Raw genomic sequence first — 72,089 nt, 5'->3', positions numbered from 1 at the left:
AGACTTACAATAACAAAATCTAGTTTGAAAGTCTGATCTGGTTGCATGGTGTGGACATATCATCATTTGCATGAGGTAGTTTAGAAGATTCAGAAGTTGCTGAATCTTCCTCTATTCAGAGATATGGATCCAAACGTAGATTATATCAAACTCCATGTAATTATTCTGATTTTATTAAGCTCTCTGCACCTAAATAGAGTCAGTCCAGCAATCACTAGAATGTTTTGTGATTGTCAAACCATAGCTTCCTATTAGATGGAGAAATCCACTGTTTCGTTCATTATAGTGTCCCGTGTACTATGCATATATTGTTCATTTGGCTCATTTTTTTTTTCTTTTCCATGATGAATCCGGATTTGATAACTTCATTTCAGAATCACGTTTTTAATTTACAATTTGTAGTTAACCCTTCCTATTTCCTTTTCGTGTCTATATTTCACGTTTTCATAAGCATTGACATGAGACTCTGTTCCATTTGCGTTGATTCAAGGGTTTATGAAAACGATTCGGAAGAGGGAATGTCCTGCAAGGTGAGCTTTATAAGAAAATGATTTTCGATTTTGTATATCTACAGAAATTCTCTGCTGTTCGAGCATCCAGGGAGTTGGATTTGGTATTCTTTGGAATCGATTATCACTAATGTGCTATAACTTCCTTTAACAAATACAAGATTTTTTTTTTTTAGAAATACTCAATAGGTCTCCATCACTCGATGAGATCTCCTTTCAGCATAAGGGTATGATGATGCTATTGGGGAACTAGTGGTGTAGCATCGAACGTTGGGGAAGCATTTTTTTTTTTAGAGTTCACCTTCTGCTTTTATTCCATCATGGCAGATGGTGTCATATAAAATTCTCCTCCTGGATGTATTCTATTTTTTTCAGCCAATTTCCCCATATAGATGAGTGCTGACGCAGTCTCGTAACAATCACCATTCTGTGTAGGGTAGCTTGCCTTATGAATCTGTGGATATTCACTATGTATTCAGAAAATATGTCAATGGCAATAACAAATTATCAAGTATTTCACTATGTTTTAATGTAACAATGTTGATACGTACTCACAGTTTGCTAAGGGCAAAAGCACGATAATTGTGTTTGAAGAGTGAAGCTGCGAAGCTTGATGGGCGTGATTTGCTAAAGCCAGACAAGGAGAACGATTCCTGAAGAAGATTGATTTGCTTAAAGCGCAGGGCCGCAATATGACAAATTCTATATACCCGTTTCTGCAACATTCCTTTTACTGTTTTACACCACGTTTGTTTACAACATACCTCCATACATTCCATTATACTCCATATTTACATTTGTGGCATCTTTGTATCTACTTCAACAATTAGTATTGCACCTTATCTTTACCATGTATCATGTCATCCCTGTCACTTATCCCTATGATGCTACAGTGCCATTTGTAGGAAATCTGAATATATGGTGGTATATTTCCCATGTTCCCAACATCCAGCTCCCTATCTTTGTTAGCATTGGTTACACAGCATGTCATTCTGTGATGCCCCAAACCCAGAGCTTGTAAAAACCTTTGGTTTTTGAGCAAAAAAATTTTTTTTTGTAAGAGTTTAAAACAGATAGCGGAAGTGCAAAGGGGTAAGCAAAGGCCACAAGTCTGAGCGGGCCACAGTAAAAGGTACAAACCACATGTCCATTCCAAATACATATACTATCAGAGTTTTACAAAATGAGACTCAAAACACCCATACAACGAGTCTCTCCCAAAATGAGAGAAAAACTCCCCTCAAACCCCAAAACAAGACAAGGACCAAGATCTGCAGCTAAGTGTGGGTCTCAAGTCTCTAACCGTACACCGTCGCATCGCCACTGCGCCTACTCATCACCTGTATCCCCATAAAACGGGGTCAGAACTCTTGCGAGTTGGTGAAGAACAACAACATTGTATATCCATTTTATCAAGAAAAGGCACATATCATGAAACAGGTAAAGTGACAGATATATGTGCAAGTGTCAAGTAAGTGCTCGTGCTAAAAGACTGTAAAACTACAAGTAAGTAACAGTGTGACAACTAAAATAGAGCAGGAGCTAACCAACAAGGTACAATATTTAAAGGAAGTACAAGCAGTGCTAAAGTAAGCAAGTAACCAACTACTATATGTCAGTCTGTTGGGTTAGTCTTTATGTTCTTCTTTTTAACCTCCTTCGGGTACGCGAAGGAAAGACCCTCGAGTTCTGTGAGACATGCACCCGACGTCTGTTATTCAATTTCTAGTGTGGTAACCGGGGATGCTACAAAACGAGAAAACCACCTGCGGGCGACACGCAGCCAGGAGAGACCTTTCGCAGGGGCAAAGGATTGCAATCCGTACTACTGCAGTAGCAAAGGTCCCCGTGGAGGGCAACCTTGACCTCCCTAACTCCGAGTGACTGGAGGTCAGAGGGAACATCGGCTCCTCAAAAGAACAGGTCATAGTAACGACACGTCACTCGGGGCTGTACCATTCACCCTCTCCCTGGGTGACCAAATTTGTGAATGGGGCGCGGCAGGATTATCTTATTTAGGCTCATTCTTCAAGTCATACCTCCCTTCGAGGTAGTTGTGCCTCGTGGTCCCCGCGGGGTACGCAAACGAGGACTTGTCCTACCCATCCACGTGCTCAGCCTCTCACGGCCACCACGAGCACATCGCCTGTGAAGACGATATTATAACATTTTCATTTTATGCCTATGGTGACACAAGGTGTGAGTACACTCTCACAAAACCCGGGCCACTGCCCGAAGACTCCAACCGAGTCCCAAACCTCAACATGTCGAAAGTGTCATACCCTACAGTGCTTTCAGTTCTTTCTAGGTAATGTCACATCGAGTACAAAACACGCATCTGGTGCGTCGTATATCCATTGATATACGAATGTGAGCCAAAACAAGAAGTACTCGACGAATCCAAACGGGTGACATACGTGTCATGATGTGCCACGTGCATAAACCACACATTATCATGATTGGGAACACATATTCATAAAGGCACGATTCTAAGCGATAATAGGCTCAAAATACATATATATCATCATGTTCGTACGACAACAAGTGTCCAAAGCTTTAAGCACGAATTTCCTAAATATACATATTTTCCGCCGCCCTATGCCGCTCCAACGCTTAGCGAAGCCGTTCGCTCAAGGAAAATCATAGTGTCGACACTTATGAGTGTTGAGAAAGGTTCTTAAAGTAACCCCCATCTGTACGGGGATTACGCCCACACATCCAAGTGTGTCATCGTACTAGCGGGACTCAAAATAGTCAAAATGATGGTTTTTTGATGAAAATGTTGAAAAACCTGATACTTGGGAATCGTAATAAGGTACATGGGCAGCGTACTGCTCGCCTCACTATACCCCTTTTCAAAACTCACCACGATGTGGCAGCGAAGGCCAAGGTGGTCATTCTGGACCACTGACGGAACGTGCAAGGGTAAAATGGCACAACATGTGCCAAAATGCCAAAAAGACTAACCGTAGCCCACCAGGCCCTATAGGCGGTTCCGAACCATGCACCGATGGTGCCAAGTGTACTAAACGGGCTGTTTGGACATCATACACGTGCCAGAAGGATTTCATTAGTGACTTTCCATTGGTTTGCCTTCATACGCACGTTTTCGTGCATTTTGAATTGATGGCGAAGTGGAATCCGCACAGGTAGGTTATTTGGGCTCTCGTACCAGACTCCCATGTCTACCACGACAACTGATACAAGCTTTACTAAGCTCTACAATGAAACTACAAGATGGTTGCAGCCGGATACGTACCCACTTGACGGTCGGTTAAGTCCCCCGGGCGCACTTAGCACCCGACAATACTGTGGGGCTCCTACCGGGGTCCTTCTGGTCGGTCTGGTCTGCTGGACTAGACCTGGCCTTGTCCCTAGTCTGACCCGTATGTCAGACCTGGGCTACTAATACGGCAGCAACCTGCAAAGGCCACGAGCAGCCTGCATCATGGGGTGCAGCTAAGGCACAGACAAAAGGGCAGACTGGTCAACGACCAGCTGGTCCGGCCCACGTCGGACCAGACCCTGCCGGGTCTAGGAGGAAACCTCCTTGGCCAAGGGACAGCCAGCAGCAAGGCTGCAGCCTGCTGGCTGCTGGGGCGTGTCCCAACAAAAGGGTGCTCCAGGTGCAATGCGCACACGGTTACCCAAAACCGTGGCGTCCCATGTGGCGCCCCTTCCCCACCTGATTGGGGAGGATCCCACGGGTGGGTCCGAACCCCGAGGTGGGTCAGACCACCCTGCTACACACTACGCTGCAGAAGTTGTAGCGGGACATGGCGAGTCCCAACCATCCTTCTTTTTTTAATAATATATATATATATATGTATAAATACGTATATATATATAGTTATATATATTGCCCATAAATGGCCTGAAAGATAACCCAATTCAGGGTCCGTTCGCACGGAATCAATGAAGATTCTCAACACGGAACTCGTAGATCCATGTCTCAGATTCGCACAGAGACCAAGATCATCCAGATCCGGTCAGCGGTCTGGGAAGTGGCGCTGAGTTACCAGACAGTGTCTGGAACTTCTGGGACCACTGTCGGTGTAAGACCCGCAATTTTTCAGAAAATATCTGAATAAAATTCATGAGGCATTTACCGGTAAAAATAGCATTTCTTCTCAGAATGCGAAACGAATCAATTCCTGCGAGCCAGTTATACTTAGGATATTCGTCGAATTGCGAATATATGCTCAAACACTCTAGAAGCCATAACTTCCTAACTAAACGAAATCAATAGATTCGTACGAGCCAACTTTCTTAGTTACGTCAATACGAAGAAAATGGCGTACTCAGAATTTTCGAAAAAAAATCGCCGGAAACCTGAAATTCTTGCGGGACCCACGGAAATATTGGTGGGACCCACAGAAATATTCCTCAGAAAATATCTTGTGGGACCCACAAAATATCCTATGGAAATATCTTGTGGGCCCCACCTCAAAAGGAACCTCCAAGAATTTAAAAGAAGCCAAGGGGTAAAAGGGGCATGGAAAAACCCAAGAGGAGGTGGGCTTGGGCTATAAATAGCCCTCCCCACTCTCTCTCTTCTCATAATTTCGACCCCCCCTCTCTCTCTTGCCTTCTCTCTCTCTCCTAAACCTCCCCTACCTAGCCTAGCCCACCTGAGCCCACCTGACCTGGTCTGAGCCTGCCTGACTTAGCCTGAGTCTGCCTGACCTGGTCCTAACCCACCTGACCTGGGTCTGAACCCACTTGACCTGGTCCAAACCAAGTTGACTTGACTTGAACCTAGTTGGGTTTAAAGTCAAAGTCAAAGTCCTTTTTCGTCCAGATTCTGGTTTGGGTTTCTAAACCCAGACTTAGCCTACTTGAGCTGAGTTCGAACCTGCTGAACCCAGTTGACTTGGATCGAACCCTGTTTGGTTCAAACCACTTAGGTTGAGTAGCTTGACCTGCTCTACCTCTTTCTCAACTAAGTCAGCTTCATCTGACTTAGTCTGACCTCTCGAAGGAAGGCTCGAAGCCAAAGAAGCAACCCGGAGCCATTTCTTCCACGATTTGAAGTAAGTTCGCTTCGTTGATCCATCTCTCTCAAGTATTTGATTGTTTGTATATAGAATATACTTTCTGAAGTAGTATCTTGCTTTAGTTCTTGGTTGAGCCCTCTAGGACGCTTCGGTGTTCACGCGCTCGCCTCGTAACTATCGTCGGATATATATGTTCGAATGCGCAGTATATGCGTTCTTCAAAAATAGTATCTCACCCTAGTTCTTGGTTGAGCCCTCTAGGACACTTCGGTGTTCACTCGTTCGCATCGTAACTATCGTTGGATACAGATCTAGGTGTATATCTGCTGATTCTGCCGACGCGTCTTATATCGCACAGGCTATGTAATTTACCTTTGCCGTCGCGTCGTATGATGCCAAGGCTCCCTGTTTTCTGCACTTCCGATTACTGTACTTCCGATTATGCATTTACTTACGCCGTCGCGTCGAACGATGCCAAGGCTCCTGCTTTCTGCAATGTATTTACTTACGCCGTCGCGTCGAACGATGCCAAGGCTTCTGCTTTGTTATATATGTAGAATATTTCGTTCAGTTACACACCCTGAACAATAGTATATGCATTTCTTTACGCCGCCGCTGTATAAAGCACAGGCTTCTGCTTATACTACATATATAGCGCATAAATGAGCGTTCAAATGGAGATCAACTCCAAATCGCCCATGCGATTCCTTGACCGCTCCTCGTTCAAGATTCTGCTTGACGAATGAAGCCCTTATTGGAAAGGCTTCGCTTTTTGGCAAAATGCTCTTTACGTAAAGACTAAGTTAATTACGTATGGCCAGGCTATGGCCAAGGGTTCCTGCAACCTTGATGGATGCAAAGTACGCACAACGGTGCGCATCCATTTCCCCGAATTAAGCGTGGCGATTTCCTACCAAAGAGGGGAGATGCCGCTGAAATGGATAAAAGAAACGCACGCTTTCTCCGTAAAAGAGAGGAAGTGCTGCTGAAATTTCTAAAGAAGCTAAGAATAGCTCAGAAAGAACGTAGCAGAATACTCTGACATATAGCAGAGTGCTCCCCAGTTCATGGTTTACCCTCTACAACGTAGAAGGGTTCGTCGCACCACAGCCGGTAGAGCAGGGGAGGTGCTGACGAAATGGTCGGCAGAAGAGCTGCCGGAACCAATGGAACGACATAATGATGTCCGTTGATGGAATGATGCCAGATCGGCTCGTATCCTTGTGCCTGCAAGGGCACCTTGCTCGTAAGGGCCGCTGAGCCGGAGTAGAGGTTGCGCCTTGGCTAGGTTTGGACTCGTTGCGTAAAAATACGCCGAGTAGCCGATCTATTTAGATCGAGTCATATGCATGCTCATTGAGAACGGTTACACAACCAGACTCGTAAGGGCCGAAGAGCCAGAGTGTGTTGTTTCCACCCAAAGAGGTGTGATGCTCGTGGTGGCCGAAGTGCCAAAGAGCGGTGTTCTGCATGCATATGAATAAGACTTAAGGTCGCACATACCCCGCGGTTGAAGATCGTGTTAGGGGTACCCCCTCAGTAATGACTGTGTTGGGGAAGACTGAATGGGGTCGGGTACATACTCCCGTAGTGCTGAAAGCACGGGCTGCCTAAATGGCATGCAGATTCTGTCCAAGTAATTGTAAGACTGGCAGACCCCTTCAGGAATTATGCTCACTGTGGAATGACAGTGATGGTACAGCCTTGAGTGACATGTATTTTACTTTGGACCTGATAGAGTCCACGATGGCCTCAGTCACTCATGGGTTTTGGGGTCGTGGTTATCCTTAAGATCTAAGGATTGAACCCAACTACTGCAAGTAGAGGATGCATCCGAATATGGGCCTAGTAGGATTCTCCCAGTTGAAACACACTGCCCTACTATGGATAGGGTCAACAGGCCTCTGGGGTATCTAAAATACATAGAATAATCAACCCCCAGAACATCGCGTTGATGCCCGGACAATAGCTCTACCTGCGTACCAAAGGCGGGAGCGGTTAATTATCAAACAATGCATTAGTTCTAGGTACAGCGATGCTTTGAATGTATGAGTGGATGACGTGTTGAGTCAGTCCTGCATAACCTTTGTGAAGGTGTCATGTTCGGTATACTACTGGACCGACTGGGCAAAGACCCGTGTTGTATCCGCACGACTAAGCGAAGCTCGAGGAGTTGTCCTTAGATGCGTGGGATACGGATGTGCCAAGTATGAAGACTTGAGCTAGACATCACTTTGAGACCCGGTAGAGGTCATGGCTAAGTCATGGAGACTTAAGCGGCTATTCAAATCACAGCCCTGAAAAGGCTTGCTCTAAGTCATGAGGACTTGAGCGGATGCTCAACTCATAGCCCTGAGGAGGCTCTTGCGAAATACGCTAAGTCTTGGAGGCTTGAGCGTCGTTATTGCGCATTGCGACCCTGAGTGGTCATTATCGTATTTGAGTTGAATGGATGTATGACTGCATGCTTACAAGACCATCAGTGGTTCTGACCCCGTTTAATGGGGATTTCAGGTGTTGGACCTGCGTGGCGATATGCGGAGCAAGGCGGCATCGAGTTCCAGGGTTTCTCTAGACAGAGTTGTACTGCTTCCTTTTATTGAACCTACACTGCTTTTCTAAGCAGTAGTGTTGTAATAAACATGAGTTTTCGATAAAATGGAACACCTTGGTGGTCAATGAATTGCTTGGCCACATACCTGCAACGTGCTCGGAGTTTTCTAAAACCGACGACTCATTATCGTCTTATTCCGCTGCTAAAAGCTTTTCTAAGTTCCGTTGCAAAGAAAAAAAAAAGAAATTCATGAAAATTTTAACTTAGCTTTGTTTTGGAAATCCGGGGCGTTACAGAATTGGTATCAGAGCATGAGTCTGAGAAACCTGGTTCGAGATCCGTCTTGTCCACCATATCGCACTGTAAGTATATGTTTTTATACTTTTGTTCTGATTTGGGTGCATCTTTGTATAGATGGCAACTCATGACTCGCGTGGATACTGCTATCGCTGCAAGGTCATGCACGATGAGTGGATATGCCCGTATGAAGTCCAAGACTGCCAATATTGTGGCGAGAATGGGCATTCCGCCAACGAGAATGAAAGTTGTCCCTGTTTGTGTCGTGAGTATCTCAGTTAAATATCAGAAATTTCCATGGTTTTTTATATTTTTTTAGCATTTTTTATTAAATTAGGTCGATTTTACCTCCATCAGAACCAAATTCCCGTTACCGAGGCTGTAAAAACAAAGAATGTTCAATTTCAGGTCCTTTAGCAGTCTGCAAAATATCACAGGTTTTTATGGTGTAACTTTTGCATTATCATATTAAGCATTGTATTTGGTTCGGGTCCGTAGGCGAAATTCGTCCATTTTAGGATTTTCTTTAAATTTTAGTATCTAAACCATGTCATTTCGTGAGTTTTAGCATTCTAGGATATTTGTCAGAATAGGTAGATGCTCCATACCGAATTTGACAGCATTTAGAATTCATTTGAGGCTTGGTTTAGCGATAATATCAAAACAGGGCCCTGCAGGACTCAGATCCAAGGGAAAAACAAGCGAAATTCGTTATTTTGGATAAATTGCAAATTGTCAAATTCTGGTTTTACAGTCTTAATGTGTTTAGCATCATGTCATCATGCCTCATACTGCATTTCACCATCATTTGTTTCAATTCGAATTTCAAAATCTCAATTTTTACCAAAATTTCCTTCAAAAACCCTGATTTTAAAGGTATAACTTTAATATTAGGGGTATTTTGGTCATTTTGACCCCAATTTTGAATTTCAAACTATTTTCTACTGAATTTCTTGCATTTTCATCATTTCAAATATCAAGGAAGCATGAGAATAGAGTTTATATCCAATTAAGTCCAATAATTTTATAATATTATTGGAAAATCTTGGAAAAACTCACATATTTGAGCTAACCTTGTTTCAAGTTTGGCAGGGACATTCAAAAGAAGGAGCCGAAGTCTGCAATTTTCCTTTCTTTCATTTATTTAGTGATGTAATAATGTAAATTTTGGAATAAGAGATTTAATTTTCTGCTTAGACTAGGATGCATATCATATAGTTTGAATTCATGCAATATCCTGTTTAGATGATTCATGCATTTTATTTCAAAAACACTATGGATGTACACGAATGACACATGCACCAACTCTTAGGGAGTTGATGAACTCGATGGAGTCCATATTTACGGCCCTAGTCGGAATATGGACGAAACCCAGATCCATCATCTCTCTACCAGTCACATTGAGCCTACACTCTTAGGCTATCTTAAAAATGCACATCATATTTCCAATTTTACAAAGTATTGTGCATTAAATCAATTAAGCTCTGAACATGTTCATGGCCATAGTCAGAATATGTGAAGGACTTATTTTGACTTAATACACATTTTTCCAACAAATTTCTCAGAAAATCTTTTCAAAGTGCATTCATTCATTCAAATAATCTACATCATGGCACCATCTACTTTTCTCATGATTTTCTTAAGAAAATTTCATTCTCAAGAAATCGATTTCTCAAGAAACTCTGAGAATTTTTCAAAATCGGTTTTCCCAAGTCAAGTTTTTCCACAGTTTTCCATGGAAAAAGGTTATTTTCTCAAGATTTTTAAAAGAAGTCTTTCACCTTTCTCAAAGATCAAAATCAATTTCCAAGTGTTTCAAGGCTAAGATTCTTAGGATTTCAGTTTCCCGAGTTTCAATTTTCCTTTCCCAAAGAATTTTTGTAATGCCCCGGATTTCCAAAACAAAGCTAAGTTAAAATTTTCATGAATTTCTTTTTTTTTTCTTTGCAGCGGAATTTAGAAAAGCTTTTAGCAGCGGAATCAGACGATAATGAGTCGTCAGTTTTAGAAAACTCCGAGCACGTTGCAGGTATGTGGCCAAGCAACTCATTGACCACCAAAGTGTTCCATTTATCGAAACCACATGTTTATTACAACACTACTGCTTAGAAAAGCAGTGTAGGTTCAATAAAAAGGAAGCAGTACAACTCTGTCTAGAGAAACCCTGGAACTCGATGCCGCCTTGCTCCGCATATCGTCACGCAGGTCCAACACCTGAAATCCCCATAAAACGGGGTCAGAACCACTGATTCTGGTAAGCATGCAGTCATACATCCATTCAACTCAAGTACGGTAATGACCACTCAGGGTCGCAATGCGCAATAACGACGCTCAAGCCTCCAAGACTTAGCGTATATCGCAAGAGCCTCCTCAGGGCTATGAGTTGAACATGCGCTCGAGTCCTAATGACTTAGAGCAAGCCTTTTCAAGGCTGTGATTTGAATAGCCGCTTAAGTCTCCATGACTTAGCCATGACCTTTTTCGGGTCTCAAAGTGATGTCTAGCTCAAGTCTTCATACTTGGCACATTCGTATCCCACGCATCTAAGGACAACTCCTCGAGCTTCGCTTAGTCGTACGGATACAACACGGGTCTTTACCCAGTCGGTCCAGTAGTATACCGAACATGACACCTTCACAAAGGTTATGCAGGACTGACTCAACACGTCATTCACTCATACATTCAAAGCATCGTTGTACCTAGAACTAATGTATTGTTTGATAATTAACCGCTCCCGCCTTTGGTACGCAGGTAGAGCTATTGTCCGGGCATCAACGCGACGTTCTGGGGGTTGATTATTCTATGTATTTTAGATACCCCAGAGGCCTGTTGACCCTATCCATAGTGGGGCAGTGTGTTTCAACTGGGAGAACCCTACTAGGATGCATTCCATGTCAGTTGGGTTCAAGTCTAGGCTCCTAGGTTCACATGATATCATAAAGCAAAGATGACATTCCATGGAAATCGATTTTGACAATTTGAACTAAGTAGAGCATTAGATTGATCAGGCAAAGACAGGTCCCATCTCGGTCGCCAAACCTGTTATCATCGCAAAATTTTTAACTTTTGCAAATCTAACTGACCTTTGAAAAAGATTTTTGAAAATAACTCGCCTCCGTTTTTAAAATGCGAGAAAATTCCGTAGAATGGGACTCGCCTGTCGGTACGAGGCTCAACCGTTCCTGCCACCTTTAACAGGGGTAATTGAACCAAGGATCAATCTTATGCTCTACTCTATTCAACTTGTCTAAATCATATTCTAATTTCTAAATGCACATAGAATCAGGCATGTGCTATGAATTTTCAGAAAATGCACATTTTGAAAACATGATGTTTGCTTTGAATGATTAAAATATTTAAAAAATGTAAATCTTGGAAATGATATCACATGGAAAATCGTGAATTAGGACTTGAAAGATATTTCTGAGGAAAGCAAAAATCGATTTTGAGAAATCCTTGACATTTGGTGAAATCGACTCTGAGAGACTTGGTTTCTCTGAATTCAAACTTTGAAATTGAAGTTCTAACTTAGAAAATTTGAATTTGGAACTTGGGAAATACTTGAAATATCATTGGCAAATCCATATTCTTTTGAATAAGACTTAGAAAAATTCTAACTTCAAACTTTGAAATTGACTGCATAACTTTGGAAAATTGAGTTTTTGAACTTGAGAAACACTTGAAATATTCTTTGAAATTCAATGCTTTTGGGAAAATCGATTTTGCTATAAGACTTAGGAGATTTTGAGAATTTGATTCCTTTGACTTGGAATTTGAATTGGAATTGGAATTGAAATTGGAAAATTCATGAAATGAATGAATATGATTTTGAGGAATTGGGAAAAACTCTTTGTATTTTTGAGAAATGCAGTGCATTTTGAAGTTAGCCTAGAGTGTAGGCTGAATGTGGCTAATGTGAAGATTATAAATCTGAGTATCATTCGTATTCTGACTATGGCCATAAATACAAATTCCACCAAGTTTATAAACTTCATAGAAGCTAGTGCATGTGTCATTCGTGTAGACCATGGTGAATTTGTAAAAATATGCATGAATCATCATCCATCACACATTAAAATTATAAAAATAAGCTATATGCAATGCAACCTAAGCTAAACAGGAAATGTAAATTCTTATTCCAAAGTTTAATTACAAATTACATCACTATTGAAATTTAAATACATGGAAAATAAAGTATTCAATGTACCTGCAAAACTAGAAAACTTGGTTAATGAAAATATGTTGGCTTTTCTAGATTTATCCAACAATATCAGGAAATTATGGGATTTTGCTAGATATAAGCCTTTTTGCCATGATTCCCTTAAATCAAAATGATAAAGTATGAAATAAAATTGAATAAATAAGGAAGATAAAATATGAAATTTCGAAATTGGGGTCCAAATGACCAAAATACCCCTAATAACAAGACTATGACTTTGAAATTATAGTTTTTAGAAAGATATTTGATAAAATGCAAGTTTTGAAATTTGAATGTAATAAACTAAGCTAAATATGATGTGACATGCTTAAAAATATGAAAATTAGGGTTAGGGATTTTGAAATTTAGGTCAAATGACCAAATTGCCCCCGATAGCAAGACTATGGCCTTGAAATCAGGGTTTTTAGAAAGAGATTTTGGTAAAAATTTAGGTTTTATGCACTAAATGAAATCAAATGAGCACAAAATTAAATCTAAAGCATCCTAATATGATTATGAACATGATTAAACCCTAAAAATATATGCCTATGCACGAAAATCCAACAATATCACAAAAACTGTGATTTTAGCAGTGTTTTTGGATCTTTCAGGAACCCGGTTTTGCAATTTGCTCAATTCAGCCATCAAATGGATTCCAAAATCCATAAAAATTGGTACCTGCACTTGTTATAACCCTAATATCGATTTGGAATTATAAAAATAATTTTTTGACATTAAATTAATCCGAAAATTGCATTAAACCCTAAAAATATGCTATTTTTGACCTAATTCACCAACCAGTCTCAGTCCAAGACCTGAATTAGGAGCCAAATCTCCATGGAAATTTATGAAATTTTACAGAGACTAACTAGAAAGAAAAACAGAGATTTCCCAATTTACAGATCGGAAAAATCATCTCCGGTTAGGGAGAAACCCTTCCGGCAATCTGAGCTAAAATATATCACTCTTAACAGGGATTAAAACAGCTATTCCAGATTGAAAATACAGACATAAATAACAATTCTAAACAAAAATCTCTGAAATTTTAGTGGTGACCAGTAGACAGAAAAATAATAATACTCACTTTTTACAGATCTAAAATCGGATCTGTGGTTTGGGATTTATGACTAACACAAGTCTGATTAGGGTTTTGGTAAACCCTAACGAGTTTTAAATTTAAAAACAGATTCTCTAAAAAGGGAAAAAATACTAAACAGTGATCAAAATATCCAAAAATTTCACAGCAGACAGATCTACTCAATGTGAATTCATAGCACTTCACAGATCTAAAATCGGATATAAGATGAGAGAAATATCATAACAGAAAGTTACCTTCTTGATTTTAACCACGATTTTAAAGCTTTAAAAACCCGATTTGATGTCTGATTTTTTTGACAGGGTTCCCGATATCCAAAACCTCTGATTTTTCTACAGTAACTCAATAACTTATGCATGCATCACATATAAAAAAATCAGAAATAAACAATGAGTGCTTCAATCCGAAATAACATCATCTTTACTGTTCTAAACCTAGAACACACAGAAATTTAAGAAACTTGAAAAACCATGCATTAACTAATGTAAATAAATAAAATAAACCATAAACAGTAAAAAAAACTTATTTCTATGCTATAGAACGTAAAACAAACATGAATAAACCATGAAAATAAATTAAAAACAGGGAATCAATGGCTGGAATTTGATATCACCTTTAAAACATAGATTTAACCCATTAAAAAGGGTAAATCATATATTTTATTGGTTAATAATGCAAAGAATCATGTTAAAATCAATTCTAATGGATTAAAATCTCTGTAAATCATCCAAAACAGGATTAGATCACCTTCTTGGATTGTTCTTGCTGATTCTTGATGGTTCTTGAGGTTAAATCCATGAAGATGATGGAGGCAATGGCTAAATCATGCTTAAAACAATGAAAAACATTAAATAAAAACTAAAAATTAAAGAAAAACATTACCTTGAGGTTGCTGCAATGGAGGAAGGGCTGGAGAGGAGAGAGAAGCTCCAAGAATCCAATAGGAGAGAGATTGGGAAAATCGACCCCCCTTATGCCTCTATTTATAATAAAAAAATTAGGTTTAAAAATTGACAATTTTGAAAATTTTGGACTCTAAAGGGGGGGGGCGATTTTGGGGTGGAGTTACCTAACTACCCCTAGTCTAAATTATCCTAAATAGTTTCTAATTAACCCCTAGCTTAACCTAAGAATCCCCCAAATGTGGTGCCACTTGGCATTCTCTCACATTGGGTTTTTAAAACACTTTTAAAAACCTTTAAAAACACTAGTTTTAAAAACTAACTTTCAAAAATGAGTTTTTCAAAAATGGTTTTGACTCTTCTAAACCTCTAACACTAACCAAGACATCAACTAACCCTAGTCTAGCCCTGACTTACTCGAATATGGCGCCACCCCGAGTGGGCCCTACTTGAGTTTTTCAAAAAGCGATTTTAAAACTTGAAATTGAAGGAGTTTTCAAAAGATTTTCAAAAGTAAACTTAAAATTAGGATTTTTGAAATGGCATAAGGTTCTAACTGAGTTAGAATTCCTCTGGATATGGTGCCAACTGAGCGGGCCCACATCAAATTTTGAACATTTTTGAAATAAACACTGAAAATGGCTTTTGAAAAAGGGTTAAAATCGATATTTGAAATTCAAGATCTTTGAAAATAGGGTCTCAAGCGAACTGGGACTCCGGGTTAGAGTCCTAAACTCTTAGGACTCTGAGATTTTAGATTTTAAAAGCCAAATGAAAGAATTTTCAAAAGATTTTATCAAGAAATGATGAAATAAGTCAGAAAACACAGTCAGGGTTAGACTCCCAACTCGACCGAACTCTAAAATAGAGTCCTGCACTAACTGGACTCTGTGAAATGACCTAAATTTCGAAAACAAACGAAAAAGATTGAGAATGGAAGTAAAACAGACTTAAAAACCAAACTTCTGACCGGATTAGGACTCTGAGACAAAGTCCTGATCGGACTGAAACTTTCAAAAATTTGAGAAATTTGATGAATAGAGGCATTCAGAAGCGACACCATCTAAATGGGTCTCATCTGTGAATTGAAATCGATTAAAGTTTGAATTTGAAAGGAATCCAAATTGTTTTCTGAGAAAATATTTCGAAATACAAAGTCCTGGGGTTGGAAAATGACAGAGTATTGAATAAAAACCCAGGTTTTGAAATTGATTTTGAAATAAAGCTTTAAAATTCAAATCTGGATTGAATGTTTTGAAATAGGAGTGCTGGATCTCGAAAATGAGATGCAATGTCATACAATGCTATGCAGAATACGTGCAATGACATGCAATGATCTGTGATGACTTATGAAATGGACAAACACTGGATGAAGGTAAAAATTTGGTGTGTTTACAACCCTTAACCTGAGTGGGAAAATCTACCATACGGATTTTTCAAATGGAGAAACCATAATGGGACCTTTGGAATTTGGACAAACAAATTCGAAAGGGGTTTTGCCAAAGGAGAAAAATAGGGTTCCCTAAAGCTTTAAAAAGGGGACGAAATGGGGCGTCTCATTGCTGAGGCTGAAATAGCTTTTGAAATCAATGACCTCTCGCAGAAAATTCAGGTTTAACCTGAGTAGCAAAATCTACCATACGGATTTCTCAAATGGAGAAACCATAATGGGACCTTCGGAATTTGGACGAACAAATCCGAAAGGGGTTTTGCCAAAATAGGAAAATAGGGTTCCCTAAAGCTTTGAAAAGGGGACGAAATGGGACGTTTCATTGCTGAGACTGAAATAGCTTTTAAAATCAATGACCTCTCGCAGAAAATTCAGGTTTAACCTGAGTAGAAAATTCTACCATACGAATTTCTCAAATGGAGAAAATATAATGGGACCTTCGGAATTTGGACAAACAAATCCGAAAGGAGTTTTTGCGAAAGGAGGAAAATAGGGTTCCCTAAAGCTTTGAAAAGGGAAGGAAATTGGGCGTCTCATTGCTGAGACTGAAATAGCTTTTGAAATCAATGACCTCTCGCAGAAAATTCAGGTTTGGACCCTTAACCTGAGTGGGAAAATCTACCATACGGATTTCTCAAATGGAGAAACCATGATGGGACCTTCGGAGTTTGGACGAACAAATCCGAAAGGGGTTTTGCGAAAGGAGGAAAATAGGGTTCCCTAAAGCTTTGAAAAGGGGATGAAATGGGGCGTCTCATTGCTGAGACTGAAATAGTTTTTGAAATCAATGACCTTTTGCAGAAAATTCAGGTTTAACCTGAGTTGAAATCTACCATAGGGATTTCTCAAATGGAGAAAACTGTGATGGAACAGGAAGAGATACTTCAGCTAAATAAGACAACTTTTCTTGGAAGATATAAACAATGCTAGGTTGCATCAAATTGGATATTGAATTTTTATTTCATTCTTGGAATAGCTAGAAAATTTGGCCAAATACGATAAAATTATAGTTGACTTAAACGCTTGAAAAATGTGCACGTATGTGCAAAAAGATATTCCCTCTTTTACCTAGAGTATTTCCTCCAATGGGGTTAACTCCTCAGTTCTAAGAGTCAAAATTCAAAATTTTAGCGCATGATGATTTTCTTCAAGGAAGTTATCCATTTCCTTGATATGAGAAGAGAAGAAATATTCTTAATTTCATAAAAGCAAGTAGTGAAGAGATATTGATAAAAGAATTTTGCATGAGAAAAGACGACTTCTGGAAATTTTGGCAGTTTGATATCTGGGTGTTTTCCCATGATGATCTTTTTGCACTCTTTTTTAGTCATTGAACTTTCTCGGGTTTTTACATCATCCTTCATTTGGATGTCCTGACTTTTCTCTCTTTTTCACAGAAGGGTACGTCACAAACTCCTTCATCTTGGAGATGTTCTGATTCTTCTTTTTATCTCAGGAATTTTATTGATGACTTTGGCTCAAAAAGGTCTTTAGATGATAGTAGAAATCAAATATCTTTTAGGGTTTGTCGGTAGGTTCATCGCACTCGCCTTCATCTCGACGGTGATCTGAACTTTCCCTGGAAGGATCCTTCACAAACTCCTTCATCTTAGAGATGATCCAAATCTTCTTTGGCCCCAGGGGTCTAACTCGCATATTCGTCTTCATCTTGACGACAATTGAGAGATCCCTTTTGCGGATATTTGATTGCAACTTTAAATGAATGAGAAGACATAGATTGAGTAGATTCTTTTTATAGCTCGAGATATTTCCACTGCCTGATTGCCAGATAGCCGTCTGTAAACATGCGCCATAGCCATGATCAATATCAATTCGCTTCTGGCTTTTCAACATCATTGAAGATTTCTTTCACTGATTATATCGAGGACATTTCTTATATCCTTTTGGTTGATCAACAGGAAAAGATTTGAATTTTACCTCTTTTTTCGCAAAAAGTTTCACCTTTCTGGAAAGAAATACTAGAGGTAATCTGAGGAATTTCTTTTGTGTAGTAAGAATATTTGGAATCAACAAATGTTTTTAGCAAATTGGCATAATGTTCTAGAATTCTTTTGTGAAATAATTACTCAATATAAATTTTGATGAGACCTTGAGCTGAATCTTTGATTTTGGAAATACATGACCAGCAAAAGCTGGAACCTTTGAAATACATGACCAGCAGAAGCTGGAATGTTTGAAATACATGACTAGCGAAAGTTGAAACATTTGAAATACCTGACCAGCAAAAAGCTGGAACGTTTGAAATACATAACCAGCAAAAGCTGAAACGTTTGAAATATATGACCAGCAAAAAGCTGAAACGTTTGAAATACCTGACCAGCAAAAAGCTGGAACGTTTGAAATACATGACCAGCAAAAAGCTGGAACATTTGGAAATACATGACCAACGAGTGTTGGATCTTTTGAAATGCCTGACCAGCGAAGGCTGGAACGTTTGAAATACCTGACCAGCAAAAAGCTGGAACATTTTGAAATACATCAAATTTGGAAGTTCAAGTCAGAACTTGATTTGTAGAAGGGAAAGCTTTGATCAGAAGGTTGAATTTAGGAAGCTACCAGTGTGAGGACCGGATTTTGAAAATGAGCTCAATACAGGATTGAAAGGTTTGAGAAAGAAACAGTGCGAGGACTGGGTTGTGAAGATGAGCTAGATTAGAAAGTAAAGTTTCTTGATGAAAAATTTGAATTCAACGGACCATCACATTTTAACTATATGTGGTCTGCTTTCAGTATTTGCTCCCTTATCCTGAATGGGGAAGGAAGAAAAGAAATACCTCGTTAGCAGGAGGCATCGGGTTTATCCCTTATCCTGAAGGGGAAAGGAAAGAAAGAAATACCTCGTCAGCAGGAGGCATCAGGTTTATCCCTTATCTTGAAAGGGCATATGAGGATTTTCAAAGAGAATAAACCTGAATTTGAAATTTGAAATGGATTAGCCAGAAGGCTCGATTTTGGAAGAAGGCCCCGCCTGGCAAATTGGGGTTTTTTGAAAAAGAAGAGAGTCCAAGTCGGGACTCGTGTATCTAGAAAGGAAGATGAAATAAAAGAAGAGAACCCGAGTCGGAACCCGGATGTTCAAGATAAAAGATAAGAGAGAAATTTTGAGTTGAAAAACTCGAATTCTCGACGCAATCAATTGGTCCCAACGTGAGCATTGGATCCAAAAGGAAGTCCTAATCGGAACTCGGAACTTCAAACGAAATAATAGAGGGAAAAACCTGAGCCGAAACTCGAATCTTCAATATAAAAGATAAAAGAAATTTTTTATTTGAAAAATTCGAAATTTCGATGCAACGATTGGTTCCAACACGAGCATTGGATCCCAAAGGAAGTCCGAGTCGGAACTCAGAACTTCAAACGAAATAATAGAGGGAAAAATCCGAGCCGGAACTCGAATCTTCAATATAAAAGATAAAAGGAATTTTTGATTTGAAAAATTCAAAATTTCGACGCAACGATTGGTTCCAACATGAGCATTGGATCCAAAAGGAAGTCTGAGTCAGAACTCGGATCTTCAAACGAAAGAAAAGGGAAAGCCCGAGTGGGAACTCGGATCTTTTAAAACAAAGGATAAAAGAAAAGTTTTGAGTTTGAAAAATTCAAAATTTTGATGCAACGATTGGTTCCAATATGAGCATTGGATCCAAAAGGAAGTCCGAGTCGGAACTCGGATCTTCAAACGAAAATAATAGAGGAAAAAACCTGAGCCGGAAATTGGATCTTCAAAAAGATAAAAGAGGAACCCGAGTTTTGAAAAACTCGATTTTCTGGAGGAATGATTGGTTCCAATACGAGCATTGGATCCCTAAAAAAAGGAAAGCCTGAATCAAAAACTCAGGTTTTTGACAGAAAGTTTTAATCAGAATATTGAATTTTGAAGATTTGCCAATGCGAGGACCGGATCTAAGATTGAGAATGACCATTTCAAGGACTGAATCTATTTGCATGTGATCTGACTGCCCCCTTATCTTGACTGCGGAGGAAATAAAATTTGAAAAGAACTGATGAGAATAGATAGAAATTGATGGAATAATTGACAAAAGAGAAGGATCAAGGAAATTTTATGGGAATTATCTTTGTAACAGAATTCTCACAGGTAGCATTGTTGCTCCTATGAGTGGTTTCAGGATTATCCCTTATCCTGAATGGGAAAGGAAATTAATAAAAGGCTTGATAAAGAATCAAAAGAATCGACAAAATTTGAAAAAGAAAATAAAACTGATAAAATTGCATAAAGAAAAAGATTTGGCAGAGATTAATGAAGCTTTAAAAGAGGAAGAAAGACATTCAGGACTATCCCTTATCCTAAAGCAAGAAGGACCTCGTAGGATGAGGTTTCAGGTTTATCCCTTAACCTGAAGGGGGGCAAAGAAGGAAAAAGAAGTAGCTCATGGGAAAGAGGCATCAGGTTTATCCCTTAACCTGAAAGGGAAAAGAGAAAAAAGAATACCTCATTGAAGGGAGGCATCAGGTTTATCCCTTAACCTGAAAGGGAAATTTTTGAAATAAGAATGAATAAATAAAATTTAACAAAATTTGATAAAGATGAATAAAACTGATAAGATTGAAAGAGGATTTGATAAGCGAAAAATTGATAAAAGTTTTAAGAAAAAGAGTTTGATCCTGCCTGCATGTGGGATCTTTAAAGCATATGAGAAAAATCATTTTTTTTTGGAAAGAGGATTAAGTGTGAGAGTTGATCTTTAAAAGGAGATCATTCACGAGAGATCATCATGAGGGTTAATTTTTTGAAGCAATGATTTGAAAACCTAATTTTTGGAAAATATGATCGACACGAGGGTTGATCTTTGAATGCCATGGTTCGAAATCAATTTTTAGAAAATATGATCAACACGAGGGTTGATCTTTGAATGCCATGGTTCGAAATCAATTTCTTAGAAAATATGATCAACACGAGGGTTGATCTTTGAATGCAATGGTTTGAAAAACCAATTTTTTAGAAAATATGCTCAACACAAGGGTTGATTTTTGAATGCAATGGTTTAAAAAACCAATTTTTTGGAAAACATGATCAACACAAGGGTTGATTCTTGAATGCAATGGTTTGAAAAACCAAATTTTTTTTTTAGAAAACATGATCAACACAAGGGTTGATCTTTGAATGCAATGGTTTGAAAAACCAATTTTTTAGAAAACATGATCAACACAGGGGTTGATCTTTGAATATAATGATTCGAAAAACCAATTTTGGAAAATATAACACAAGGGTTGATCTTTGAATATAATGGTTGAAAACCTATTTTTTGAAAAAGATGATCAACACGAGGGTTGATCTTTGGAAAAGGTTGGATTAAAATATTTGAACTAAAATTTTCATGATTTTTGAAAGACCCTCATAGGTAATATCATTTCTCTCATGAATGATGTCAGGATTGTCCCGTATTTTGAAAAAGAACAAGAATTTAATGCCCCAGTATGGCAAAAAGAAGGGAATATCAAAGATATAAAGAAAATTGACATTTCATTGATAAGCAAAGGTAGATAACAAAGCTGAATATTTACAAGTATTTTAACCAAAAGAAGTCACAAAGACTGGGCCGACTTGCCCCTATAAAGTGACTGACAAAAAGGGATGAAAGCAAAAAACTCTTGGCATTCTCAATTCTCCGAGTGGTCTGGAAAAGGTTCGGTTGGGACTTGTGAACACCCCAAATTTTTCAAAAGTTTTCAAAATGACTCTTTTGCCCCTAGCCCTCATTCTCTAGAAGATAAAAGCAATTTCAACGCCAAAATTCGGTTATTCTTCAGATTTTCTGAAATAAATTCCATATTAATGTATCCAACTTGATTCTGGATCCGAATTCAGTGTTTTAAATCCATATTTCCTCAAAATCCGGATCCGAACCCATTTCTAAAGAAATTTTCTCAAAATAGCTTTTAAATCCTCAGAAAAATTCCCTTTTGTAAATATTTTTGCAAAAGCACAAAAAAAAATAAGTGTTAATCTTTGTTTTCTCACAAACTTTAGGATTTTATTCTAAAAATACAAAAAAATTGAAAAATAAACCAAAAATCAAAAAAAATGGGAAAAACTACAAGAAAAACGAAGGATTTTTAAGCTCTTTGATCCAGTTTGCCAAAAACCTCGTCTTAAACCACTTTTCAAAAATATTTCTAAAAGAGGACCATCTTTTTGAAATAGGGAAAAGCTCCAACAGACTCCTCCCGCGCGTTCTCCCTTCCTCTCTCCACCGTCCGATTTGCAACAGCCTGCCTGTTCCCCCACCCTCAATCTTCAACGAACCTCTCCTCTCGAACCCTCTACTTCCCCTTTAAGAAGAGGTCTCTGAGTTTCTGGAAGGGATCCATTGCAATCCATGAACTTCATCCGGTTTTTCATCAAGATTTCTTCTGATCGACATTTCTTCTGAAGGAGATATCCATCAACTTTATCCACGATCGCCATCCATCTTTCGCTCCCCTTGCATCGGAAAAAACCCATCGTCACCGAGTTCTCTCTGCAAAACCCATTACAATCCATTTTTCTTCTTCATATTCATCCAGAGTGACATCCATTATCGAGTAAAAGAGAGGCTGACCTTCCTTCTCCAACATATGCCTCTTCACTCCTCTTCTTCCTAATCAGAAGAAGAATTTAAAAGGAGATAGAAGGAAAACCCTCCTTCCCCTTCAGAGGACCTGCGAGCAAAGAGATCAATCCGGTATCTTCCTTAATAAGGTAAGTCATCCTTCCTGGTTACCACTCCTTCCTAGTAGTATCGTTTAATAAGTATCGTCCATCTGCTTATTTGCTTTAGTTTCTCTTTATTTTTCCTCACTCTCTTGGACATTTTTTTTTATCTCCTGGTTCGGCCCCTTTTGAAGCACCACGGTAGCCCTGGTTTTTGCTTTTTAGCAAAACCAATCTACCTTTCGTGCGATAGCAACGGAATAACCATTCCTATATCTCATTTTATTTCTTCTATCTGTCACTTTATGCTGCGATTCTTGGGCTCAAATTCACTGGTCGGATGGGGTCAATCTGAATTCCAGTCTAATTTTTGCATACTAGGATTTACTTTTCTCTTGAATTACTGCTGGGTTTTAGAATCTCTATAGAATCCTCGTATAGATGTCTGGATTTATTGCCTTTGTTGGTTCTGATGCTTTGACTTCAATATCATCAGACATAGATTTAATTTTGATATTCATTACATCTCAATTATCTGTGCCGCAATAGACTCCCCTTTGCTTTTATCTGGGTGATCTTATCTACCTATTTTCACTCAGATTCATTTTCCCTTCCACGGTTCTGGGGGATGGCAGAGACTTACAATAACAAAATCTAGTTTGAAAGTCTGATCTGGTTGCATGGTGTGGACATATCATCATTTGCATGAGGTAGTTTAGAAGATTCAGAAGTTGTTGAATCTTCCTCTATTCAGAGATATGGATCCAAACGTAGATTATATCAAACTCCATGTAATTATTCTGATTTTATTAAGCTCTCTGCACCGAAATAGAGTCAGTCCAGCAATCACTAGAATGTTCTGTGATTGTCGAACCATAGCTTCCTATTAGATGGAGAAATCCACTGTTTCGTTCATTATAGTGTCCCGTGTACTATGCATATATTGTTCATTTGGCTCATTTTTTTTTTCTTTTCCATGATGAATCCGGATCTGATAACTTCATTTCAGAATCACGTTTTTAATTTACAATTTGTAGTTAACCCTTCCTATTTCCTTTTCGTGTCTATATTTCACGTTTTCATAAGCATTGACATGAGACTCTGTTCCATTTGCGTTGATTCAAGGGTTTATGAAAACGATTCGGAAGAGGGAATGTCCTGCAAGGTGAGCTTTATAAGAAAATGATTTTCGATTTTGTATATCTACAGAAATTCTCTGCTGTTCGAGCATCCAGGGAGTTGGATTTGGTATTCTTTGGAACCGATTATCACTAATGTGCTATAACTTCCTTTAACAAATACAAGATTTTTTTTTTTTTAGAAATACTCAATAGGTCTCCATCACTCGATGAGATCTCCTTTCAGCATAAGGGTATGATGATGCTGTTGGGGAACTAGTGGTGTAGCATCGAACGTTGGGGAAGCATTTTTTTTTTGAGAGTTCACCTTCTGCTTTTATTCCATCATGGCAGATGGTGTCATATAAAATTCTCCTCCTGGATGTATTCTATTTTTTTCAGCCAATTTCCCCATATAGATGAGTGCTGACGCAGTCTCGTAACAATCACCATTCTGTGTAGGGTAGCTTGCCTTATGAATCTGTGGATATTCACTATGTATTCAGAAAATATGTCAATGGCAATAACAAATTATCAAGTATTTCACTATGTTTTAATGTAACAATGTTGATACGTACTCACAGTTTGCTAAGGGCAAAAGCACGATAATTGTGTTTGAAGAGTGAAGCTGCGAAGCTTGATGGGCGTGATTTGCTAAAGCCAGACAAGGAGAATGATTCCTGAAGAAGATTGATTTGCTTAAAGCGCAGGGCCGCAATATGACAAATTCTATATACCCGTTTCTGCAACATTCCTTTTACTGTTTTACACCACGTTTGTTCACAACATACCTCCATACATTCCATTATACTCCATATTTACATTTGTGGCATCTTTGTATCTACTTTAGCAATTAGTATTGCACCTTATCTTTACCATGTATCATGTCATCCCTGTCACTTATCCCTATGATGCTACAGTGCCATTTGCAGGAAATCTGAATATATGGTGGTATATTTCCCCTGTTCCCAACATCCAGCTCCCTATCTTTGTTAGCATTGGTTACACAGCATGTCATTCTGTGATGCCCCAAACCCCGACCTTGTAAAAACCTTTGGTTTTTGAGCAAAATTTTTTTTTTTGTAAGAGTTTAAAACAGATAGCGGAAGTGCAAAGGGGTAAGCAAAGGCCACAAGTCTGAGCGGGCCACAGTAAAAGGTACAAACCACATGTCCATTCCAAATACATATACCATCAGAGTTTTACAAAATGAGACTGAAAACACCCATACAACGAGTCTCTCCCAAAATGAGAGGAAAACTCCCCTCAAACCCCAAAACAAGACAAGGACCAAGATCTGCAGCTAAGTGTGGGTCTCAAGTCTCTAACCGTACACCGTCGCATCGCCACTGCGCCTACTCATCACCTATATCCCCATAAAACGGGGTCAGAACTCTTGCGAGTTGGTGAAGAACAACAACATTGTATATCCATTTTATCAAGAAAAGGCACATATCATGAAACAGGTAAAGTGACAGATATATGTGCAAGTGTCAAGTAAGTGCTCGTGCTAAAAGACTGTAAAACTACAAGTAACCGCGCGACAACTAAAATAGAGCAGGAGCTAACCAACAAGGTACAATATTTAAAGGAAGTACAAGCAGTGCTAAAGTAAGCAAGTAACCAACTACTATATGTCAGTCTGTTGGGTTAGTCTTTATGTTCTTCTTTTTAACCTCCTTCGGGTACACGAAGGAAAGACCCTCGAGTTCTGTGAGACATGCACCCTGCGTCTGTTATTCAATTTCTAGTGTGGTAACCGGGGATGCTACAAAACGAGAAAACCACCTGCGGGCGACACGCAGCCAGGAGAGACCTTTCGCAGGGGCAAAGGATTGCAATCCGTACTACTGCAGTAGCAAAGGTCCCCGTGGAGGGCAACCTTGACCTCCCTAACTCCGAGTGACTGGAGGTCAGAGGGCACATCGGCTCCTCAAAAGAACAGGTCGTAGTAACGACACGTCACTCGGGGTTGTACCATTCACCCTCTCCCTGGGTGACCAAATTTGTGAATGGGGCGCGACATGATTATCTTATTTAGGCTCATTCTTCAAGTCATACCTCCCTTCGAGGTAGTTGTGCCTCGTGGTCCATGCGGGGTACGCAAACGAGGACTTGTCCTACCCATCCACGTGCTCAGCCTCTCACGGCCACCACGAGCACATCGCCTGTGAAGACGATATTATAACATTTTCATTTTATGCCTAGGGTGACACAAGGTGTGAGTACACTCTCACAAAACCCGGGCCACTGCCCGAAGACTCCAACCGAGTCCCAAACCTCAACAGGTCGAAAGTGTCATACCCTACAGTGCTTTCAGTTCTTTCCAGGTATATGTCACATCGAGTACAAAACACGCATCTGGTGCATCGTATATCCATTGGTATACGAATGTGAGCCAAAACAAGAAGTACTCGACGAATCCAAACGGGTGACATACGTGTCATGATGTGCCACGTGCATAAACCACACATTATCATGATTGGGAATACATATTCATAAAGGCACGATTCTGAGCGATAACAGGCTCAAAATACATATATATCATCATGTTCGTACGACAACAAGTGTCCAAAGCTTTAAGCACGAATTTCCTAAATATACATATTTTCCGCCGCCCTATGCCAGCTCCAACGCTTAGCGAAGCCGTTCGCTCAGGGAAAATCATAGTGTCGACACTTATGAGTGTTGAGAAAGGTTCTTTAAGTAACCCCCATGCGTACGAGCATTACGCCCACACATCCAAGTGTGTCATCGTACTAGCGGGACTCAAAATAGTCAAAATGACGGTTTTTTGATGAAAATGTTGAAAAACCTGATACTTGGGAATCGTAATAAGGTACATGGGCAGCGTACTGCTCGCCTCACTATACCCCTTTTCAAAAGTCACCACAATGTGGCAGCGAAGGCCAAGGTGGTCATTCTGGACCACTGACGGAACGTGCAAGGGTAAAATGGCACATGTGCCAAAATGCCAAAAAGACTAAACGTAACCCACCAGTCCCTATAGGCGGTTCCGAACCATGCACCGATGGTGACAAGTGTACTAAACGGGCTGTTTGGACATCATACACGTGCCGCAAGGATTCCATTAGTGACTTTCCATTGGTTTGCCTTCATACGCACGTTTTCGTGCATTTTGAATTGGTGGCGAAGTGGAATCCGCACAGGTAGGTTATTTGGGCTCTCGTACCAGACTCCCATGTCTACCACGACAACTGATACAAGCTTTACTAAGCTCTACAATGAAACTACAAGATGGTTGCAGCCGGATACGTACCCACTTGACGGTCGGTTAAGTCCCCCGGGCGCACTTAGCACCCGACAATACTGTGGGGCTCCTACCGGGGTCCTTCTGGTCGGTCTGGTCTGCTGGACTAGACCTGGCCTTGTCCCTAGTTTGACCCGTATGTCAGACCTGGGCTACTAATACGGCAGCAGCCTGCAAAGGCCACGAGCAGCCTGCACCATGGGGTGCGGCTAAGGCACGGACAAAAGGGCAGACTGGTCAACGACCAGCTGGTCCGGCCCACGTCGGACCAGACCCTGCCGGGTCTAGGAGGAAACCTCCTTGGCCAAGGGACAGCCAGTAGCAAGGCTGCAGCCTGCTGGCTGCTGGGGCGTGTCCCAACAAAAGGGTGCTCCGGGTGCAATGCGCACACGGTTACCCAAAATCGTGGCGTCCCATGTGGCGCCCCTTCCCCACCTGATTGGGGAAGATCCCACGGGTGGGTCCGAACCCCGAGGTGGGTCAGACCACCCTGCTACACACTACGCTGCAGAAGTTACAGCGGGACATGGCGAGTCCCAACCATCCTTCTTTTTTTTATAATATATATATATATATATATAAATACGTATATATATAGTTATATATATTGCCCATAAATGGCCTGAAAGATAACCCGATTCGGGGTCCGTTCGCACGGAATCAATGAAGATTCTCAACACAGAACTCGTAGATCCATGTCTCAGCTTCGCACAGAGACCAAGATCATCCGGATCCGGTCAGCGGTCTGGGAAGTGGAGCCGAGTTACCAGACAGTGTCTGGAACTTCTGGGACCACTGTCGGAGACACATCAGTCTGCTAAAACCGGACTTTTTGAAGAGTTTACAAAACAAATCAGGAAAAATAGTCAACACCAAAGTCGTACTAATGGTCTGAACTTTTCGAAAATTCATAGAGTAAAAGGTTCTGGCGATCGGTCAGAGAGATACCACCGGATTACCGGATAGTGTCCGGGACTTTCTGGACACTGACAGCAATTTCTAAACGTCTACTAAAACGAGGCTTTTTATCGAGGGTATCAAACCGAACCAGCGAAAACTGTAAACACGAAGGTTGGAGAACGTCATCTCCTCTTTCCGAAAAGTTCAAAATCGCTTCATTTGGACCAGTATCCACGGAGATACGACGATTTTAGCAGAGCAAACTCTGGATTTCTAGAATTCCGAAAACGCCTAAGGACAGTTCCATTGCGTAGAACGTCCGGTGTGTGTGTGCGTTTACCCCAGCGATGTGTCGATCCCTCTAAAACACACCCACACCCATACAAGTTCCATGAATTAGAAGAAGAAGAAAAACCCAGACCAACCTTAACAATTCTTTTTTACATGCATTTTTCAAAAAGAAATGGAATGCAAAATGGAAGCTCTTCACCTTCGAGGTTTTCCGGCGTAGGAACGGAGATGGATCCGGTGTGGTGGTGCTGGTGCTCACTTGCACTCTCTCAGTCACACTCACCTCTCTCTCTACACCCTCTTCACTCTCACACTTGAGAGAGAAGAGAAAAAGGAAGAATGGAGGGAGACTGTGGAGGAGGAGGAAGAGAGAAATGAATTTCTCTCTCCTCACTCCCTTAAATACCCCCTCCATGTGATGGAGGGTTGGGATGAGAGGGGAGTGTAAACACCCCAAATTTTCATTCACCTCTCCAACATTTCCACCAAGCATCAGCATCCAGCCTTTGAAATCACCGAAGGGCAAAATGGTCATTTTCTGAGCTCAGAACTTGCAAAAGTCTAAATTTCATCTGCAACTCTCAAAATTTCTCTATTTCAGCTTAGATGTTCAAGATTTTATTCCTGACAGAAGACATGAATCTCCAAGTCTTGGTTCAAGATTATATTGCAAAAGACATCATGGCATTGCATATCATTGCATGAGCATCTCATATCACTGCACTGCACAACATGTCATTTCAAAATCCAGAACTCTCGATTTCAAAATCTTCAATCCAGATTCGAATTTCAACTCTTTTCAAAATTAATTTCAAAACCCTGGGTCTTCAAAATTATCAATTCTTCCCATTTTACCCCCAGGACTCTGAATTTCAAAATATTTTCTCAGGAAAAAAATCTGGATAATTTTTAATAAATTTTATCTCAGATTTTTCCCTTTTGTCAGCTATTTCAATTGTCATTCTTTTACAAAATCGCCCTATAGGGGCCAACTCTTTTCAAAAATTTCTGTTTTACCAATTAGTCCAGATTTTGTGAAAATTCCAAAAAGAGGTTTTGTTGTCTTGTCCTTATTTCAATAAAGAAGCAATGTAGGACCCACACTGAGGTGGTGTCACACAAGCTTTTCTTTTGAAAAAACTGAACTTTGAAAAACCCAAAAATATAGGAGCCTTGTCCCCTGGATTGGCGCCACTTGTCTTTTCTCTCTCCTTCCATTTATCTGCCAAGTGTCAGTGTGGGGCCACCTTAAGAAGCCGCCACATGTCATTAGACATCCTCTTCATTTCATGCCACGTGTCAGTGCCCACCATCTTCACCCTGTGCCATGTGTCATTCCAAAGTCACCATGAGATGTCAAGTGTCATGTGTTGTCCTATTCAGAAAAAGTAAAGTTTGTCTCCCCTGAGGTGGCGCCAGTGGAAGTGTGTCTCCTGCAGAGGACACGTGTCACTCTCTCCTTTCCTTAGAAAAAGCAGACTGACACATGTCATTCTCTACTCTTCTCACAAAAAGCAAATGACACGTGTCATTCTCTGCTTTTCTTAGAAAAAGCAAATGCCATATGTCATTTCCTGCTCTCTTCAGAAAAAGCTAGAATTCAAACATTCAAATCCTTTCAGAGGTGGCGCAAATCCTGAACTTCACCTTTTCTACTTTGTCTGAGATGGCGCCACATGTACTTGGCCCTCCTCTTCCCTCTGCCACGTGTCGATCTCTGCTCCTTTCAGAAAAAGCAGGATGACACATGTCTCCCTCTACTTTTCTCAGAAAGTAGGTGACACATGTCATTTCCAGCTTCCTTCAGAAAAAGTAGAGGACACATGTCACTCTTGGCCTTCTTCAGAAAAAGCTACAATTTAAACAAGGTCTAGGTGGCGCAAATCCTGAATTCTGCCTTTTCAATCTAGTATATGAAGGCGCCACGTGTCCATTTCCCTCCTCCCTCTTGCCACATGGCACTGTAGGAGCCACCCTGAGGTGGCGCCACATGTCCACCCTCCATTCCTCCAAAGCCAAGCCCATTTGAATTTCAAATCTCCCTCTGAGGTGGCGCCATTTGAGAAGACTCCTCCAGCCAGCTGACACTTGTCAAAAGCAGAACCATCCTGAACTGCCACATGTCCAGACCTCCCTGCATCAGAAAAAGTAGAAACAGCTCCCCTCTGAGGTGGCGCATTCTGCTTCTTCCATTCTTGTTCTCTTGCCACAAGGCAGTGTGGAGCCACCCTAAGGTGGCGCCACATGTCAGCCTCTGCTCTCTCCAGAAAAAGCATAAATTTGAACATTTAAACTCCTCAGAGGTGGCGCCACATGGCATGCTCCTACTGCTTCCAGCTTTAAACCTCAAAATCCCTTTTGAGGTGGTGCCATAGGAGGACCTTCAGAAAAGTAGGAGTTTGAATTTCAAACTCCAAGAGAACACCCCTGAGGTGGCGCAATTTGGGAGCCTCCTGTAGAGAAAATCAAGCCACCATTTTGAAAATTTTCAAATTCCCCTGCTGAGGTGTCTCACCCACAAAATTCCCATTTTATTTTCTCAAAAAATCAAAATAGCATGCCCTGAGATGGCGCCACATGGAGGGCTCAGATTGAGCCTGTTTGAAATTCAAAATTTTTAAAAGAAGGCTACAAGTACAAGGACTCACGCCCAGCTTAGGGACTCCAATTTTGGATTTTGAACTTCAGCCTAGATCCCCTTCAGAACTCAAGTGTATTCCTCTGAATTCATGCCCCCCTTGGGCTCAGTGGAGAAGGTGCAGTGAAACACCAACCTTGCTCGTGTCGTGGCCAATTTGATCTAAGCGTGGGTTGATCTTCGTGAACCACCTGAAGCCCGGATTGAAGGACGAAAGGAGCCGTTGGTAGCCGTCCATTTTGAGAGTTTCAAAGCTGCATAAAAATGCAAGGTGCACCTCCTTTCCTCTTGATTTCATAATATCATGATTTGATTGGTGTTGTCGCTTGAAGAGAGAGCTCATCCGAGGGATGGATTGAGCTATTCTCATAAAACAACGTATATCAAAAAAATATAATTATTCTTCCTTGATGATTTTTAGCATTCATGAATTTAGCTAAATTTAATTTGTATTTTATTTTGTTAATTTAACATGTTTTATAAGTTAATTAGGTTTAATTCGGTATTTATTTCAATTCTGCTTAGTTTCATTAATTCTCTGTTTTTGTCAGTCAGTCCACATGTCATTTCATGCATTTAATTTTTGTTAAAATTTTTAAAAAAATCATGAAATGCGCCCTTAGGTGTCCCTAAAAATGTGCCAAAAATTCGAAAGGATTTACATTTGTTTACTATGGTAACCATTCAAAATGGTAAGTCGGGTTTTGTTACCCGGGATGCATTTTAAGAACTCATTTCCGACTTGTAAAATCCAAATCTCTCTCAAGTTAGGTTCAATTTTCGATCCGAAAAATGTTATGAACTTGAGAAAATGTCTAGTTTTTAACATGATTTTTGCCGATTTTTCTGATGTTTTTATATGTCTGACAAAATCCGAGAGTTTGGGATACATGTCAGAGCCTGATTTGGGCCTCTGAGATTTTGTATCGACTTAAGGAGATGGATTCTCTTTGGGTATTGGTCCAAATCCGAATCTGTAAAAAGTGAATGTCGTGTTTGGGATGTCCTATTTTTCATAGGAAAGCTTATGATTTTTAGAACAGTGTTAAGATCTGTTTCGAATTTTTCTTGTCAGTCTTCTGTTTTGTCACATTTGTCTGTTCTGTTGCTTCAGGCATGAAAAGTTGTATTTTTATCTATGTTTCTGTTGATCAAATGCCGAAGTCATAAACATGAAAGTTGTCCCTGTTTGTTTCGTGAGTATCTCAGTTAAATATTAGAAATTTCAATGGTTTTTTCTATTTTTTTTAGCATTTTTTGTTAAATTAGGTCGATTTTACCTTCGTCAGAACAAAATTCCCGTTACCGAACTCACCGTTGTTCAAATCCCGAGTCTGTAAAAACCAAAAATGTTCAATTTCAGGTCCTTTAGTAGTCTGCAAAATATCACAGGTTTTTATGGTGTAATTTTTGCATTATCATATTAAGCATTGTATTTGGTTCGGGTCCGTAGGCGAAATTCGTTCATTTTAGGAGTTTCTTTAAATTGTAGTATCTAAACCATGTCATTTCGTGAGTTTTAGCATTCTAGGATATTTGTCAGAATAGGTAGATGCTCCATACCGAATTTGACAGCATTTAGAATTCATTTGAGGCTTGGTTTAGCCATAATATCAAAACAGGGTCGTGCGGGACTCAGATCCAAGGGAAAAACAAGCGAAATTCGTTATTTTGGATAAATTGCAAAATGTCAAATTCTGGTTTTACAGTCTTAATGTGTTTAGCATCATGTCATCATGCCTCATACTGCATTTCACCATCATTTGTTTCAATTCGAATTTCAAAATCTCAATTTATACCAAAATTTCCTTCAAAAACCCTGATTTTAAAGGTATAACTTTAATATTATGGGTATTTTGGTCATTTTGACCCCAATTTCGAATTTCAAACTATTTTCTACTGAATTTCTTGCATTTTCATCATTTCAAATATCAAGGAAGCATGAGAATAGAGTTTATATCCAATTAAGTCCAATAATTTTATAATATTATTGGAAAATCTTGGAAAAACTCACATATTTGAGCTAACCTTGTTTCAAGTTTGGCAGGAACATTCAAAAGAAGGAGCCGAAGTCTGCAATTTCCCTTTCTTTCATTTATTTAGTGATGTAATAATGTAAATTTTGGAATAAGAGATTTAATTTTCTGCTTAGACTAGGATGCATATCATATAGTTTGAATTCATGCAATATCCTGTTTAGATGATTCATGCATTTTATTTCAAAAGCACTATGGATGTACACGAATGACACATGCACCAACTCTTAGGGAGTTGATGAACTCGATGGAGTCCATATTTACGGCCCTAGTCAGAATATGGACGAAACCCAGATCCATCATCTCTCTACCAGTCACATTGAGCCTACACTCTTAGGCTATCTTAAAAATGCACATCATATTTCCAATTTTACAAAGTATTGTGCATTAAATCAATTAAGCTCTGAACATGTTCATGGCCATAGTCAGAATATGTGAAGGACTTATTTTGACTTAATACACATTTTTCCAACAAATTTCTCAGAAAATCTTTTCAAAGTGCATTCATTCATTCAAATCATCTACATCATGGCACCATCTACTTTTCTCATGATTTTCTTAAGAAAATTTCATTCTCAAGAAATCGATTTCTCAAGAAACTCTGAGAATTTTTCAAAATCGATTTTCCCAAGTCAAGTTTTTCCACAGTTTTCCATGGAAAAAGGTTATTTTCTCAAGATTTTTAAAAGAAGTCTTTCACCTTTCTCAAAGATCAAAATCAATTTCCAAGTGTTTCAAGGCTAAGATTCTTAGGATTTCAGTTTCCCGAGTTTCAATTTTCCTTTCCCAAAGAATTTTCCAATGAATTTCAATCATTTTCCAAAGAAAGCTTTCAAAACTTGAAGCTTTTCCTGACAAGTATTTTTCCTTCAAATGTTTACCCTTTTCTCAAGAATTCTTTCCATTTTCACAGGATTTTCATCCATTCATGATGAACTTTTTCGTGATTTCAAAACCCCTTTTCATTTGAGTTTCCTCAGAAATTGACTTTCACCTTTTTTCTGAGAAATGTTTTTTTTTAACTCCAAATGTTTTCTAAGCTTGCATCATATTTTCCAACTGGCATTTTACAAAATCTCATAGCACATGCTTGAATTCTCTGTGCATTTAGGATAGAACACAATTTCGATGATTTAACTAAGTCAAGCACAATTTTGGTCCTTGGTTCGATTACCTCTGTTAAAGGCGGCAGGAACGGTCGAACCTCGTACCGACAGGTCGAGCCCCATCCCATGTTATTTCCCGCAATTTTCAAAAGGGAGGCGAGTATTTCAAAAACATTTTCCGAAATCCGGTCAAGTTTGAATCGCGAAAGCATTTTCCCTCTCTCTTCCGCAAGGAAGGGAAGACGAGAATAAATTTTGCGATGAAAACAGGTTTGGCAACCGTGATGGGACCTGTCCTTGTCTGATCAAAATTGTGCTTGACTTAGTTCAATTATCGAAATTATGTTCACAAAATGTCAGCTCTTTACTTTTGCTATCATGCGAACCTAGGAGCCTAGATTCTGACCTAGCTAACATTGACTTCATATAGACTAGGCATGGTTTGGTAGGACCTGATTGAGGAGAAATTTTCATGCTCACATAGACTTAGGTCTAAATACAACTCTCCTCAATTTAGGATCTGAATGCAAACAATGTATGTTTCTTCAAAGTTTTCAAAATCTATCTCTCTAGGACTTAGATCCCTCTATTTCTTGCATGTGATCATTTTTTCAAACCTCAATTACCTATCATTACCCGGTCTTCACGTTGCTGGGCTCTCTTCCAGAACCCTAGTTCGGGACAGAGCCTCACAACTGGGCCAATTATTTGGGTTAACACCCCCCTACCACGTACCGCGGGCCACAGTCTGAAGTATATCGGTAGGCGCTCAAGGATGTTGGAAAACCTTACCCTAGAACCAGAGTTGAAATTATATGCCACGTACCTCGGATTTCAATTCGGGTATATCGGCATAACCGGATTGGACAAAGATGATCTGAACCTAGAGTTAGGATTAAGGTCCTACAACTGTTTTTCAAAATGATGCATCTAGAGTCAGCCTTTTAGGGAGTGCTGAATGTGCATGAATGTTTGTGCAGGATGTGATTATGCTTCATATTTTCACCAAAACTATTTTCAAATATCCATATTTTTCACCTTTTCCTTCATTTTCTCAAACCCTGGATGATTTTCTCAAATATCCAATTTCTTTCAAAACTCCAGGTGATTTTCTATTCTCCCGTCCCACTAGATCTCGAATTTCCAGCTGCATTTTTTTATTCTGCCTGCAATTTTCCAAAATCATATGTTTTCTCTCATTGGATTTTCAATCCTTTTGTCTATTTGCGAAATTCTTCATCTTATTTTCCTCATGCATACCTTGATTATTGTGGTGGAAATTGTTTACCCACTTGCCTTCTCCTTATTCTAAATCCATTTGCGGATTGTTTTTCCAAAAGATATCTCCTTCCTTCAAAAATGGTGTTTTCCTTGTGGTTGACGACCTCGCCTAGGTAACAAGGCACATTTTTTGTTGTTCATTTCTCTTGCAAAAGGATGACAACACAATTGTCGTAATCCTTACGACGACTCAATCCCTAGTAATGAGATAATCTTCCAATGGTCTACCATATTTTTCTCAAAATCCAAAAATTTTCCTCAAAGTCTGATCCTGTCTTTGTCTCGCAGAGTCCTGTAGAGAAAAAGAGAGAATACAAGAAAGCCTTCACAGCATTTGATGGTTCAGACAAGGTCCGGAAGGAAAACATCATCGCAACATATCAGCTACTCATCAACATCAGAGGGAGAGATGAATTCGCCAAGGTCAGACAAAGACCAAGAGCAGTCAGAAGATGACGGTATCGACCCTCAGATGTACGCCATGTTTCAGAAAATGATGAAGAGGATGATGAGTGAGCAGGCTGGCACCAACTCAGACAAAAATCCATTCAGTCAAAGAATTAGAGATCGTGTGGCCAAGAGGTCAACCAAGTCCTCCGAGGAGAATGTTCAAGATACTTCAGACGAAGATGATACCGATGAAGAATATGAGGTGCCTCCGGCATTTCAGAAATGTGGTCAAAGAAGGAGCCACAAACCAAGAAGTCAAGTTGCAGAAGAGCCCCTGCAAGCACAATTCAGGGAAATGGCCAGAGTGGTTAAAGATCTGCAAGCCCGTGACAAGGGTAAGAAAGTTTTCACTAGCGAGGACTTCTATGATGGTCTAGAAGGAGACGAAGATATGGAAAATCTGCCTCATAAATTCATCAAGTTCGATGGTTCTGGCAACCCGAAAGCACATCTCGCCATGTTCTTCGCTGAATGCTCTAGGTTCAAGAGAAACAATAGAGCATTGTTCTTATGCTTTCCCCGCAGCCTGGAAGGAGTCACGGCCAAATGGTACGCGGAACATATCAATCCTATGGAACTGAAAGAGTTTGACAAAGTCGTGAATTTGTTTGTTGAACGATTCTTGTTCAATACTGAAGCACTCCCAACATTGAGCCATCTCTGCAATCTAAGGCAGAATGAAAATGAAAAGGCGAGGGACTTTATTCGTAGATGGAGAGAGACCTGCAACAAAATGAGGGATCCTATATAAAAAAGACATGCTCTATCGCTGATCCTCAATAATTTTTCGCAACCTCTGAGAGGATTAATCTCTACCTCACCCTCCAAATCTTTCGTTGAACTCATTGAGCGAGCAAAATGGCTCGAGCTGAGCGTGGAGAATGGAGTCTATGAAGGCTTCACATTTTCCAAGAATAACCCTCATGGTGAACAAAAGAAGAAGGCTCACTTCACTTTTGTGACCAAATCCTTCAATAATAGCAAAGGCAACAAGAATGATCATGGCAATAGTTTGGAGAGAATCAAAAGGCAAAAAAGGAAGGACATCAACAGTGATAAACCTCTCCAATCCAGCCCTCAGCATCAAAAGAAAGATCAGGAAAAATCAAAGCGCAAAGACTGGAGAATTGATCAAGAATTCACCCCTCTGGATCAAACACTCGAGAGTATCCTCGAGTATATGCTTGCGAAAGACATTGTCCGGTTGCCTAAAGCCAATGATCCTCCAGCAATTATGGGCAGATTCAAAGAACAATTTTGCAAGTTTCATCGAGCAGTAGGGCACGATACAAAAAACTGCTTCATCCTTAAAAACATTGTTCAAGATTGCATTGACAAAAAGCTCCTCGTTGAAGATGAGAAGGAGGACTAGTCATCCTGACTAAGATTTTTTCACAATCATTCCAGAAGATGACAATGCCAACAATTTCCCATTTCTCATCTTGCTTTTTCAAAAGAATAATGTAATCCCATTCTCTTTCCTTGATTTTAAAGCATCAATAAAGTCATCAAATTTTTCAATAGCTTGGTGCCATCTTATTTGTTTCTCCTTCCTTTTCACAATGTCTTTCTTGTGAGGAATAATCTTGAGGACGTCTCTTAGTCAAGAAGCTTGTCGCCTTATTAATCAATTATCCTTCTTTTATTCAAAATTTTTCTCCCTAGTTACACTTGGGCATTTTTTTGAAAATTTATCTTTACCTCAAAACATCCTGTATGCAAGCAAGATAAACCAATCTCTCATTTTGCATATATATGCACTCATTTGCATTAATTTTGCATTCATTTGCATCAATTTGCATTCAATTATATTCATTTGCATTAAATTTGCGTCAAAATTTCCCCTTCAGGTTAAGGGATAAACCTGAATCATTTTCCATAATTCTTCAATTTCGACCCTCGGGTCATCCAATTCTTCGATTTCGACCTCCGGGTCATCCAATTTCCAATTTTCAAATTACCGAAATTCTCAATTTCGACCGTCAGGTCACCCAATTTCCACCACTCTGGATAATCAAAGGACACTCGAGGACCAGGAAAAATAGTAAGATTGACAAAGGAATCTCAGCCATGTCTGGCAGAATGGTATGCTCCGGACCACTGATCTGATACGAGGTTGAATTCTGGCAGAACCCCTGCTAGTGGACAAATCTCTACACGCTTCTGCCTCTGAGAGAACTGCCTGACACACTGCTCTGGATGATAGTTTGCGCAGAAGAAGGGGCCAAGTAGTCTGAATCGCTTGCCATAAGCATAAGTGTATCTGGGAGGTGATTCCTGACGATCAAAGTAATCTCATACGACCTCTTCCTCCTGAAGGTTGTCGATCAAGAACCGGTATCGCGCAACTGGAAGAAGCTTTTCACCATTGTATCTGAAGGAACTGGCTCGGACTGGCACATGCCGGAGGAACCAAGACTGCAAGGCATAGGTGCACCCTTCGACTAGAATCGATTCTCCGAGTGCGAAACAAGTCAACCCTCGGTATAGAAAGGCGAGTGCGGCCATGGCTATTGAGAGGCGGCTGGTCTGTCGACTTCCCCATCTCCTTAGAAGCTGAACTATTCTGATATCCATGTAATTCCGTCCATCGGGAAAGAAAGCTAATCCCACCGTGCACAGAACCATCGCGTGCTGAATTCTTTCTCGAACTGTCCTGGACAACGAGCTGACTTCTGCAAATGTTCCATACTGTCTATAGATTTCGAGTAGGTCCACATATTCGTTTCCATCCTCCTCTATCAATGGCCAAGACTTGCGTCCTGTCATGCGAGCTAAAGCATCCTTAGGGTCCAGACCCTTAACATTAATCAGAAACTGTTTCTCCAATGGATCTCCAGGCTGACCGGCTGGCTCGGGCAATCCCATAATCTCTGAGAATTCATCCATCAGTACTGTCATCTCGCCCCACGGGAACTAGAAGGTAGAAGTGCTCGGATTCCACCACTCTGCTAGTGCATAGATCAAGTTGTCGTTGACCGTCTACTTTCCCACTGCGGACGTGAGTTCCAATCCACACTCGTCCAGATGGTCCGGAAACATACGAGAGAAGTTCTTGAACCATGAATAGTACCACCGGGGAAAGAAGGATCCGGTGCTGAGGACTCGTTGTTCGGGAAGACGTTGTCGCACCTCGTAGGAGATATGACCCTCAGGGAAGACTGAATCAAGTTGACTGGATGCCATCAGACTGGAAGACATGGAAATTGGAATAAGATTTGAGAAAAATACAGGAATTTTGAGAAAAATGCAGGCAGGATAAAAATAAAGCAGGAAATTCGAGATCCAGAAGACAGGAAAGATGGGAAATCACCTGGAGTTTTGAAGAAAATGGAGGAATTTTATGAAAATCGTCCAGGGTTTAATGAAATATAAGGAAGTACTTTATAAAATGAAGTGTTTTGAAAATCGTCTAGGATTTAAAACATGGACAGTACATGGACATGGACTGGGGAATTTGAAAAATCGTCCAGTATTTTTAGAAAATATGACTATAACATATTCAATCACATTCTGCACAAACAAGTATGCACATACAGCATTCCCTAAAAGCTGACTCTAGATGCACAAATTTTGAAATAGCTGTAGGACCTTAATCCTAACTCTAAGGTTCAGATCATCTGTGTCCAATCCAGTTATGCCTATATACTCAAGCCAAGGCTCGATGTACGTGGCATAAAATCAAATTCTCCGGTTCTAGGTTCAAGTTTTCCAACATCCTTGAGCACTTGCCGATATACGTTGGACTATAACCCTTGGTACGTGGCAGGGGGGTTTTCACCCAAATAAGTGGCCCAGTTGTGAGGCTCTGTCCCGAACTATGGTTCTGGAAGAGAGCCCAGCAACGTGAAGACCGAGACAATATAGGTGGGGTGATTTTTGAAAAACATGAGCACATGCAATCAAACAGAAGGCTCTAAGTCCTAAAGAGATAGATTTTTGAAATATTTGAGGAAGCAAGCATTGTTTTCATACAATTCCTAAATTGAGGAGTGTTGTATTAGACCTAAGTCTATGTGAGCATGAATAATTCTCCTCAATATGGTCCTACCAAACCATACCTAGTCTATATGCATTCCATGTCAGCTGGGTTCAAGTCTAGGCTCCTAGGTTCACATGATATCATAAAGCAAAGCTGACATTCCATGGAAATCGATTTTGACAATTTGAACTAAGTAGAGCATTAAATTGATCAAGCGAAGATAGGTCCCATCACGGTCGCCAAACCTGTTATCATCGCAAAATTTCACTTTTGCAAATCAAACTGACCTTTGAAAAAGATTTTTTGAAAATAACTCGCCTCCGTTTTTAAAATGCGGGAAAATTCCGTAGAATGGGACTCGCCTGTCGGTACGAGGTTCAACCGTTCCTGCCACCTTTAACAGGGGTAATTGAACCAAGGATCAATCTTATGCTCTACTCTATTCAACTTGTCTAAATAATATTCTAATTTCTAAATGCACATAGAATCAGGCATGTGCTATGAATTTTCAGAAAATTCACATTTGAAAACATGATGTTTGCTTTGAATGATTGAAATATTTAGAATAGGTATCACATGGAAAATCGTGAATTGGGATTTGAAATATACTTCTGAGAGAAATAAAAATCGATTTTGAGAAATCCTTGACATTTGGTGAAAATCGATTCTGAGATTTGGTTTCTCTGAATTTAAACTTTGAAATTGAAATTCCAACTTAGAAAATTTGAATTTGGAACTTGGGAAATATTTGAAATATCATTGAAATTCAATGTCTTTGGGAAAATCGATTTTGCTATAAGACTTAGGAGATTTTGAGAAATTCAATTCCCTTTGACTTAGAATTTGAATTGGAATTGGCAAATGCATGAAATGAATGAATATGCTTTTGAGGATTTGAGAAATACTTTTTGTATTTTTGAGAAATGCAGTGCATTTTTGAAGTTAGCCTAAGAGTGTAGGCCGAATGTGGCTAATGTGAAGATCATAAATCTAAGTATCATTCGTATTCTGACTATGGCCATAAATACAAATTCCACCAAGTTTATAAACTTCATAGAAGCTGGTGCATGTGCCATTCGTGTAGACCATGGTGAATTCGTAAAAATATGCATGAATCATCATCCATCACACATTAAAATTATAAAAATAAGCTATATGCAATGCAACCTAAGCTAAGCAGGAAATGTAAATTCTTATTCCAAAGTTTAATTACAAATTACATCACTATTGAAATTTAAATACATGGAAAATAAAGTCTTCAATGTACCTGCAAAACTAGAAAACTTGGTTAATGAAAATATGTTGGCTTTTCTAGATTTATCCAACAATATCAGGAAATTGTGGGATTTTGCTAGATATAAGCCTTTTTGCCATGATTCCCTTAAATCAAAATGATAAAGTATGAAATAAAATTGAATAAATAAGGAAGATAAGATATGAAATTTCGAAATTGAGGTCCAAATGACCAAAATACCCCTAATAACAAGACTATGGCCTTGAAATCAGGGTTTTTAGAAAGAGATTTTGGTAAAAACTTAGGTTTTATGCACTAAATGAAATCAAATGAGCACAAAATTAAACCTAAAGCATCCTAATATGATTATGAACATGATTAAACCATAAAAATATATGCTTATGCACGAAAATCCAACAATATCACAAAAACTGTGATTTTAGCAGTGTTTTTGGATCTTTGAGGAACCCGTTTTTGCAATTTGCTTAATTCAGCCATCAAATGGATTCCAAAATCCATAAAAATTGGTACCTAAACTTGTTATAATCCTAATGTCGAATTGGAATTATAAAAATAATTTTTTGACATTAAATCAATCCGAAAATTCCATTAAACCCTAAAAATATGCTATTTTTGACCTAATTCACCAACCAGTCTCAGTCCAAGACCTGAACCAGGGGTCAAATATCCATGGAAATTTATTAAATTTTACAGAGACTAACTAGAAAGAAAAACAGAGATTTCTCAATTTGCAGATTGGAAAAATCATCTCCGGTTAGGGAGAAACCCTTCCGGCAATCTGAGCTAAAATATATCACTCTTAACAGGGATTAAAACAGCTATTCCAGATTGAAAATACAGACATAAATAGCAATTCTAAACAAAAATCTCTGACATTTTAGTGGTGAACATTAGACAGAAAAATAACAATACTCACTTTTTACAGATCTAAAATCGGATCTGTGGTTTGGGATTTATGACTAACACAAGTCTGATTAGGGTTTTGAAAATCCCTAACGAGTTTTAAATTTAAAAACAGATTCTCTAAAAAGGGAAAAATACTAAAAAGTGATAAAAAAATCCGAAAATTTCACAGCAGACAGATCTACTCAATGTGAATCCATAGCACTTTACAGATCTAAAATCGGATATAAGATGAGAGAAATATCATAACAGCAAGTTACCTTCTTGATTTTAACCACGATTTTAAAGCTTTAAAAACCCGATTTGATGTCTGATTTTTTTGACAGGGTTCCCGAGATCCAAAACCTCTGATTTTTCTACAGTAACTCAATAACTCATGCATGCATCACATATAAAAAATTCAGAAATAAACAATGAGAAATGCAATCCGAAATAACATTATCTTTACTATTCTAAACCTAAAACACACAGAAATTTAAGAAACTTGAAAAACCATGCATTAACTAATGTAAATAAATAAAATAAACCATAAAACAGTAAATAAAACTTATTTCCATTCTATAGAACGTAAAACAAACATAAATAAACCATGAAAATAAAATAAAAACATGGAATCAATGGCTGGAATTTGATATCACCTTTAAAACATAGATTTAACCCATTAAAAAGGGTAAATCATATATTTTATTGGTTAATAATGCAAAGAATCATGTTAAAATCAATTCTAATGGATTAAAATCTCTGTAAATTATCCAAAACAGGGTTAGATCACCTTCTTGGATTGTTCTTGCTGGTTCTTGATGGTTCTTGAGGTGAAACCATGGTTGATCTTCCATAAGGAGGGGTGTCCAAGCCTAAATCTAGGTTTAAAGCATTAAATAAAATAAGAAAAGTGAAGAAGTTCATACCTTGGAGTTGCAGCAATGGAGGAAGGGCTGGAGAGGAGAGAGAAGCTCCAAGAATCCAATAAGAGAGAGATTGGGAAAATCGACCCCCCTTATGCCTCTATTTATAATAAAAAAATTAGGTTTAAAAATTGACAATTTTGAAAATTTTGGACTCTAAAGGGGGGGGGGGGGATTTTTGGGTGGAGTTACCTCTATGCCCTTAGTCTAAATTATCCTAAATAGTTCCTAATTAGCCCCTAGCTAAACCTAAAAATCCCCCAAATGTGGTGCCACTTGGCATTCTCTCACATTGGGTTTTTAAAACACCTTTAAAAACCTTTAAAAACACTAGTTTTAAAAACTAACTTTCAAAAATGAGTTTTTCAAAAATGGTTTTGACTCTTCTAAACCTCTAACACTAACCAAGACATCAACTAACCCTAGTCTAGCCCTGACTTACTCGAATATGGCGCCACCCCGAGTGGGCCCTACTTGAGTTTTTCAAAAAGCGATTTTAAAACTTGAAATTGAAGGAGTTTTCAAAAGGATTTTCAAAAGTAATCTTAAAATTAGGATTTTTGAAATGGCATAGGGTTCTAACTGAGTTAGAATTCCTCTGGATATGGTGCCAACTGAGTGGGCCCACATCGAATTTTGAACATTTTTGAAATAAACACTAAAAATGGCTTTGAAAAAGGGTTAAAATTGACATTTGAAATTCAAGATCTTTGAAAATAGGGTCTCAAGCGAACTGGAACTCCGGGTTAGAGTCCTGAACTCTTAGGACTCTGAGATTTTAGATTTTAAAAGCCAAATGAAAGAATTTTCAAAAGATTTTATCAAGAAATGATGAAATAAGTCAGAAAACACAGTCAGGGTTAGACTCCCAACTCGATCGAACTCTAAAATAGAGTCTTGAACTAACTGGACTCTGTGAAATGACCTAAGTTTCGAAAACCAACGAAAAAGATTGAGAATGGAAGTAAAACAGACTTAAAAACCAGACTTCTGACCGGATTAGGACTCTGAGACAGAGTCCTGATCGGACTGAAACTTTCAAAAATTTGAGAAATTTGATGAATAGAGGCATTCAGAAGCGACACCATCTAAATGGGTCTCATCTGTGAATTGAAATCGATTAAAGTTTGAATTTGAAAGGAATCCAGATTGTTTTCTGAGAAAATATTTCGAAATATAAAGTCCTGGGGTTGGAAAATGACAAAGTATTGAATAAAAACCCAGGTTTTGAAATTGATTTTGAAATAAAGCTTTAAAATTCAAATCTGGATTGAATGTTTTGAAATAGGAGTGCTGGATCTCGAAAATGAGATGCAATGTCATACAATGCTATGCAGAATGCGTGCAATGACATGCAATGATCTGTAATGACTTATGAAATGGACAAACACTGGATGAAGGTAAAAATTTGGTGTGTTTACAGATGCCCCTCTTTGCTGCTAAGCCGGTTGAAAGCCGAGCTTAGTGGCAAAGAAAACATACCAAATTTGGACTATAAAAATGCCCCAGTTAGATGAATCTGACTGGGTATGAAAGAATTAGTTCAAAGGATGATGATAGATATGAAATGAAGAATAAGGAGAAAATTTTACTTCGAAAAAAAAAAAAAAGTGAGATTCAGGTATTGCCCTTAACCTTGATGGGACAGGAAATACCTCGTATGGAACGAAGCTCAGGCTTAACCCTTAACCTGAAAGGGGACGATACCTCGTGGAAAAACGAGGCTCAGGCTTAACCCTTAACCTGAAAGGGGACGATACCTCATGAAAAAACGAGGCTCAGGCTTAACCCTTAACCTGAAAGGGGACGATACCTCGTGGAAAAACAAGGCTCAGGCTTAACCCTTAACCTGAAAGGGGACGATACCTCGTGGAAAAACGAGGCTCGGGCTTAACCCTTAACCTGAAAGGGGACGATACCTCGTGGAAAAACGAGGCTCAGGCTTAACCCTTAACCTGAAAGGGGACGATATACGGAATCCTCAAATGAAGAAACCATGATGGGACCTTCGAATTCTGCACAATAAATCCGAGAGGGGTTTGCAAAAGGAAGAAAGGGGGTTCCCTATTGCTTGAAAAGGGATTGATCTTGGACGTCTCATTGCTAAGACTGAATGGCTTTTAAGACAGATGACCTTTTGCGGAAAATTCAGGTTTAACCCTTAACCTGAACGGGAACTGTCTATGGTGGGACAGTGGGGAGCACAGGGAAGTGTGCGAATCTGAGAGCCTAGGCACTCAGATCAAAACAAGAAGGGAAGGATCTTGGACAACTCCCATCATCCGATCCTAAAAGGGATAACAACAACTCCTGGATACATCAAAATAAACATCAAGTTCTCACTTCATGTCAGGATAACTTAAAAGATTGCCAATAAGATAAAAAAAATTGTAGTTAATTCAAGAATGAAAAGCACATATATATATGAAAAATATTTCCTCTTTTCTACCTGAAGTATTACCTCCTACTGGGCTTAACTCCGTAGAATCAAGATTCGAATTCAAATTACTTGCAATTGACTTTCCTTCAAGGAGGCTATCAATTTCATTGATATGGACGGAAAAGAATGTGTTCTTGATATTGCGAGAGCTATTAGCGAAAGGATATTGATAAAAGAATTTCACAAAATTAAAGAAGATTCTTGATAGATTCGGCAGTCTGATATCCTGGGATTCTCTTCTCACGATGATCTTTCTGCCCTCTCTTTTTGACAGAATTGGAGCTCTCTTGGATTTTTTGGGAATTACATCATCCTTCATTTTGGAGATGTCCTAGCTTTTTATCTCTTTATTTTTTTTTTGGAAGGGTACGTCACAAACTCCTTCATCTCAGAGATGTTCCGATCCTTCTTTTCTCTCAGGGATTATATTGACGGTTATTGGCTCATTGGTTGGGAATCTCTTGATGATAGCAGAAATTAAATATCTTTTAGGGTTTGTCGGTAGGCTCATCACACTCGCCTTCATCTCGACGGTGATCTGAACTTTCCCTGGAAGGATCCGTCACAAACTCCGTCATCTTGGAGATGATCCAAATCTTCTTTAGCCCCGGGGGTCGACTCGTCTAATTCGCCTTCATCTTGACGACAGTTGAGAGATCCCTTTTACAGATATTTAATTGCAGCTTAGGTGATTGAGGAGATATGGAAATTGAGTGGATTTTGCTGTATCACCCAGGATATTTTGACTGCTTATTTTCCAAGAATGGTCTTTAAAAATATGCCATTGACTGCGATCAATATCAATCACTTCTGGCTTTGCAACAACATTGAATTTTCTTTGCTGGCCATATCGCGGATTTATTCTTCATCCTTTTGGTTGGCCAATAGAAAGATTTTGAATTTTGAATCCTTTTTCACAAAAGCTTTGTCCTTTCGGAAGTAATACTAAAGGTATTCTGAGGTACAATTTTATGCAGTCAAGATTTTGAGATCAACAACTATTTTTCATGACAAATGTAAGACCCGCAATTTTTCAGAAAATATCTGAATAAAATTCATGAGGCATTTACCGGTAAAAATAGCATTTCTTCTCAGAATGCAAAACGAATCAATTCCTGCGAGCCAGTTATACTTAGGATATTCGTCGAATCGCGAATATATGCTCAAACACTCTGGAAGCCATAACTTCCTACCTGAATGAAATCAAAGGATTCCTACGAGCCAACTTTCTTAGTTACGTCAATACGAAAAAAATGGCGTACTCAGAATTTTTCGGAAAAAATCGCCGGAAACCCGAAATTCTTGGGGGACCCACGGAAATATTGGTGGGACCCACAGAAATATTCCTCAGAAAATATCTGGTGGGACCCACAAAAATATCCCATGGAATATCCAAGTGGGCCCCACACCAAGGAACCTCTTGGAATTAAAAAGAAGCCAAGAGGGTAGAAGGGGCATGAGAAAATCCAAGAGGAGGTGGGCTTGGGCTATAAATAGCCCTCCCCACTCTCTCTCTTCTCATAAAAATCGACCCCCTCTCTCTCTTGCCTTCTCTCTCTCTCCTAAACCTCCCCTACCTAGCCTAGCCCACCTGAGCCCACCTGACCTGGTCTGAGCCTGCCTGACTTAGCCTGAGCCTGCCTGACCTGGTCCTAACCCATCTGACCTGGGTCTGAACCCACTTGACCTGGTCCAAACCCAGTTGACTTGACTTGAACCTAGTTGAGGTTTAAAGTCAAAGTCAAAGTCCTTTTTGGTCCAGATTCCGGTTTGGATTTCTGAACCCAGACTTAGCCTACTTGAGCTGAGTTCGAACCTGCTGAACCTAGTTGACTTGGATCGAACCCTGTTTGGTTCAAACCACTTAGGTTGAGTAGCTTGACCTACTCTACCTCTTTCTCAACTAAGTCAGCTTCATCTGACTTAGTCTGACCTCTCGAAGGAAGGCTCGAAGCCAAAGAAGCAACCCGGAGCCGTTTCTTCCACGATTTGAAGTAAGTTCGCTTCGTTGATCCATCTCTCTCAAGTATTTGACTGTTTGTATATAGAATATACTTTCTGAAATAGTATCTTGCTTTAGTTCTTGATTGAGCCCTTTTTGGACACTTCGGTGTTCACCCGCTCGTCTCGTAACTATCGTCGGATATATCTATGTTCAAACACGCAGTATTTGCGTTCTTCAAAATGGTATCTCACTTTAGTTCTTGGTTGAGCCCTTTAGGACACTTCGGTGTTCACCCGCTCACCTCGTAACTATCGTTGGATGCGGATCTAGGTGTATATCTGCTGATTCTGCCGACGCGTCTTATATCGCACAGGCTATGTAATTTACCTTTGCCGTCGCGTCGTATGATGCCAAGGCTCCTGCTTTCTGCAATGTATTTACTTACGCCGTCGCGTCGAACGATGCCAAGGCTTCTGCTTTGTTATATATGTAGAATATTTCGTTCAGTTACACACCCTGAACAATAGTATATGCATTTCTTTACGCCGCCGCTATATAAAGCACAGGCTTCTGCTTATACTACATATATAGCGCATAAATGAGCGTTCAAATGGAGATCAAACTCCAAATCGCCCATGCGATTCCTTGACCGCTCCTCGTTCAAGATTCTGCTTGACGAATGAAGCCCCTATTGGAAAGGCTTTGGTTTTTGGCAAAATGCTCTTTACGTAATGACTAAGTCAATTTCGTATGGCCTGGCTATGGCCAAGGGTTCCTGCAATCTTGATGGATGCAAAGTACGCACAACGGTGCGCATCCATTTCCCGAATTAAGCGTGGCGATTTCCTACCAAAGAGGGGAGATGCCGCTGAAATGGATAAAAGAAACGCACGCTTTCTCCGTAAAAGAGAGGAAGTGCTGCTGAAATTTCTGAAGAAGCTAAGAATAACTCAGAAAGAACGTAGCAGGATACTCTGACATATAGCAGAGTGCTACCCAGTTCATGGTTTGCCCTCTACAACGTAGAAGGGTTCGTCGCACCACTGCCGGTAGAGCAGGGGAGGTGCTGACGAAATGGTTGGCAGAAGAGCTGCCGGAACCAATGGAACGGCATAATGATGTCCGTTGATGGAACGATGCCAGATCGGCTCGTATCCTTGTGCCTGCAAGGGCACCTTGCTCGTAAGGGCCGCTGAGCCGGAGTAGAGGTTGTGCCTTGGCTAGGTTTAGACTCGTTGCGTAAAAATACGCCGAGTAGCCGATCTATTTAGATCGAGTCATATGCATGCTCATTGAGAACGGTTACACAACCAGACTCGTAAGGGCCGAAGAGCCAGAGTGTGTTGTTTCCACCCAAAGAGGTGTGATGCTCGTGGTGGCCGAAGTGCCAAAGAGCGGTGTTCTGCATGCATATGAATAAGACTTAAGGTCGCACATACCCCGCGGTTGAAGATCGTGTTAGGGGTACCCCCTCAGTAATGACTGTGTTGGGGAAGACTGAATGGGGTCGGGTACATACTCCCGTAGTGCTGAAAGCACGGGCTGCCTAAATGGCATGCAGATTCTGTCCAAGTAATTGTAAGACTGGCAGACCCCTTCAGGAATTATGCTCACTGTGGAATGACAGTGATGGTACAGCCTTGAGTGACATGTATTTTACTTTGGACCTGATAGAGTCTACAATGGCCTCAGTCACTCATGGGTTTTGGGGTCGTGGTTATCCTTAAGATCTAGGGATTGAACCCAACTACTGCAAGTAGAGGATGCATCCGAATATGGGCCTAGTAGGATTCTCCCAGTTGAAACACACTGCCCTACTATGGATAGGGTCAACAGGCCTCTGGGGTATCTAAAATACATAGAATAATCAACCCCCAGAACGTCGCGTTGATGCCCGGACAATAGCTCTACCTGCGTACCAAAGGCGGGAGCGGTTAATTATCAAACAATGCATTAGTTCTAGGTACAGCGATGCTTTGAATGTATGAGTGGATGACGTGTTGAGTCAGTCCTGCATAACCTTTGTGAAGGTGTCATGTTCGGTATACTACTGGACCGACTGGGCAAAGACCCGTGTTGTATCCGCACGACTAAGCGAAGCTCGAGGAGTTGTCCTTAGATGCGTGGGATACGGATGTGCCAAGTATGAAGACTTGAGCTAGACATCACTTTGAGACCCGGAAGAGGTCATGGCTAAGTCGTGGAGACTTATGCGGCTATTCAAATCACAACCCTGAAAAGGCTTGCTCTAAGTCATGAAGACTCGAGCGGATGTTCAACTCATAGCCCTGAGGAGGCTCCTGCGATATACGCTAAGTCTTGGAGGCTTGAGCGTCGTTATTGCGCATTGCGACCCTGAGTGGTCATTATCGTGCTTGAGTTGAATGGTTACATGATTGCATGCTTACCAGACCATCAGTGGTTCTGACCCCGTTTTATGGGGATTTCAGGTGTTGGACCTGCGTGGCGATATGCGGAGCAAGGCGGCATCGAGTTCCAGGGTTTCTCTAGACAGAGTTGTACTGCTTCCTTTTTTATTGAACCTACACTGCTCTCCTAAGCAGTAGTGTTGTAATAAACATATGTTTTCGATAAAATAGAACACTTTGGTGGTCAATGAGTTGCTTGGCCACATACCTGCAACGTGCTCGGAGTTTTCTAAAACTGACGACTCATTATCGTCTGATTCCGCTGCTAAAAGCTTTTCTAAGTTCCGCTGCAAAGAAAAAAAAAAAGAAATTCATGAAAATTTTAACTTAGCTTTGTTTTGGAAATCCGGGGCGTTACAGAATTGGTATCAGAGCATGAGTCTGAGAAACCTGGTTCAAGATCCGTCATGGTCCCGATATCGCACTGTAAGTATATGTTTTTATACTTTTGTTCTGATCTGGGTGCATCTTTGTATAGATGGCAACTCATGACTCGCGTGGATATTGCTATCGCTGCAAGGTCATGCACGATGAGTGGATATGCCCGTATGAAGTCCAAGACTGCCAATATTGTGGCAAAGATGGGCATTCCGCCAACGAATGCCAAAGGAAATATACCGCCGATATGGGTCGGCGGGCTTCAAAGGGTCTCAGGGATGAGACTTCGCGTGTCAGTGGACCGCATCACTCTAGTGTTGGGAGCAACCATACCCCAACATCTTTTGATGAATTACCAAGGCTGAGGGATTTTGATTTGAACTTCCCTGCAGAAGTCTATCACTCGCCAAGCTACCATCCGGCATCACATATGCTGAGCGTAAATGGCAGGAACAAAAGAGGGGATTCTTTCTGTTCGCCAATCATTATTCTAGACTCCCAGAGTCTTGATCTTGCTGACTGGGAAAGTGGACTGGAGTCTCTCATATATCCCCAGTATTCGCTTGCTAGTGCGGAAGTGCCGCCCAAGCCAAAGCTAGTAGTACCTGCACCAAGGCCATGTGGCAATAGATGGACCTTTTGGAGTTCGTCTTCATCAAAGAAATCCAAGTCTTAAAGAGACTGGTGATGTTTTGGAGTCAGTAGACTCATGTATATAGTTTCTCAACGCCTAAAGTCTGCCAGTGCGGCATGACGTTTTGTTTAAGGCGATGCTTGTGTAAATGTGATGTATATTAAGTAAATAAAGCTTTTTACTTCCTCATATACATCGAGAAACTAAAAACAAGTGCTTGTGTGTGCATAGATAAATGGCTCCTACGACGAGGAGAACCATACCAAGCGAGGAGTCCCATACGCAAGGATTCCTGTTGGAGACACTCAACAACCTGGTTACCGCCATCCGTGAAACGAGGCCAGAACCAGTCGCACCACGAAACGAGCACCTGGGAGGAGTGACTTATGAGAAGTTCTTCAAGCTTGACCCGCCAGTTTTCATTGGCAGAGCCGATCCTGAGCTCGCGGAGAGTTGGATCGAAGAGACAGAACGTGCCTTCTCAGTACTGGGAGTACCAGAAGAGAAGAAGACCAACTTTGGCACGTATCGATTAAAAGATAATGCACGGAAGTGGTGGGATACCACTAAACTTATCCAGTTCTCACAAGTCGAAGTCATTCTTTGGACTGACTTTCGGAGGACTTTTATGGATAACTACTTCCCGTTGCATTCCAGAAACAAGAAAAAGATGGAGTTTCTGGAGTTGGAACAGGGCGGTATGAGTCTAATGGACTATACCACCAAATTTCAGAATCTAGAGCGCTACTGCTCTCGATTGTTCGAAACAGACCAAGAAAGGGCCGACAAATATGTGAATGGTCTGCGCGAAGGGCTGCGATCTCGAGTGATAACAAGCATGCCTTCGACTTTTCAGGCTGCGGTAGCAGCAGCTTCAAAAATCCAAGAGGATTGGGCGCGATCTAAAGTGATCATAGCAAAGAAGCCCATAGTGAATGGTGGGAATCGTAAAAGGACATTCCCAAGTGGCCAGGGTTCACGACAACCCTTTCAAAAGAAGAAGTTCCAAGGAGGGAACAACACTCAGCAAGTCGTGAGGCCAAGACAGAACACAACTCTGAATGGTCAGTCGTCCAACTTCAGCTGCCCAAGGTGTCGTATGAACCACCCCGGAAAGCCATGTCCTCGTGACATTGGTGGGTGCTTGTATTGTGGCAAGATGGGCCACTTTATAAGGGATTGCGCCAAGAAGGCTGCAGATGAACAGAGGAGTAGTGCCGGATCTGCCGGACCCTCTCGACCAGCACCACAACGTTCTCAGTTTCAACGACCTCCACCTAGAGTAGAACAAAGGCCTGCTGCAGGTCGTGTATATGCTGTAACGACTGAACAAGTCGAAAATGGTGACCTGATTGAAGGCACCGTACCTGTTAATGGACATGCAGCTTACGTCTTGTTTGATTGTGGTGCTACTCATACGTTTATCTCTGACGATTTCACCGAACAACTCCACGCTTTGGTGCAACCGATTGATAAAATGATCGAAGTATATAACCCGTTGGGTTCACGCACCAAATGTATCCGGTGTGTGAAAAATTTGGATATTGAGATAGCTGGGCAACACTTGCCTACTGACGCCATCCTGATCGATATGGTACAGTACGATGTCATTCTGGGAATGAATTGGTTGGCTCAGAATAATGCCAAGATTCTGTGCCGCGAGGGCAGAGTGATTCTATCTCGACCCGGATTGCCTAAGATGGAGTACCGGTTATCCAAACCAGTTCCACATAAAAGGCTCATATCAGCACTTAAGGTACAAAAATACCTTAGGAAGGGTTGTGTGGCCTTCCTGTTGAGTCTCTCGGTGGAAAAATCCAATGACCAACCCCTTGAGAGTTTGGAAGTGGTGCGGGAGTTTCCCGATGTGTTTCCTGAGGAATTGCCAGGACTTCCGCCACTTCGTGAGGTTGAATTTGGAATTCAATCCTTACCTGGAACAACGCCGATATCCAAAGCCCCGTATCGAATGGCGCCAGCTGAACTCAGTGAGTTGAAGTGTCAGTTGGAAGAACTGATGGAACAAGGGTTCATCCGACCGAGTGTGTCACCGTGGGGAGCCCCGGTACTATTTGTAAAGAAGAAGGATGGATCCCTTCGGTTATGCATCGATTATCAGATGCTTAACCAGGCAACTATTAAAAATAAGTACCCGTAGCCTCGGATTGAGGACTTATTCGATCAACTCAGAACAGCGAGGGTGTTCTCCAAGATCGACCTCAGGTCTGGGTACCATCAGCTCAGAGTAAAGGAAGAGGATATACCCAAGACAGCCTTCAGAACGAGATACGGCCATTATGAGTTCGTAGTAATGCCCTTCGGACTCACTAATGCGCCTGCTGCCTTTATGGATCTAATGAACCGGATATTCAGACCATATTTGGATAGCTTTGTCATCGTCTTTATTGATGACATTCTCGTATATTCTGAGAACAAGGAACAACACGTGGAGCACTTGAAAATCGTCTTGAAAACCCTTCAAGATAACCAACTCTATGCTAAGTTTTCAAAATGTGAATTCTGGCTAGACAAAGTGATGTTCCTTGGTCATGTGATCTCAAAAGATGGAATCGCAGTGGATCCTGCGAAGGTGGAAGCTGTGATGGACTGGAAGCAGCCAGAAAATATCACTGAGGTCCGTAGCTTCCTTGGACTTGCCGGATATTATCGGAAGTTCATACAAGACTTCTCCCGAATCGCCGTACCGATGACGAAATTACTTAAAAAGGGAGTCAAGTTTGAATGGACTGACCAGTGTAAGGAGTGCTGTGAGGTTCTCAAACAGAGGCTTACCACTGCCCCTGTCCTTACCTTACCTTCTGGTCAGGGAGGCTTCGTTGCTTATACCGATGCCTCGGGAACAGGTCTGGGTTGTGTGTTGATGCAGCATGGCAAAGTAATCGCCTATGCATCACGACAGTTGAGGGTCCATGAGAAAAACTATCCAACCCACGACTTGGAGCTTGCCGCGGTAGTGTTCGCGCTTAAAATCTGGCGACACTACCTGTATGGAGAGAAATTGAGGTCATGTCGGACCATAAAAGCCTAAAATACCTCTTTTCTCAAAAAGAACTCAATATGCGGCAACGGCGATGGCTGGAATTCCTCAAAGACTATAAATTCACGCTTTCCTATCACCCTGGAAAGGCGAATGTTGTAGCAGATGCCCTTAGTCGTAAGACTGTTGGCACTCTAGCCAGCCTAACCGGACAATGGAAGTTGATGGAGGATTTCGTCAAGTGGAAGCCATTTTTGGCTGATTCAGGTAGAATCCAAATGTCATGTTTGACGATCCACATTGAGTTCCTCGATCGCATCGTAGCCGAACAGTTCAAGGATCCCCAGTACTTGGAATTGAAAGCTCGTGCTGAAAAAGATAACACTTTCTTCCATTTGAAAGAAGATGGAGGAATATGGATGGAAGAAAGAATTTGGGTTCCAAATAACCCTGAGCTAAGACAGGAAGTACTCCAGGAGGCTCATAATAGCAAGTACACCATTCACCCTGGAGGTACGAAGATGTTCAGAGATTTACAGAGAAAGTACTGGTGGAGGGGTATGAAACGTGATGTGGCTACGTTTGTCTCGAAGTGTTTGATCTGCCAGCAAGTTAAGATCGAACATCAGCGCCCTGGTGGAAAGATGCAACGGATCGAGATTCCAGAATGGAAATGGGAAGGCATTACGATGGATTTCATCGTTGAATTGCCTCGATCCAAGAGACAACACGATTCGATATGGGTGATCGTGGACAGACTCACCAAGTCTGCTCACTTCCTGCCAATCAACACTCGATACTCAACTGAACGATTGGCAGGGATCTACATTCGGGAAATCGTTAGACTCCATGGAGTGCCGATTTCGATCATATCCGATCGTGACCCGAAGTTCACCTCTCACTTTTGGGAGCAGCTTCAGAGAGCCCTGGGGACGAAACTCAAGTTCAGTACAGCATTCCATCCCCAAACAAATGGGCAATCAGAACGAACCATACAGACTCTTGAAGATATGCTAAGAGCCTGTATGCTGGAATGGAAAGGTGATTGGGATTCCCACCTAGCGTTGGCTGAATTTGCTTATAATAATAGCCACCACGCTAGCATTGGGATGGCACCGTATGAAGCCTTGTATGGACGACCCTGTAGATCACCAATCCATTGGGGTGAAGTGGGTGAGCGAACCTTGGACTCGCCCATTGTGTTGCAGCATTATACTGAGCAAGTCCACATGATCAGAAAGAAGCTACTGACTGCTCAGAGTCGACAGAAGAGCTACGCCGATTAGCGGCGTAGGGAACTCACTTTTGCGGTTGGAGATAAGGTTTTTATCAAGGTCTCTCCAACCAAGAGTGTGTTTCGTTTTGGAAAGAAGGGGAAGCTCAGCCCAAGATTCGTTGGTCCCTTCGAAGTTTTGAGCCGGATCGGAGAGACTGCCTACCGAGTAGCATTGCCACCACAATACGCGCAAATACATGATGTATTTCACGTATCAATGCTTAGAAAGTACGTTCATGATCCTTCTCACGTCATTCAACATGAAGACATTGACATCCGAGAAGATATGACGGTAGAAGAAAGGCCAGTGGAGATCATGGACCGACGGGAGCAAGTGCTAAGAACGAAGGTCATTCCACTTGTTAAAATGAGGTGGCAGCATCATGGAATCGATGATTGCACTTGAGAGCCTGAATCGGATATGCGGGATAAATATCCTGAACTCTTCACCTTGTACTCTTAGCTGAATTTCGCGGACGAAATTCCTTTAAGGGGGTAATGATGTAAGACCCGCAATTTTTCAGAAAATATCTGAATAAAATTCATGAGGCATTTACCGGTAAAAATAGCATTTCTTCTCAGAATGCAAAACGAATCAATTCCTGCGAGCCAGTTATACTTAGGATATTCGTCGAATCGCGAATATATGCTCAAACACTCTGGAAGCCATAACTTCCTACCTGAATGAAATCAAAGGATTCCTACGAGCCAACTTTCTTAGTTACGTCAATACGAAGAAAATGGCGTACTCAGAATTTTTCGGAAAAAATCGCCGGAAACCCGAAATTCTTGGGGGACCCACGGAAATATTGGTGGGACCCACAGAAATATTCCTCAGAAAATATCTGGTGGGACCCACAAAAATATCCCATGGAATATCCAAGTGGGCCCCACACCAAGGAACCTCTTGGAATTAAAAAGAAGCCAAGGGGGTAGAAGGGGCATGAGAAAATCCAAGAGGAGGTGGGCTTGGGCTATAAATAGCCCTCCCCACTCTCTCTCTTCTCATAAAAATCGACCCCCTCTCTCTCTTGCCTTCTCTCTCTCTCCTAAACCTCCCCTACCTAGCCTAGCCCACCTGAGCCCACCTGACCTGGTCTGAGCCTGCCTGACTTAGCCTGAGCCTGCCTGACCTGGTCCTAACCCACCTGACCTGGGTCTGAACCCACTTGACCTGGTCCAAACCCAGTTGACTTGACTTGAACCTAGTTGAGGTTTAAAGTCAAAGTCAAAGTCCTTTTTGGTCCAGATTCCGGTTTGGATTTCTGAACCCAGACTTAGCCTACTTGAGCTGAGTTCGAACCTGCTGAACCTAGTTGACTTGGATCGAACCCTGTTTGGTTCAAACCACTTAGGTTGAGTAGCTTGACCTACTCTACCTCTTTCTCAACTAAGTCAGCTTCATCTGACTTAGTCTGACCTCTCGAAGGAAGGCTCGAAGCCAAAGAAGCAACCCGGAGCCATTTCTTCCACGATTTGAAGTAAGTTCGCTTCGTTGATCCATCTCTCTCAAATATTTGACTGTTTGTATATAGAATATACTTTCTGAAATAGTATCTTGCTTTAGTTCTTGATTGAGCCCTTTTTGGACACTTCGGTGTTCACCCGCTCGTCTCGTAACTATCGTCGGATATATCTATGTTCAAACACGCAGTATTTGCGTTCTTCAAAATGGTATCTCACTTTAGTTCTTGGTTGAGCCCTTTAGGACACTTCGGTGTTCACCCGCTCGCCTCGTAACTATCGTTGGATGCGGATCTAGGTGTATATCTGCTGATTCTGCCGACGCGTCTTATATCGCACAGGCTATGTAATTTACCTTTGCCGTCGCGTCGTATGATGCCAAGGCTCCTGCTTTCTGCAATGTATTTACTTACGCCGTCGCGTCGAACGATGCTAAGGCTTCTGCTTTGTTATATATGTAGAATATTTCGTTCAGTTACACACCCTGAACAATAGTATATGCATTTCTTTACGCCGCCGCTGTATAAAGCACAGGCTTCTGCTTATACTACATATATAGCGCATAAATGAGCGTTCAAATGGAGATCAAACTCCAAATCGCCCATGCGATTCCTTGACCGCTCCTCGTTCAAGATTTTGCTTGATGAATGAAGCCCCTATTGGAAAGGCTTTGGTTTTTGGCAAAATGCTCTTTACGTAATGACTAAGTCAATTTCGTATGGTCTGGCTATGGCCAAGGGTTCCTGCAACCTTGATGGATGCAAAGTACGCACAACGGTGCGCATCCATTTCCCGAATTAAGCGTGGCGATTTCCTACCAAAGAGGGGAGATGCCGCTGAAATGGATAAAAGAAACGCATGCTTTCTCCGTAAAAGAGAGGAAGTGCTGCTGAAATTTCTGAAGAAGCTAAGAATAACTCAGAAAGAACGTAGCAGGATACTCTGACATATAGCAGAGTGCTACCCAGTTCATGGTTTGCCCTCTACAACGTAGAAGGGTTCGTCGCACCACTGTCGGTAGAGCAGGGGAGGTGCTGACGAAATGGTTGGCAGAAGAGCTGCCGGAACCAATGGAACGGCATAATGATGTCCGTTGATGGAACGATGCCAGATCGGCTCGTATCCTTGTGCCTGCAAGGGCACCTTGCTCGTAAGGGCCGCTGAGCCGGAGTAGAGGTTGTGCCTTGGCTAGGTTTAGACTCGTTGCGTAAAAATACGCCGAGTAGCCGATCTATTTAGATCGAGTCATATGCATGCTCATTGAGAACGGTTACACAACCAGACTCGTAAGGGCCGAAGAGCCAGAGTGTGTTGTTTCCACCCAAAGAGGTGTGATGCTCGTGGTGGCCGAAGTGCCAAAGAGCGGTGTTCTGCATGCATATGAATAAGACTTAAGGTCGCACATACCCCGCGGTTGAAGATCGTGTTAGGGGTACCCCCTCAGTAATGACTGTGTTGGGGAAGACTGAATGGGGTCGGGTACATACTCCCGTAGTGCTGAAAGCACGGGCTGCCTAAATGGCATGCAGATTCTGTCCAAGTAATTGTAAGACTGGCAGACCCCTTCAGGAATTATGCTCACTGTGGAATGACAGTGATGGTACAGCCTTGAGTGACATGTATTTTACTTTGGACCTGATAGAGTCTACAATGGCCTCAGTCACTCATGGGTTTTGGGGTCGTGGTTATCCTTAAGATCTAGGGATTGAACCCAACTACTGCAAGTAGAGGATGCATCCGAATATGGGCCTAGTAGGATTCTCCCAGTTGAAATACACTGCCCTACTATGGATAGGGTCAACAGGCCTCTGGGGTATCTAAAATACATAGAATAATCAACCCCCAGAACGTCGCGTTGATGCCCGGACAATAGCTCTACCTGCGTACCAAAGGCGGGAGCGGTTAATTATCAAACAATGCATTAGTTCTAGGTACAGCGATGCTTTGAATGTATGAGTGGATGACGTGTTGAGTCAGTCCTGCATAACCTTTGTGAAGGTGTCATGTTCGGTATACTACTGGACCGACTGGGCAAAGACCCGTGTTGTATCCGCACGACTAAGCGAAGCTCGAGGAGTTGTCCTTAGATGCGTGGGATACGGATGTGCCAAGTATGAAGACTTGAGCTAGACATCACTTTGAGACCCGGAAGAGGTCATGGCTAAGTCGTGGAGACTTATGCGGCTATTCAAATCACAACCCTGAAAAGGCTTGCTCTAAGTCATGAAGACTCGAGCGGATGTTCAACTCATAGCCCTGAGGAGGCTCCTGCGATATACGCTAAGTCTTGGAGGCTTGAGCGTCGTTATTGCGCATTGCGACTCTGAGTGGTCATTATCGTGCTTGAGTTGAATGGTTACATGATTGCATGCTTACCAGACCATCAGTGGTTCTGACCCCGTTTTATGGGGATTTCAGGTGTTGGACCTGCGTGGCGATATGCGGAGCAAGGCGGCATCGAGTTCCAGGGTTTCTCTAGACAGAGTTGTACTGCTTCCTTTTTTATTGAACCTACACTGCTCTCCTAAGCAGTAGTGTTGTAATAAACATATGTTTTCGATAAAATGGAACACTTTGGTGGTCAATGAGTTGCTTGGCCACATACCTGCAACGTGCTCGGAGTTTTCTAAAACTGACGACTCATTATCGTCTGATTCCGCTGCTAAAAGCTTTTCTAAGTTCCGCTGCAAAGAAAAAAAAAGAAATTCATGAAAATTTTAACTTAGCTTTGTTTTGGAAATCTGGGGCGTTACAACAAATTGGCAAAATATTCCTGAAATCCTTGGTGAAAGAAATCACTTGAGATCTAAATGACACATCCGTGGCTAGATTCTCCTCTCCTTTCCCCAAAGGAGAGACTCAGGCTTAACCCTTACCTGAACGGGTAACAAAAGATACTCCTCTCTTCCCTGAAGAGGAGGTGTTTGCAAAACGAACTTTCGAAGAGAAATAGAGTTTTCGTCAAAACTCCCTATTTCTAGGCTTCTCTTATGGAAAGGGGGCCGCTAACAAAGATTGAAAGGATATCATAGAGGAACGAGTCCATCACACTTTCCTTAGAAAAAGGGTCCTCGACGACGGGGGTGGCCTAACAAAAGACATTTAGGGTTACAAGGAGGACGAGCTTCCGTCAAAACTCTCCCTGGAAAAAGGGTTCCTTGTGTGACAATAAAGATTGTTTTGCAAACTGTTCGTGAATCATGAGTCCCTTCAAACTCTCCCTAGAAAAAGGGGTTCAACAAACGTACAATAAAGACATGCGAAAAAGAATGAGCTCCCTCGAACGCTCCCTGGAAAAAGGGTCCCTCGCAAGAGAAGATGATTGAAATTGGTATTGGGTGACCCAAAAGGGTCGAAATTGGGAATGACATGGGTTTGATGGGGATTCAGCCTAAGAACGACATTGGTTCAATTAAGAACGACATTGGTTCACTAGGAACGACATGGGTTCGATAGGTATTCAGCCTACGAATGACATTGGTTCAATTAAGAACAACATTGGTTCACTGGGAACTACATGGGTTCAAATAGGGATTCAGCCTAAGAACGACATTGGTTCAATTTAGAACAGCATTGGTTTCGCAGGGGTTCGACCTACGAATTATCAATTCCATAGGAATTCAACTTAAGGATCATAGCTTAAGAAGGAATGATTCCAACTTGTGAGCTTTGAATGGACCAGGTGCTAAACTGGGTTTTTGAGGGAAGATTCGAATCGAAATTCAACTCTTCAAGGAAAACTAGATGAATTGGATTTTGAAAGACAATTCGAGTCAGAACTCGGATCTTCTAGACCAACTCGCAGGATAGTTTGAGTAGAAGTTCAAACTTGTAAAGGAAAGCTAAGCGAATTGGATTTGAAAGAAAATTCGAGTCGGAACTCTGATTTTCTAGACCAATTCTGAATTGGATTTGGAAGAAGATTCGAATCGGAACTCAACTCTTCTAGAACAATTCTAGAATCTAGAGAAAAGAAAATTATACGAATTGGATTTGTAAGAAAATTCAAGTCGGAACTTTGATTTTCTAGACCAATTCTGAATTGGATTTGGAAGAAGATTCGAATTGGAACTCGACTCTTCTAGACCAATTCTAGAATCTAGAGGAAAGAAAATTATACGAATTGGATTTGTAAGAAAATTCAAGTCGGAACTTGGATTTTCTAGACCAATTCTGAATTGGATTTGGAAGAAGATTCGAATCGGAACTCGACTCTTCTAGACCAATTCAAGAATCTAGAGGAAAGAAAATTATACGAATTGGATTTGTAAGAAAATTCAAGTCGGGACTTGGATTTTCTAGACCAATTCTGAATTGGATTTGGAAGAAGATTCGAATCGGAACTCGACTCTTCTAAACCAATTCTAGAATCTAGAGGAAAGAAAATTATACGAATTGGATTTGTAAGAAAATTCAAGTCGGGACTTGGATTTTCTAGACCAATTCTGAATTGGATTTGGAAGAAGATTCGAATCGGAACTCGACTCTTCTAGACCAATTCAAGACATTTAAAGGAAAGAAAAGTTGATAAGTATAAAGATGACATTTGGGACTAGTTCAACTAGTACGAGCATCAGATTTTGGAAGAGTACCAATATGAGCACTGTGTTTTAAAAGGTTACCAGTACGAGCACTGGGTTTTAAAAGGTTACCAGTACGAGCACTGGGTTTTAAAAGATTACCAGTACGAGCACTGGTATTTAAAAGATTACTAGTACGAGCACTGGGTTTTAAAAGATTACCAGTACGGGCACTGGGTTTTAAAAGGTTACCAGTACGAGCGCTGGATTTTGAAAGGTTACCAGTACGAGCACTGGATTTTGAAAGGATACCAGTTCGAGCACTGGACTTTAAAAGGCTACCAGTACGAGCACTGGATTTTGGAAGGATACCAGCATGAGCACTGGATTTAAAAAAAAGTACCCGCACGAACGCTGGGCTTTGAAAAAGTCTGACCAGTGAATACTGAATTTAGAGGGTTCGACCAGTAAAAACCGGATTCAAGAAGTTCGACCAGTAAAAACCGGATTTAGGAAGTTTGACCAGTAAAAACCGGATTTAGAAAGTTCGACCAGTAAAAACTGGATTCAAGAAGTTCGACCAGTAAAAACTGGATTCAAGAAGTTCGACCAGTAAAAACCGGATTTAGGAAGTTCGACCAGTAAAAACCGGATTTAGGAAGTTCGACCAGTAAAAACCGGATTTAGGAAGTTCGACCAGTAAAAACCGGATTTAGGAAGTTCGACCAGTAAAAATCGGATTTAGGAAGTTCGACCAGTAAAAACCGGATTTAGGAAGTTCGACCAGTAAAAACCGGATTTAGGAAGTTCGACCAGTAAAAACCGGATTTAGGAAGTTCGACCAGTAAAAATTGGATTCAAGAAGTTCGACTAGTAAAAACCGGATTTAGGAAGTTCAACCAGTAAAAACCGGATTTAGGAAGTTCGACCAGTAAAAATCGGATTTAGGAAGCTCGACCAGTAAAAACTGGATTTAGGAAGTTCGCTTCACCCGAAGGTTGACCAGTAAAAATGGTTTTGATAAAAACTCGGCCCGCAGGACGAACTTGAAAAAGGTTGGTGTTTAGAAAGCGCTTGATGATTGTAATGTGAGATTTTCAATCCTCACGCTGACCTAGACAAATGTCGGGGTCTCAGGATTTATCCCTTATCCTGAATGGGTAATCGATGCAAATGCAAATTGATGCAGATGAATGCGAATGAATGTTTGCAAATGCACATGAATGTAAATGGGTGCACATGCGTGCACAAGTGCGTGAAATGAGAGATTTGTTTATCCTGCCTGCATACAGAAAGTTTTGAAGATAAAATGAAAATTTTAAAAATGCCCCAGTGTAACTGGGAAAGAAGAATTTGAACAAAAGGATAAATGATTGATGTTTGAGGAGCGCTCTCTGAAGGTGACACGACAATTGGCTTTTGATTGATTCAGAAGAGACTCTGAGGAGGTCATTCCTCATAAAAGAACATTTTGCCAAGGAGAATAAAAAAATGGCACCGAGCTTGCGAGAAAAACTGACAACTTTATTGATGTATTGAAGGAAAGGTAACAAATAGAGGAAAGATAGACGAGATTACATCATCCCTTTGAAATAATAAAAGCAAGATGAGAAATTAGGAAAGTGCTAGTGTTATCAATTTTTTGAATGATTGGGGAGAAACATGATCAGGATGAATGGTCCTCCTTTTTATCTCCAACGAGAATATTCTTGTCAATGACGTCTTGGATAATATTTTTAAGGACAAAACAATGCTCGGTATCGTGACCCATTGCCCGATGAAATTTGCAGAACTGATCTTTAAACCTTCCCATGGTCACAGGAGGATTTGCTATCTTGGGGAGTCTAACCTTCCCTTTGGCTATCATGTATTCCAGAACTTGCTCCAGTGGTTGTTCTAAGGGAGTAAAATTGCGATCGTACCCCCAACCATCATGCTTTTTCTTCTCTTTCTGTTGACTCATTTTTTCACTCTGCTTTAAAGATTTCTCTTTCTGACTTGTATGATTGCCCTTGTTATCCTTGCACCCCTCGCGGTGGGCCTTAACAGAATTTGTCTTTTTTGAATCTTGATTATTCCTGACGGGAGTGATGCTCTTGTAGAAATCTTTGCTTCTGAAGACCTTCTTGCCCTTGTCGCGGGCTTGCAAATCTTTAATCTTCTTTGCCATTTCCTTCAGTTGTATTTGGATTGGATCATCCATTGCTTGATTTTTCAATTTATAGGCTGTCCCTTGCCTATGAGGGGATCTTTGAAGTGCTTGCCAGACTTCATACTCTTTATCAGTGTCGCCTACTGATTCTGACTCATCAGATGTATCCTCGTGTTGGATATATTTCTTGGATAGTTTTAAAACTTTCTTGGCTGACCGGCCTTTTGCCCTCTGCTTGACCTGGATCTTTTCTGTACTAGCTTCAGCTTGTTCTGTCAACATTTTGGTCATCATCTCTTTGAACATAGTATATATCTGAGGATCAACATCATCCTCTGCTTGCTGACCTTGACTTCTGACTGATCGGGGTGAGTCCATTTCCTCTTCTGAATTGACTGAGTATGCAACGCCTTCAACTGATGAGGTTTTCTTTTCGGGCCTTGTCTGACCCATCGAGTATCACAAATGCTCTCCTGAATGTTACTGATGCTCTATACAAGGTAGAACTGATGATTAGGCTTTTGAAGGAAATTTGGTTGAAGGAAAATATTTGTTGAGAATTTTGGTAGACAATTGAAAGAGTATCCCATTACTAGGGATTGAGTCGTCGCTGGAATCACGACAATTGCGCTGCTATTCTTTGCAAAATAAATAACTGGAAATATGCCTTGTTACCTAGGCGAGGTCGTCAAACCAAGATGAGATGTAAAATAAAGGAATTTTATTGAGGGGAAAAACATGATTTTATCAATAATACTCTTGACAGAGGGGAGGGGGACAAACAATTTTCCACCACTCTGGATAATCAAAGGACACTCGAGGACCAGGAAAAATAGTAAGATTGACAAAGGAATCCCAGCCATGTCTGGCAGAATGGTATGCTCCGGACCACTGATCTGATGCGAGGTTGAATTCTGGCAGAACCCCTGCTAGTGGACAAATCTCTACACGCTTCTGCCTCTGAGAGAACTGCCTGACACACTGCTCTGGATGATAGTTTGCGCAGAAGAAGGGGCCAAGTAGTCTGAATCGCTTGCCATAAGCATAAGTGTATCTGGGAGGTGATTCCTGATGATCAAAGTAATCTCATACGACCTCTTCCTCCTGAAGGTTGTCGATCAAGAACCGGTATCGCGCAACTGGAAGAAGCTTTTCACCATTGTATCTGAAGGAACTGGCTCGGACTGGCACATGCCGGAGGAACCAAGACTGCAAGGCATAGGTGCACCCTTCGACTAGAATCGATTCTCCGAGTGCGAAACAAGTCAACCCTCGGTATAGAAAGGCGAGTGCGGCCATGGCTATTGAGAGGCGGCTGGTCTGTCGACTTCCCCATCTCCTTAGAAACTGAACTATTCTGATATCCATGTAATTCCGTCCATCGGGAAAGAAAGCTAATCCCACCGTGCACAGAACCATCGCGTGCTGAATTCTTTCTCGAGCTGTCCTGGACAACGAGCTGACTTCTGCAAATGTTCCATACTGTCTATAGATTTCGAGCAGGTCCACATATTCGTTTCCATCCTCCTCTATCAATGGCCAAGACTTGCGTCCTGTCATGCGAGCTAAAGCATCCTTAGGGTCCAGACCCTTAACATTAATCAGAAACTGTTTCTCCAATGGATCTCCAGGCTGACCGGCTGGCTCGGGCAATCCCATAATCTCTGAGAATTCATCCATCAGTACTGTCATCTCGCCCCACGGGAACTAGAAGGTAGAAGTGCTCGGATTCCACCACTCTGCTAGTGCATAGATCAAGTTGTCGTTGACTGTCTACTTTCCCACTGCGGACGTGAGTTCCAATCCACACTCGTCCAGATGGTCCGGAAACATACGAGAGAAGTTCTTGAACCATGAATAGTACCACCGGGGAAAGAAGGATCCGGTGCTGAGGACTCGTTGTTCGGGAAGACGTTGTCGCACCTCGTAGGAGATATGACCCTCAGGGAAGACTGAATCAAGTTGACTGGATGCCATCAGACTGGAAGACATGGAAATTGGAATAAGATTTGAGAAAAATACAGGAATTTTGAGAAAAATGCAGGCAGGATAAAAATAAAGCAGGAAATTCGAGATCCAGAAGACAGGAAAGATGGGAAATCACCTGGAGTTTTGAAGAAAATGGAGGAATTTTATGAAAATCGTCCAGGGTTTAATGAAATATAAGGAAGTACTTTATAAAATGAAGTGTTTTGAAAATCGTCTAGGATTTAAAACATGGACAGTACATGGACATGGACTGGGGAATTTGAAAAATCGTCCAGTATTTTTAGAAAATATGACTATAACATATTCAATCACATTCTGCACAAACAAGTATGCACATACAGCATTCCCTAAAAGCTGACTCTAGATGCACAAATTTTGAAATAGCTGTAGGACCTTAATCCTAACTCTAAGGTTCAGATCATCTGTGTCCAATCCAGTTATGCCTATATACTCAAGCCAAGGCTCGATGTACGTGGCATAAAATCAAATTCTCCGGTTCTAGGTTCAAGTTTTCCAACATCCTTGAGCACTTGCCGATATACGTTGGACTATAACCCTTGGTACGTGGCAGGGGGGTTTTCACCCAAATAAGTGGCCCAGTTGTGAGGCTCTGTCCCGAACTATGGTTCTGGAAGAGAGCCCAGCAACGTGAAGACCGAGACAATATAGGTGGGGTGATTTTTGAAAAACATGAGCACATGCAATCAAACAGAAGGCTCTAAGTCCTAAAGAGATAGATTTTTGAAATATTTGAGGAAGCAAGCATTGTTTTCATACAATTCCTAAATTGAGGAGTGTTGTATTAGACCTAAGTCTATGTGAGCATGAATAATTCTCCTCAATATGGTCCTACCAAACCATACCTAGTCTATATGCATTCCATGTCAGCTGGGTTCAAGTCTAGGCTCCTAGGTTCACATGATATCATAAAGCAAAGCTGACATTCCATGGAAATCGATTTTGACAATTTGAACTAAGTAGAGCATTAAATTGATCAAGCGAAGATAGGTCCCATCACGGTCGCCAAACCTGTTATCATCGCAAAATTTCACTTTTGCAAATCAAACTGACCTTTGAAAAAGATTTTTTGAAAATAACTCGCCTCCGTTTTTAAAATGCGGGAAAATTCCGTAGAATGGGACTCGCCTGTCGGTACGAGGTTCAACCGTTCCTGCCACCTTTAACAGGGGTAATTGAACCAAGGATCAATCTTATGCTCTACTCTATTCAACTTGTCTAAATAATATTCTAATTTCTAAATGCACATAGAATCAGGCATGTGCTATGAATTTTCAGAAAATTCACATTTGAAAACATGATGTTTGCTTTGAATGATTGAAATATTTAGAATAGGTATCACATGGAAAATCGTGAATTGGGATTTGAAATATACTTCTGAGAGAAATAAAAATCGATTTTGAGAAATCCTTGACATTTGGTGAAAATCGATTCTGAGATTTGGTTTCTCTGAATTTAAACTTTGAAATTGAAATTCCAACTTAGAAAATTTGAATTTGGAACTTGGGAAATATTTGAAATATCATTGAAATTCAATGTCTTTGGGAAAATCGATTTTGCTATAAGACTTAGGAGATTTTGAGAAATTCAATTCCCTTTGACTTAGAATTTGAATTGGAATTGGCAAATGCATGAAATGAATGAATATGCTTTTGAGGATTTGAGAAATACTTTTTGTATTTTTGAGAAATGCAGTGCATTTTTGAAGTTAGCCTAAGAGTGTAGGCCGAATGTGGCTAATGTGAAGATCATAAATCTAAGTATCATTCGTATTCTGACTATGGCCATAAATACAAATTCCACCAAGTTTATAAACTTCATAGAAGCTGGTGCATGTGCCATTCGTGTAGACCATGGTGAATTCGTAAAAATATGCATGAATCATCATCCATCACACATTAAAATTATAAAAATAAGCTATATGCAATGCAACCTAAGCTAAGCAGGAAATGTAAATTCTTATTCCAAAGTTTAATTACAAATTACATCACTATTGAAATTTAAATACATGGAAAATAAAGTCTTCAATGTACCTGCAAAACTAGAAAACTTGGTTAATGAAAATATGTTGGCTTTTCTAGATTTATCCAACAATATCAGGAAATTGTGGGATTTTGCTAGATATAAGCCTTTTTGCCATGATTCCCTTAAATCAAAATGATAAAGTATGAAATAAAATTGAATAAATAAGGAAGATAAGATATGAAATTTCGAAATTGAGGTCCAAATCACCAAAATACCCCTAATAACAAGACTATGGCCTTGAAATCAGGGTTTTTAGAAAGAGATTTTGGTAAAAACTTAGGTTTTATGCACTAAATGAAATCAAATGAGCACAAAATTAAACCTAAAGCATCCTAATATGATTATGAACATGATTAAACCATAAAAATATATGCTTATGCACGAAAATCCAACAATATCACAAAAACTGTGATTTTAGCAGTGTTTTTGGATCTTTGAGGAACCCGTTTTTGCAATTTGCTTAATTCAGCCATCAAATGGATTCCAAAATCCATAAAAATTGGTACCTGAACTTGTTATAACCCTAATGTCGAATTGGAATTATAAAAATAATTTTTTTACATTAAATCAATCCGAAAATTCCATTAAACCCTAAAAATATGCTATTTTTGACCTAATTCACCAACCAGTCTCAGTCCAAGACCTGAACCAGGGGTCAAATATCCATGGAAATTTATTAAATTTTACAGATACTAACTAGAAAGAAAAACAGAGATTTCTCAATTTGCAGATTGGAAAAATCATCTCCGGTTAGGGAGAAACCCTTCCGGCAATCTGAGCTAAAATATATCACTCTTAACAGGGATTCAAACAGCTATTCCAGATTGCAAATACAGACATAAATAGCAATTCTAAACAAAAATCTCTGAAATTTTAGTGGTGAACATTAGACAGAAAAATAACAATACTCACTTTTTACAGATCTAAAATCGGATCTGTGGTTTGGGATTTATGACTAACACAAGTCTGATTAGGGTTTTGATAAACCCTAACGAGTTTTAAATTTAAAAACAGATTCTCTAAAAAGGGAAAAATACAAAATAGTGATAAAAAAATCCGAAAATTTCACAGCAGACAGATCTACTCAATGTGAATCCATAGCACTTTACATATCTAAAATCGAATATAAGATGAGAGAAATATCATAACAGCAAGTTACCTTCTTGATTTTAACCACGATTTTAAAGCTTTAAAAACCCGATTTGATGTCTGATTTTTTTGACAGGGTTCCCGAGATCCAAAACCTCTGATTTTTCTACAGTAACTCAATAACTCATGCATGCATCACATATAAAAAATTCAGAAATAAACAATGAGAAATGCAATCCAAAATAACATTATCTTTACTATTCTAAACCTAAAACACACAAAAATTTAAGAAACTTGAAAAACCATGCATTAACTAATGTAAATAAATAAAATAAACCATAAAACAGTAAATAAAACTTATTTCCATTCTATAGAACGTAAAACAAACATAAATAAACCATGAAAATAAAATAAAAACAGGGAATCAATGGCTGGAATTTGATATCACCTTTAAAACATAGATTTAACCCATTAAAAAGGGTAAATCATATATTTTATTGGTTAATAATGCAAAGAATCATGTTAAAATCAATTCTAATGGATTAAAATCTCTGTAAATTATCCAAAACAGGGTTAGATCACCTTCTTGGATTGTTCTTGCTGGTTCTTGATGGTTCTTGAGGTGAAACCATGGTTGATCTTCCATAAGGAGGGGTGTCCAAGCCTAAATCTAGGTTTAAAGCATTAAATAAAATAAGAAAAGTGAAGAAGTTCATACCTTGGAGTTGCAGCAATGGAGGAAGGGCTGGAGAGGAGAGAGAAGCTCCAAGAATCCAATAAGAGAGAGATTGGGAAAATCGATCCCCCTTATGCCTCTATTTATAATAAAAAAATTAGGTTTAAAAATTGACAATTTTGAAAATTTTGGACTCTAAAGGGGGGGGGGCGATTTTTGGGTGGAGTTACCTATATGCCCTTAGTCTAAATTATCCTAAATAGTTCCTAATTAGCCCCTAGCTAAACCTAAAAATCCCCCAAATGTGGTGCCACTTGGCATTCTCTCACATTGGGTTTTTAAAACACCTTTAAAAACCTTTAAAAACACTAGTTTTAAAAACTAACTTTCAAAAATGAGTTTTTCAAAAATGGTTTTGACTCTTCTAAACCTCTAACACTAACCAAGACATCAACTAACCCTAGTCTAGCCCTGACTTACTCGAATATGGCGCCACCCCGAGTGGGCCCTACTTGAGTTTTTCAAAAAGCGATTTTAAAACTTGAAATTGAAGGAGTTTTCAAAAGGATTTTCAAAAGTAATCTTAAAATTAGGATTTTTGAAATGGCATAGGGTTCTAACTGAGTTAGAATTCCTCTGGATATGGTGCCAACTGAGTGGGCCCACATCGAATTTTGAACATTTTTGAAATAAACACTAAAAATGGCTTTGAAAAAGGGTTAAAATTGACATTTGAAATTCAAGATCTTTGAAAATAGGGTCTCAAGCGAACTGGAACTCCGGGTTAGAGTCCTGAACTCTTAGGACTCTGAGATTTTAGATTTTAAAAGCCAAATGAAAGAATTTTCAAAAGATTTTATCAAGAAATGATGAAATAAGTCAGAAAACACAGTCAGGGTTAGACTCCCAACTCGATCGAACTCTAAAATAGAGTCTTGAACTAACTGGACTCTGTGAAATGACCTAAGTTTCGAAAACCAACGAAAAAGATTAAGAATGGAAGTAAAACAGACTTAAAAACCAGACTTCTGACCGGATTAGGACTCTGAGACAGAGTCCTGATCGGACTGAAACTTTCAAAAATTTGAGAAATTTGATGAATAGAGGCATTCAGAAGCGACACCATCTAAATGGGTCTCATCTGTGAATTGAAATCGATTAAAGTTTGAATTTGAAAGGAATCCAGATTGTTTTCTGAGAAAATATTTCGAAATATAAAGTCCTGGGGTTGGAAAATGACAAAGTATTGAATAAAAACCCAGGTTTTGAAATTGATTTTGAAATAAAGCTTTAAAATTCAAATCTGGATTGAATGTTTTGAAATAGGAGTGCTGGATCTCGAAAATTAGATGCAATGTCATACAATGCTATGCAGAATGCGTGCAATGACATGCAATGATCTGTAATGACTTATGAAATGGAAAAACACTGGATGAAGGTAAAAAATTGGTGTGTTTACACACATGCTTGAATTCTCTGTGCATTTAGGATAGAACACAATTTCGATGATTTAACTAAGTCAAGCACAATTTTGGTCCTTGGTTCGATTACCCCTGTTAAAGGCGGCAGGAACGGTCGAACCTCGTACCGACAGGTCAAGCCCCATCCCATGGATTTTCCCGCAATTTTCAAAACGGAGGCGAGTATTTCAAAAACATTTTCCAAAATCCAGTCAAGTTTGAATCGCAAAAGCATTTTCCCTCTCTCTCCGCAAGGAAGGGAAGACGGAAATAAATTTTGCGACGAAAACAGAAAGGAGATGAAGGGCTCTCCTCCTACACACCCCCCATCCTTCTATGGTGCTATAGGGGCTAGGCAAAGGGATTTGACCCTCCATGTATCCCTTCATGTACACTTATTATCACATATATTTTCTTTTCTTTTCTTTTTTTTGTGAATATATTTTCATTATCATATATCATTCATCATAAATTCAAGTATTTCTACATTTACTTGCATATCCTTGTTACATATAGTATATATGTCCATTCCCTCGGTTATCTGGTACTAACTCTCTTTTTGCAGGAAAATCTAGAAGATGCTGATTCCTTGGCTCCATTTCAATTTTCTTTTACTTTATGTTATGCAATGTAACAATCCAATGTAAACTTTGGAATAAGATTTACTTTTACTGCTTAGATTAGGCCGCATCTCATATAGTTTGATTTCAGTAATATCCTGATTCTATGATGCATAAATCTCAAATTTTCAAAATTCACCGTGGATGAACACGAATGGCACGTACACCAACTCTTAGAGAGTTGATGAACTCGGTGGAGTCCATATTTACGGCCCTAGTCGGAATATGGACGAGACCCAGATCCATCATCTTTCTACCAGTCACACTGAGCCTACACTCTTAGGCTATCTTGAAAATGCACCTCATATTTCCAATGTTTTCAAAATATTGTGAATTAACTCAAATAAACCTTGAATATATTCATGGCCACAGTCAGAATATATGAAGGATTTACTTTGGCTTAATCCACATTTTCCAATAAAATTTTCAGAAATCTTTTCAAAAGTGCATTCATTCATTCCTATCATCTGCATCATTTGTTTTTCTCATGATTTTCTCAAAAGATTTTCACTTCATGGAATCGATTTTCTCAAGAAACTATGATGATATTCGAAGTTGGATTTTCCAAAATCAAAGTTTTTCCTATGATTTTCCTTGGAATGTCATTTTCTTAAGATTTTTTTCAAAAGGAATTTCTCATCTTTCTCAAAAATCAAAGTTGATTTTCAGACATTTCAAAGACAAGATTCTCAGGATTTCAATTTTCTAAGTTCTAAATTTTCTTCTCCAATGAATCTTTTCTATAAATTTCCTATCATTTTCTTAAGAAAATTCTCAAAGTCTGCATTTTCTCAACAAGTGTTTTCCTTTTCAAAAGTTCATATTTTCTCAAGAATTCTTAAAATTTTCCTGAGATTCTCATTTTTCTAAGTCTTTATAAACTTTCTCAAAATTTTCCTGAGATTCTTATTTCCTCATGGTTTTTCAAGTCTTTCTAAGCTTTCTTAAGATTTTCCTGAGATTCCCATTTCTTCATAATTTTTCAAAGCTGATAAATTTCCTCAAGATTTTCCTGAGATTCTCATTTCTTCATGATTTTCCAGATCTTTATAAAATTTCTCAAGATTTTCTCGAGATTCTCATTTCTTCATGATTTTCCAAGTCCTTATAAACTTTCTCAAAATTTTCTCGAGATCCTCACTTCTTCAAGATTTTCTAAGTCTT

This window comes from Nuphar pumila, chromosome 3 (genome assembly GCF_984573655.1).
Source record: "Nuphar pumila chromosome 3, dmNupPumi1.hap1.1, whole genome shotgun sequence".
Classification (NCBI taxonomy): Eukaryota; Viridiplantae; Streptophyta; class Magnoliopsida; order Nymphaeales; family Nymphaeaceae; genus Nuphar; species Nuphar pumila.
The sequence above is the reverse complement of the archived record's forward strand: the minus strand, read 5'-3'. Positions refer to the sequence as shown.